The following is a 66,804-nucleotide window of genomic DNA, read 5'->3' on the forward strand; positions in this document are numbered from 1 at the left end:
AAAATGACTTTCCCAATTAATCGTGTATGTATTTACCCTTTCGAGATAGAATACAAAACTCCCTTTTAATATTTTACTCATGTTTATGCATTTCAAAACATTCCACATATAACACTTATGTATTTTCAACTCTTGTTTGAACGTACTTTCAAGTTATACGTCTGAATACCATCTTTTTAGTGTGTAGTTTTATCCGCTAGGTGGCATCTAGGTTTCTGCAACTGGAAGTCACGCCCACATACCGTGGGTTCGATTCCTTCATGGGTTACTACAACGGAGCGGAGGACTATTATGAACACACGATAGGTGAGAGGATGTGAAAGGATAATACAAAATCAAAACAACGGTCAACCTCTTCGCACAGATACCAGTGGTTCTGAGCAAAGCTCGTGTGATTCGAACATTTTTGTACACAATAACACGGGTTTTCATTGCATGAGAATAATTTACGAATCGATTCAGACAAGGAATGATTTTCCCTTTGATTGCATTTCGCTTTTCTGACACGCGCATTACAAATATAACGGCCTTCATGAGATCCGTATTGTGAGCCAATCATTATGTCATCTAGATATGGACCGTGCTCTGTGAAAAAGGGGTTGAATGCATGTGCGTAAATTGTCGTCTTAGGCTAACCTGTACAGTTCACACAGGCTAATCAGGGACCACACTTTCCACTTTTATGATATTTTCTGTTTAAATGAAGAATCTTTTTAGCAAAAGTCCAGTTAAGGCGGAAAGTGTCGTCCCTGATTAGCTTGTGCGGACTTCACAGGCTAATCTGGGACGACACTTTACGCACATGAATTAACCCCCCCCCCCCTTTCACAGAGCACGGCTCATATTTTTATTCGTCAGTTCCGGGCTAGCAAGTCCTGCTTATTTCTTGTTACGCATATGAAAGGTCTAAGTCAGTTCCGGGCTAGCAAGTCCTGCTTATTTCTTGTTACGCATATGAAAGGTCTAAGTCAGTTCCGGGCTAGCAAGTCCTGCTTATTTCTTGTTACGCATGTCAGTTCCGGGCTATTAAGTCCTGCTTATTTCTTGTTACGCATATGAAAGGTCTAAGTCAGTTCCAGGCTAGCAAGTCCTTCTTATTTCTTGTTACGCATATGAAAGATCTAAGGTCAGTTCCGGGCTAGCAAGTCCTGCTTATTTCTTGTTACGCATATGAAAGGTCTAAGTCAGTTCCGGGCTAGCAAGTCCTGCTTATTTCTTGTTACGCATGAAAGGTCTAAGGGTCTTCATACTTTCCCGAGTAAGCATTTAAATTTTATTAGTAATAGATCTATATTTCTTACAACAAAACGTGTTCGTAAATTTTCTTTACAGTGGGTGGTTATGATTTCCGGTTTAACACGACAGTATTTTCATCCATCGAAAGGAGAATATTCCGCAGTAAGTTTCGTGTGCGCAGCGTCTCAAAATTGTAAAGTGAAACGTTGTTAACCCCATTTATGCCTAGTGGACTCTCCCATCCTTCTAAATTGGATCAATTTATTTCCAAAATTTTATAGGGATGTCTAGTATATTTATTTCTATATTTAGAATATTTCTTACAGATATTCCTTGAAGCAAAAAGCGGGTCTACGCTGTTTGCAAGGCCTTTTTAGCTCCACTGGCCAAAGGCCAGCGGGGCTTATGTCATGGACCTGTGTCCGTCGTGCGTGCGAGCGTGCGTGCGTTAACTTTTCATTAAAACATCTTCTTCTCCTGAACTACTGGTCCAATTCTGATGAAATTTCTCAGGAATGTTCCTGTGGTCAAATTTGACCCTGCCCCGGGGGTCACACAATTGAACATATGCTTATATAAGGCCTATTTTGTGAAAACTTTCAAAATCTTTCGTCCATAACCATTGGGCCTAGGGCTATCAAATTTGGTATGTAGAGACATCTAATAATCCTCTACCAAATTGCTTTAAATTATGCCCCTGAGGTCACATTTGACCCTGCCCCGGGGGTCACAAAATTGAACATATGCTTATATAAGGCCTATTGTGTGAAAACTTTGAAAATCTTTCTGTCCATAACTGTATGGCATAGGGCTACCAAATTTGGTATGTAGTGACATGTAATAGTTCTCTTCTTAGTTTGTTCAAATTATGCCCCTGGGGTTAAATTTAAAAACTGCCCCTGGGGTCACAAAAATGAAACATACGTTAAATAAGGCCTATTTTGTGCAAACTTTAAAAATCCACTTGTCCATAACTGTATGGCACAGGGCTACCAAATTTGGTATGTAGTGACATGTAATAGTTCTCTAACAAATTTGTTCAAATTAAGCCCCTGGGGTCAAATTTGACCCTGCCCCGGGGGTCACAAAAATGAAAATATGCTTATATAAAGCCTATTTTGTGCAAACTTTGAAAATCTTTTTGTCCATAACCGTAGGACTTAGGGCTACCAAATTCGGTATGTAGTGACATCTAATAGTTCTCTACTTAGTTTGTTCAAATTATGCCCCTGGGGTCAAATTTGACCCTGCCCCGAGGGTCACAAAAATGAACATATGCTTATATAAGGCCTATTTTGTGCAAACTTTTAAAATCTACTTGTCCATTAGTGTATGGCGTAGGGCTACCGATTTTGGTATGAAGTGACATCTAATAGTCCTCTACCAAATTTGCTCAATTATGCCCCTGGGGTCAAATTTGACCCTGCCCCGGGGTCACAAAAATTGAACATATGCTTATATAAAGCCTCTTTTGTGCAAACTTTAAAAATCTTCCTGTCCATAACCGTAGGGCCTAGGGCTACCAAATTTGGTATTTAGTGACATCTAATAGTTCTGTACTTAGTTTGTTCAAACTATGCCCCTGGGGTCAAATTTGACCCTGCCCTGGGGGTCACAAAAATGAACATACGCTTAAATAAGGCCTATTTTGTGCAAACTTTAAAAATCTACTTGTCCATAACCGTATGGCATAGGGCTACCGAATTTGGTATGTAGTGACATCTAATAGTCCTCTACCAAGTTTGTTCAAATTAAGCCCCTGGGATCAAATTTGACCGTTCCACAGAGTCACAAAAATGAATCTATGCTTATATTGGGCCTATTTTGTGCAAACTTTAAAAATCTTCTGTCCATAACCATTGGGCCTATTTCTACCAAATTTTGGTATGTATAAAAATCTTAAAGTTCTCTACCAAGCTTTTTCAAATTATGCCCCTTGGGTATAATTTGACCCTGTCCCGGGGGTCACAAAGATGAACATATGCTTAAATAAGGCCTATTTTGTGCAAACTTTAAAAATCTTCTTGTTCATAATTATAGAGCCTAGGGCTACTAAATTTGGTATGTAGTGACATCTAATAGTCCTCTTCAAATTGTTCAAATTATTCCCCTGGGCTCAAATTTGACTCTGCCTCAGGGGTCACAAAACTGAACATTTGCTTATATAAAGCCTCTTTTGTGCAACTTTAAAAATCTTCCTGTCCATAACCAATGGGCCTAGCGCTACCAAATTTGGTATGTAGTGATATCTTATAGTTTCTCTACCAAGTTTGGTCACATGCTTGAGTACATTTCAACCCATGCACATTGCACGCTTTTTTCGCATAAAAAACAGTAGAGCGATACAGGGCCATCATGGCCCTCTTGTTTCTAGACGCTAAGCATAAATGGGTTAAAAGTCCGTGATGTGTATAAATATGACAAATTATGATTATGAATAATTCAATATTGATGCGAACCAAGGCGGCCCGTTTACATTTGTTACAATTTAATAGTACTTATATCATAAAATCTTCCATCGTAAAACCGTCCTATGTCTGTACTTGATTAATCGGTTGCCATTTGTGTTACCAGCACACCATCGCTTCGCGTGCCATTGACGTCATCAACGCTGTTGACCCGGATGCACAGCCCATGTATCTGTACCTTCCGTTCCAGTCCGTGCATGAACCGTTAGAGGTTATCGGGATTCTTTTTCTGTCTAACTTAATTCTGCATAAACGGAATACATTGGGTGTCCAAAGTAAGACACCCAGAGTATCTACGTTTACTTTTGAGACTTTTAATTCCTGGTTGATTCTATATAAAAAACACACACATACATGTAGCAAATGAAGTTATTTCTTTGTATGAGGTCCATTTCTTATATACGTATGTTGTAAATTTGCGGCTGACTTTTTTGTGATAAGAAGGTGTTTAAGTTCAGTAATGTTATTGTACTGAGTCGCGTTCTGACAAAACTGGGTTAAATGCATGTGCGTAAAGTGTCGGCCCAGATTAGCCTGTGCAGTCCGCACAGGCTAATCAGGGACGACACTTTCCGCGTTTATGGTGTTTTAAGTTTCAAGGAAGTCCCTCCTTACCATCAATCAAGTTTAGGCGGAAAGTGTCGTCCCTGATTAGCCTGTGCTGACTGCACAGGCTAATCTGGGATGCCACTTTACGCACATGCATTAAGTCCAGTTTTCTCAGAACAAGGCTCTTATTGTATTGTGTTTTTTTTAAAAGGTTCCTGAGAGCTTTGAGCGCATTTACGCTAATATATCTACAAAAAGCAGAAGAACATATTGCGGTAAGAAGCTCAGAAGAAATACTAGTATTCAATGTCCTTTATGAATAATTTCAATAATGAGATTCGGAATACAAAAATGAGATAAGATTCCGAACCGATATACCGTTACACAAATTATTGTGTAGTGCATTCTTATTACTATTTTTATTTATTATTTCACAGACAGTGACATTATAACACGACATTATTGTTTGTTATGAAGAGTTGAGGTTGGCAAAGGCAAAATACTTTTATGCAACGTATAATAGCTTCATTTATTTATACAAATCCTTATTCTTAAGGTATGATATCCGCTCTGGACGAAGCCGTTGGCAACATCACATCGGCACTTCGCAGCCGCGGATTCATGAACAACGCCTTACTTGTCTTCACCACTGATGTATAAGAATGACATGTGTTTAGACATGACCTATATAATTTTAATTTTATGTCTTTTTGTGTAACAAATAAAGACCAATGGAAATCTAAACTGCATTAACTTAACCACACACATATTGCTGATTTTGCTAAAATTGTCTTTAATAAATGAGAAATCAAGTCTAAGAGAGAACGTGTTCTATCTGCCTAGAACGGCGGTCCCAGTTATACGGCGGCAAACAATCTTCCGCTGAGGGGAGCCAAGACCACCCTGTGGGAGGGAGGGACCAAGGGTGTGGCCTTCGTCTATAGCGACACTCTGCTGAAGAAAACTAAATACACGAATACGGAGTAAGACGTTGTTTTTTTTTTGCAGCAACTGCGTACTTGACGCACAGCTGTATAGCTTTGAATTGGTTAGGCTTACATAACCTGCTACAAATTGGTTGAAGAACATTTTATTAATTTAGATACAATGTGTACATGATAACCATTCGGCAAACAACTAATTTAGTATGTTATTCTGTATCTTATATCGTGACATTACTGAAAACCTTCAGAAAACGAGTGTTCAGGCGAGATTACCATGCGCATATAATGAAATGTTAGATTTTTTGTCTAGAATGATGCATGCAGTTGACTGGTTCCCGACACTGCTGACCCTTGCTGGTGGAAAACCTGGTAGATAATTTTACCTAGCGTAATCCTTTATTGTAAATAGCATATTTGTTTTGTTCATTTAAGTTTAAGTAACGTTATACAAAATTCGAAGATGTAAGAAACCCTTAATGAGAGATTGTTTAAACGACGTTGCGATTTCTTCACTGCGTATAATTTCATCAATTACGTCGCTCTTTGCGTTTGTTCACAGACGCTGGCATGGACGGTGTAAACCAGTGGGCCACCGTGAGTAACGGAGCTCCATCAGCCAGGACGGAATTCGTCTACAACATCGACGAGATTGACAAGAACGCAGCTATCAGGTACATGTATGTGCAAGTCTACATCATTGACGATTGAAATGAACGTAGCCATCAGGGATGCACACGTCGTCTACAACGATGACAGACACACGGCTATCAGGTATGCAACAGATTCGAGATAAAGACGATCTGGGATTTCAGTTATATAATAGTCTACAACATCGACGATAGAGTGAAGTAGGCGGCTATCAGATACTTAAAGTCGACACCGTTGGCGAGATCATGAACAAGACTATGGCTATCAGGTATGTAACAACATTCTATAACATTGACAAGATGGCCATAACGCGGCAATCAGGTATGTAACAACATTCTATAACATTGACAAGATATGCCATAACGCGGCAATCAGGTATGTAACAACATTATATAACATTGACAAGATATGCCGCACAGGCTAATCAGGGATGACACTTTCCGCTTGTATGGTATTTTTCGTTTAAAGGAAGTCTCTTCTACACGAAAATCCAGTTAAGGCGGAAAGTGTCGTCCCTGATAAGCCTGTGCGGAGTGCACAGGCTAATCTGGGACGACACTTTACGCACATGCATTAAGCCCAGTTTTCTCAGAACAAGGCTCGTATGCAATGGGATGGCAAACAGCAATCTGTGCCTGATACATGTGGATAAATAGAGGGTGGCGCGTGATTGCCTTTATAACACACATTCTCTCGTCTAATACTACGTGTAAAATGAAATAGTCCCTTTATGAAGCAAAATTGTGGTATTTTCCAAATCCGTGTTACGGTTGACAAAGGTTAATTTAGTATTCATACATTTGAAGGCATTTGAATTTACAACAAAAGTAGGCCTCGTTATACACAATAGTTGCAAATCGCACACCCAAAAAATACGCCCAGTTATGATCACTATCTTATTAATTTGCATATAATTGAGTGACACAAATGCTTGATAAAGATACCTGTACAATTAATGACAGACTTGTTTCTAAAACGCAAAGATGGACGCACACATTGTTGAAGGTTCAGTTGTATGCTTTGGAATTTACAACTGTTTTTTTTTCGGCGTAGCTGTCTTACACAGCTTTTCACCTTAGCTGACCATTGCAAATCAATTTCAGTATAAAATTTCCCGCCGTAAGGCCTGAAAGTTTTCGAAGTAGAAAACGTGCAAGCTACAAACAGTTTTCACATTTACATTAATATGTTATTAAAACGACTTTCTATTTTTGAGAAGTATATGGTATGAAAAGGGATACAGTTCGTTAAGCAACGATGTAAACTGCGTATTCTGCATGAGACAATTTTATCTCTAATGATACGGCTTGGGGGATAGAGCAGTTTCATACTTAACTATCGCCATCAATACAATGTGTGTGTACCCCTTTATATTAAGAAGATTGTCAGCGCCTGAGCGTTTGAGCTTAAAGGCTGTGTTGTCAATTACTGCGAAATTACATTAGAACATATAAGTATTGTTGTTCAATAACCTGATAAACGCATTGACGTAAATATTTCAAATTGTTTTCGAAATTGACCGTTAAACACGTTAATGTATATATAAAGCTTTAACCAAGCCATCATTCCAGCAGTGGAATCGTAACCTCACTTTAATGCATTGCATTCCAACCCTCAAGGTATCGAGGTAAGTTCGCGGTTACAGAAATCGTTAAATAAACGTTATCGCGTGGACTAAGGGCACTTGAAGTTTATTTTGGGTCAGAAAGATATTAAATGTAGATACCGATACTCGGCGATATTATTATGGTATGTCAATCATAGATTCTTAATGTGTTTAAACAATTGCATGATGTGTACCAGTTTTGATGAATTCAATAAGAAATATTCAACCATATGGACCGATTTATTAAGCGTGTGCGCGATGATTCACGATACTATATATATAATTATAACAAATGGCGCCACATACACTGATACATGTGAACAGTAAAATTACGTATGTGATTATGAAAAAAAGTTTACATGAATTTGTGTCGATGATATACTCATTCAGAACTATGCATCGATAAAAGTTCGTCTTTTAAAATACGCTTAACAATTACTTTAGCCAGTCTTTTTTATAGCTAGGAGAATTAGCATAAAAATCTTGCAAATCTGTAAGCAAGCATGAAATTTTGCATGAACTCTCAGTTTGATATGCACTATTGATAGAAATCGTTAGCCACACAAAAATTCAAAATGGCGGCCATTTTCAAGATGACCGCCATTTCCGATTCAATCTATACAGCCATGTTGGGTATATCTTAAGCAACTGTGCATACAAATTGTGCAAATCTTCAATTGAGCATGACATTAAACACTAAGTTTGATACACACTTTTGATAGTTAGTCAAAAATTCAAGATGACGTCCAGTTACAAGATGGCCGCCATTTCTGGTCTCAGTTCATGTGAACAAGTTGGGCAGCTTACATAAGTATGCATAATAATTTATAAAATCAGTAAGGAAACATGCAATTTTGTATAAAACTAAGTTTGATGTGCGTTTTTAATAAAACCTTTTAGCCACCCGAAGATAGAAGATGGCGTCGATTTTTGAATGAAAGTCGCGCATCTGATCGACAGAACAGCCGAAAGTTATTTTTATGGGCGGAACTTCACATAAAATAGTAAACAAGAAAAATAATATACGTTGTATAAATCTTTAGTATCAATCGTGTTAGAATCGAAAAAAATCATGTACTTTATTGTTTGTTGTTGAATAACCCACGACCGGAAGTTTAGATGCGTGGTTTCAATTAACTCGTGCTTCGCACTCGTGATTTAATCCTTATGCATCTTAACTATCGGCCGTGGGTTATTCGACAACAAACTTTAGGCCTTACGTACACGAATTATTTCTTAACTATTTGGTTTCGTTATAGTCAGTAGCCAACCTACGCACAGACATTTTTTTGGTTCAGTGCATGTTTGTAAGCTATTATCGAGTCGACAACGATATAAAACATCGGTATTGACTTACACAGATTAATAATATTGACAACGATGAAAAAAGTCAGATAAAACAGCACACGGAACAACAATGAAATAGCAAATGATAAAACCAATTGAGAAAACTCGTATGTTCCGTTTAAAAAAAATGACTACGGGAATTTTAACTTGTACATTTTTTATGGCGAAATCAATGGTATATATTTTATCGTAACTTGTCATGATTTCGAATATAAATTTTCGGATACTTTTTCCCCATTGAAATCCAGACCAATTGATGTTGAATGCATTTTTTGTATATTTTATTATTTCTAGCGATTGTAAATGCAAGTATCAATGAAGGTTCCATTAACAACAAACTAAAACTAAACAATTAGCTCACCATGTTAGGATTTTAAACAAAAGCATGAACTGATTTGATTTAAAATCGGATTGTGAACGATCATATATTTTATTTTTTGACTTCGTTTATGACATTCAATTTTAGGAATCAACACTGATACAGAACACAGACAAGATGTGTCTAGGATGGTCATACTTGTAAATAAACACACTGATGGTATGATTATTGGCATTTTCCCATTACACACTCATTGTTTCAGTCTCAGGACACGTTCGTCTTTGAAGTGAAGTTAAATGAAGTTCACATTATTAATTGCATGCGTGCAGGTCACATTATTAATTGCATGCGTGCATGTGTGAACATATTTATCAATGGGTGTTTGTTTTGCAAAAAAATATAGGGCGATGCAGAGAATTTAATTTAAGTTTTTAATGTAACGTTTTTTCAACTATTGATAAAGTGCAGATGCCAGATTGTACTGAATCGTAATTTTCAACGCTGAATCCGTTATATAAAAGCAATAGCATATCCAACGCGAATTCATTTGTTTAGAAATTCTAATAAAACTTTGCGATTGTCGGTGTTGATACGAATTCAAAATGAGCAATGAGCTTGCAAAGTATGCGGTTGTGATAGATAAAACGGTTTCCTGTTTTGCTTTCATATGCATTCAGAAGAAGATGAGTGCATGTTTGCAACTGACAAATATGATATATTGTTACATGCAGTTATGTGCCTTCGATTGCCTTAGTTTCATTAATTGTGGAACAACTTGCGGTATTTTGGCATATGATTTGTATGGTGATTTCCGCGGAGTTCTTTCTGAAATACCGGTTAACTCTGCCTTGTTATTCTTGAATTATGGGAGCTTTTATGAGTACATTCGTTTACCGACCCTTGGTGTCATATAGTTGAGAGTTTGATTATTGCAAGTGTCCCGTATAATAATATTGTGAAAGTAAGTCATTGAGAATATGTGAAAGATTTATAACAATGCTCACAGGGATCGAAAACAAAATAATACACATCTAGGAATTCAACCCAATGAATACTGTTACATATGTATCCTTAATATGAGAAGTATAAGAAATAAAAAACGTTTTTATACATATTTTGTGTTGAAAAGTCCCACTAGAAATACTAAGTTTGTGTATTATTATGTCTGTTTTTAAAGATTTGTCACTTAGTTATGTATGTCACTTTTCCAGAGTCAACGTACTTTGGCCCCCTGTGACTTCTTTGTTATCACACCTCTTCAATTTCTTTAAATTACAAGTATTTACAATAGGTTTACTGGTACCTCAGTACGTATACTTTTTCATTTGTACTTATTTTTCCATTTGTTTGTGAACAACTACGTAAACGGTATTGAAGATATTACAAAATTACAAACATATTATATTGATGTAGAGTATTTTTACGGAAGTTCAAGAATCATACCTCCTTTCAGTCTATTAAGACACAACTAAACGTGACAACACATGTTTATTTAATGTATTGGAATACACGAAAATTAATATCATAGGTATGTTTTCTGTATATCAAGCTGATATTATCAGCACCTAATTGCTACCTAGAATTATCCAGTGTTGATTGAATCACGCGTGTCACCTATCACTCACAAGATGCGATCGACACATTTGAGGACACTTGATCCAAGGTCAATAAATTTAAATAAACTCTTGTTAACCTTTATTGATTAAAATATCTTTAGTCTTGAAAAATATGGTTTTGTTTTCGCAAAAAGCACGATACTAGACCTTGTCTGAAAAGTAAAGTAACAATCCTTACTGCGAGTTCATAAAAATTGAGTCGCAACGTTATTATGAAGTTTTTCACTAGGTATTATATTTTGGAGTCAGTGTGTCATTTGTATACTGCAAATCAATGAAACGATTGAATATCCATGCACAACATTAAATGCTGACTTGGCTAATAGCTTGCAATCTGAATATCACATGTTATAGAAAAGGACACCTTGATTTTATCATCCCGCGTTCTATAAATTAAATATCTAAAACACAGATACTATTTGAATTATCTAATGTTTAGGTCACCTCGTCACATGAATGATCGCATGGTGAAAAATCACCTGATATCCATATACAGGTTAAATGCTAGGACGTCAACAACACGTGTTTGGGGTTTTATCCGTATTTATCTTGATAAAGTATATTGACGAGTGTTTACATCGTTTATTTATCTCAAACTAAGAAAGTTGAAAAATAGAATGCCATTTTATCAGCCAAGTTAAATATTCAATATAAAGCAATCTTCGGACTAAAAAAAATGAGTATTCATACTCTGCATTGATTGTAGGGCGTATGTAAACAGTACCAATTACAATAAAGTGCCAGTAAATGTCTTAATAAGATCATACTTTTAATCATACCATAGTAAAACACCCAACAATCCTTAAACAATATATGTGAATAAAGAAAGTTCATATACATTATAAGGAGAGAAGTTCTGAATAACCCTGCTAGTATTTCAAACTCAATTAAGTCAGTAAACAAGATTGATCACACATAACTTAGAGTCAATAAATATAAGTCTTCAAGTAATGATGTTGCACCTCTAGATTTACAATAAACTTTTATTAATAATCTTGAAGTTTAAACTAGTCTTTATAACAATGATTGTGATTTATATTGTGCTATTTTTATTTGTTGGAAGGTACTGTCCAACAATTGATACCAATAAATCCATAATAAGCGCACCCCTAGGTATAAAAAAGTTTTCTTTTTAAATGCTGTATATACTTATTTATTTAACATGTTTTAACACAGCTGTTTATGTGTGCCATACATGTGTGTGTATTGTCTTTATATTATAACTTTATTGTGATATATACGTACATATGTTGTTCACAATTATTGTGCAAATTGCGACAATTTTGATATAAATGTACAATATTTCACACCTAAATGTCAAAGAAGAATAAATTAAATCTTTAAAACGTTCTTAACAACAAAGCAACCTGAATAATGTTTGTTTTCATTAGTCTCCTAGTGCAAATACCTTGATTTTCAATAAAAATTGTATACACAATTATGCAGCCGCCATTTTGGAAAAAAATGGCCGCCATGTTATTATTTTTGGTGGCTAACGGGTTTTTTGGAAAGAGCACATATTAAGGTACATTCATGGAAAATTTGGTGCTTGCTTACAAGTTTGCAAGATTTTGCTGATAAATGAACCTTAATCCCCAAGCTATTAGGTTGCCGGTAAGTTCAATGTATTCCTCTGTCTTCAATGTACTCTAAAAAAAGAGCCGTTAAGTCCTTAATTTGGGAACATGCTGGATATCCTGGCTCCATTTATTGGCATAATAAAGATGAATCTTATATTTTGTTTGTGAAAGATTAACCACTGTTTTAGTAACGAAATTGTTTAAGAGACCGATATAGAGGCAAATATGCTTTCATTTATTTTCTTTCTTCTTGTGTTTTTCTATTCTGTACATATAGATATCTGCTCAATAATGTCTAATAAAGCGAAGTTAGCCGCGAAATCTTGCGCAACACCCTGTAATTCATTTGCGTCTGATGCAGCTAAGAACTGCACAGAAAAAAGGCATTCGCTATCTTTGATCTTATATATATAACTTTTAACCGTTCATCAACACCGACCACAATCAACGCCGTATATCTTTTTTCTTTAAATATATTTCTTGTTAATTCTGCATCAGTACAATGTTGTTTTTTGAGATCGCGCGTTCATTAAATGTGTCTTGTTCTGAGAAAACTGGGCTTTATTCATGTGCGTAAAGTGTCGTCCCAGATTAGCCTGTGCAGTCCGCACAGGCTAATCAGGGACAACACTTTCCGCTTTAATGGTATTTTTAGTTTCAAGGAAGTCCCTCCTTACCGAAAATCAAGTTTATGCGGAAAGTGTCATACCTGATTAGCCTGTGCGGACTCCACAGGCTAATCTGGGACGACACTTTACGCACATGTTTTATGCCCATTTTTATCAGAACAAGACATAAATTGTAGGGTTGGTCAGTACAAGCTTATTGAGGGAAGTCCAGGGGCCTACAACGGGTGGACACCGCTACCGCCTATGTTGGAAACAGTCGTCAACGAAATGTTCCCGCCTTACCAGCTCTTCGATATCGACGGTATGCCTTACAATTGATGCGTTCCCACTGACTGTTTAAATTGTTGTTGATCAGTTATAGTCGCCACTGCGTATCTTCAGGTATCAGTTCTTCATTCCATTCTGTTTCCCATTATAGACCAGAAGATCGAAAATACTTGCAATAATCTGGAGCGAAACTTTACGCACATGCATTATGCCAAGTTTTCTCAGAACAAGACTCATATTATTGGAATGTTGACTTACTTTCAAACAAGTGACTATTTAAGCTAAACTATTTGCTGTTTAAACAGGATATTAATTGATTGGTTCGAACTCTTAGTTGATTGGTTCGAATTTTTTATTGTAAGAAACTGTAGTAAACCGTAAACCCTAACCTATTTGAAAATATCCTATTACCATGTTCTAGTAGCTGTATACGACACAAATACGATTGCACTATTAAATCAATTATTGTTGGATTTTGATAACGGCTTAAAGTATTTTATAGTGCAAAACTATAGAACATTATGTTTGGCTGTGTTATAGAGACTAGGATGTGAAGAGGATGTTAAATAGATTGTATAGGAGTTATATGGCATTTGCATTGCTTTAGTAATCTGAGTACAATTATTGTCTTGACTGTGTCTCAGGAAATACCATAAGTTTGTTTGAAACGTAATAATTATACAATATTTGAATTTATTATATGTTACAATACGGTGTAAATATAGTTTATTTAGCCATTAATTTCTTGTGATTTTTAACTATTTATATATCTCTGTCCTTCTGAGTACACTTTCATTATTAGCAAAGCGTTTGGAGCAATCATCCGTTTTACTGAAATCCTTGTGTGATCTCGAAACGCAAAGATTTCTTTTTAATCGGGCTACGTTTATATAAAGATAAGCAACCCTATTCAAGTTATACGTTTCAGCGGATCCTACGGAGCATTTCGATATTGCTGACCAACATCCGGACGTGGTCAAGCGCCTACAAGATCGCATCAACTTCCACAGAACTACAGCGGTGCCGGCTAACTATCCGCTACCAGATCCGGCTTCCAACCCCAAACACTTCGGCGGCAACTGGTCGCCCGGCTGGTGCTGAAAACCGGTTCTGTTTACCATTGACAATACTAAGCACCCCTTTATACTGTCGTCAATCTGTTAAAATGAATACACACATTGTCAAGACAATAATTATGTTTGCTCTGGGCAAGTGAACTTGTGGTCCCCCATTATAAAATGACTTGTTATTTTCAAGGCTGATACTACTGAATTCGTTTACAATAAATGAAAGGCGCTAAGTGTTTCATGTGTATGTATTCGATTGCGCCCATGCACAGATTCACGTATTGATTCCACAATCATTACGGTATTTAAATATATTCACGAAGACACTTAGTCTGCCTTTACGTGCATGTGTACAATTTCTTCTAAAATAAATAAATACATACAACTGTTCGAATTTGAATAAGAATCTGGGCCCGTATTAACCAACCCATTCTTAGACTTAGGAATGAATAATAGACTTGGAAAAAAGGGTCATGTCATTAACAAAATGTTCTACACAAAGAATGATATAGACAGAGGTGTTTAATATCAAGTCTGATTCAAAAGTTAAGCTATTCCTACAAACAGACAGACAGACGGACAGACAGACAGACAGACAGACAGACAGACAGACAGACAGACAGACAGACAGACAATCAAACAAACGTAAATAGTGAAATCTATGCAAAAAATTTAACTGTCAAACATAATTAAATTATCCAGTCAATGTATACATAACAGAGATGTTCTCATTCGTAATAATGACCCACCCTGGCTAGACAATAATATACGGCGTTAAATTCGAAAAAGAAAACGCGCTTATCGTAAAGCAAATAATGTTAATACACCATTTTTGTGGCAAAATTTTAGAACGATTAGAAACAAAACGACAGACTTTATAAAATCCTCGAAAGGAAATTATTTTAACAAACTTACCGAAACATTAAAATCAAGCAGCAAAAGTTCCAAAAATTGTTGGACCACATTGAAATTCTTTATTAAATCCTCGGGGAAACTCCGAAATACCACCAATCCAATATGGCAACAAAATAATTGATGATGCATTCGACAAAGCAAATACTTTAAAAAATTCTTTTACATCCCAGTCGAGTATTGACCACTGCCAAATACCAATATTACCGAGAGTTACAAACAGAACCCTATCAAGCCTCAGTCAACGTATTCTTGAATCATATGAAGTAGAACTAGTTCTAAAGGGATTGCCTCTAGGAAAAGCTTCTAGTCCTGATGGACTAAATAATCGATTACTCATTGAATTGTCCTTACAACTGTATGTTCTTCTGAGTACGCTCTTCAACTATTCCCTTCGCAAGGGATCCTTCCCGTCAATCTGGAAAGACGCAAATGTTTGTCCAATTTTTAAATCCGGTGACCCGAGTCCTGTTAATAACTACCGTCCAATATCATTACTAAATACAATTGGAAAAGCCTTCGAAAAAATAGTTTTCAAGCATACGTTCTTGCATGACTACAATATCCTAACGCCGTACCAATCGGGGTTTTTATCCTGCGATGCCACAACAAACCAATTAACGTATCTTTATAATATGTTTGCCAAAGCTGTTGATTCGGGGAAAGAGGTCCAAGTAGTCTTTTGCGACATATCAAAAGCTTTTGATAAGAGTGTGGAATGGCGGCCTAGTTTTCAAATAAGGTAACGCACCCCTAATGGGCACATATCCAAATATAATCTAATTAATTATTTTCTTAATAAGCATCATTTCACTGAACTACATGCAAATTTGTTGGTAGGCTTTCCATGCTTTTTAAAAAACACCCCCACGCTCGGCTTTTGTCCAGTTTATTTTCACCCCTGGGGTATATAAAAGTTCCATAATTCATTCAAATTTCCAAATATGGGCATGCAGTTGGTGTGTACAGATGCAGTAAAGATGTTAAAAGTTTAAACGAGATGAAATAAGTATTCTTTTACAGACATTTATATTTTGCAAATTTTTATCTATGGAAGAGCGCCATGAAATGTGATTTCAGCTGAGTAAAAATTGGGCCGGTTAAAAACAAAGTGTCATAAAATTCAAAATAGTATCATTTGGAATATCTAACATTATGCTTACTTGGTTTAAATCGTATCTTTCCAACCGTAGACAACGAGTTGTCCTGCCAGAACCCTGTTCTCAGTGGAATGTCGTACCTGCATGGCTCTATACTAGGTCCCTTTTTATTCCTTATCTACATCAATGACATTGTTAATGACATTTGTGCAAACATAAGATTATTTGCTGATGATACCTCACTTTCAATCATTGTCGAAAATCCAACTCATGCCGCACTCTGAACGATGATCTACAAACAATATCCGTCTGGGCGTCTAAATGGCTAGTAAATTTCAATCCGAACAAAACAGAATCTTTGCTTATATCTAGAAGCACACATGACCATGCTCACCCTACACTCATTATAAATAACACTCTAATTAAAGAATTTTCTTCTCACAAACACTTAGGTGTAATTCTGACAGAAAAATTAAATTGGTAAACCCATATTAATTAAATAAAAGAAAAGTGTTGGAAACGAATTAACGTAATGATAAAAATTAAATTCAAACTTGATAGACAATCCCTAGAAACTATATACATCTCGTTTATTCGTCCAATTATCGAATACGGTGACATCATATTCGACAATTGCACACAGGCCGAAAAATATGAGCTCGAAAAAATGCAACACGAAGCAGCAAGAAATTCTACTGGCACAACGAAACTAGTATCCATTAAAATACTTCAATCAGAAATCGGTTGAGAATCTTTAGAATCTAGGCGAAATAAACACAAACTCATTATGTTTTACAAAATGAAAAATTCGCATGTTCCTGATTACCTTGCTAACATTGTCTCGCTTACAGTAGGTCAGTCTGTCCCGTACTCTTTAAGAAATAGAAGCGACATTTAAAACATCAACTTCCGAACATCATTCTATCAGAACACATTTCTACCCTCAACCATCGCCAGTTTCAATTCCTTGCCAAGTTATATTCAAAATGCACCATCAATTGTTGCATTAAAAAATATGTTGAATACTTACACTGAACCTTCCAGTAGTCCGAAACATTTTTACCATGGGCCGCGAAATCTTTAAATTGTACATACACGTCTTCGCACCAATTGTAGTTCTCTTGCTGCCCAGCTTTTTAGAAAAAAAAATTAATGACTCGCCTAACTGCATTTCTTGTGACGAAATTGAGGACTGCAACCACTTTTTCTTTCATTGTGCTAAGTTCAGTGTAGAACGAGCTTAGCTTATAGTGTATCGCAAATATGTTCTCCATCACTATATATTTTTCTGTTTGGTGATCCTTCGCTTTCTGTCGATGAAAATTGTATCATATTTGACCATGTTCAGCGCTTCATAAAATCAACCAAGAGATTCTAGCCGCCATTCTTTTCCTTCTCTCTGCCACTCTTCTTCTCCATAAATTTCTACATGACCTTTTACAACCTCGAAATCAATACTTCTGTTCATGTCCCCCCCCCCCTCAGTTTCTATATCTTTTCCCCTGTAAAATTGCTTATGTTTCTTTCCATCAATGTTAGTGGACTTGTTTATACGTTGCATTCTGTATTATGTGTTTGGACTTGTAAGTTGCATTTTGCATCTTGTATTGTCAAGTTACTACGACGCCATGACATAATGTCATGCGTAAATATATAATTTATTGGGAGAGGGCTCCAATAAGCCCAATTCTATGTCAATGTCATGTAACTTGTGAATATGTTACTGTGTCGTAATAAATAAGTTTAAACCAATTTAAAGAATATTCTTTATTCTCAGACTTAAGTCTATGATTTGTTTGGTTAATACGGGCCCTTTTTCAAGAAGAGGTTTGTTTTTGTTGACACCAACTCTATGGCATAATATTGACAGGGAAATACGTATAGGCAAACGTACCTTAAAGAGCAAACATAGATGCATGTCAATCAAAATATACGCTAACTCTTCTTTGTATAACAAATACTTATACCACACGCCGTGTTCGCTGTGTATCTGTAAATGAATGGAGGGACGCACACATATATTTATTTATAATTATTATGTTGGACATATGCAATTACACAAAATGTTGTGCTGAAAATAATCACTCGACTTATAATTGTTTTAAGCAGGTGTTGATGTGCTGACTCCTCTATTACTTGTTGTTTGACCACCACTTACTTGAATAGCATTTTTTTTACTTTTAACGATGATCAACGGGAAAACTAAAACATGTACGTCAAGTTCTGATACTAAAATAATATAGTAATGCGTCATCACTATCGGAGACTCTTGATAAAAACTCTTTTTATGGTCCGCTTGTTCATCGTTTATTTCTAAAATTTGAAATCCTGTTTGACATGGAGGATATTCAATTTAGACAGGCCCACAAATGAGAGCTGCATCATAACATATATGTTTATTTCAATAATTCTTCGAATACATGATTTCGAGGTTATAATAACTAAACAATACACTGTTGACGATTTATGACTTTTTGGTGTATAATTATGTTTCATCTTTGCAAACTAAGAATAAGAAAACTTAGTGGGGTTTTTCACGTAGCGTTTTATTTAATAAATTGAAATTGACATTATAATTCACATACCGAATATGGCAACGGCTATGTTTGCACGACATGTCAGTTTTACGCGAATGGCATCAAAACTTTCTTGTTCGCTCAACTGTTGCGATGACCAATATTCTTGACGAGATCGCTTTCTGTACATGGAAACATTACTTCGAAGCACGCCACAGCGCAAGGGAATACTAAAAAATAGTCATTTAAAGAAAATACTGATGTAATTATGTTTTGGTTTAAGTAATTGTAACGAAGACATTATAAATCAAGAGTCAGTCACACTGATCAAAGCATGATCCGCTCAAAAATGTAACATTAAGAGGCATTGAATCAAAACACTTTATACAGACGGATAATTCAGTGCGTTTTCTTCAAGACACTTTATATACGGACCCTTCAATACGCTTCATATAAATGAACTCATTACGATTCATATATATGGACCCTTCATTAGGCTTCATATATTTGGGCCCTTCAATACGCTTCATATACAGACACTTGAATACATTTCATATACACGGACCCTTCCAATACGCTTCATATATATGGACCATTCAATACGTTCCATATATATGGACACTTGAAGAGGCTTCGAATATATAGACCCTTCAATACGCTTCATATATACGCACCCTTCAATACGCTTCATATATATATGGACCCTTCAAAAGCTTCATATATATGGACCTTTCAATACGTTTTATATATATGGACACTTGAAGAGGCTTCGTATATACGGACCCTTCAATACGCTTCATATACGGACCCTTCAATACGCTTCATATATACAGACCCTTTAATACGCTTCATATATATGGACCTTTTAATATGCTTCATATATACGGACACTTCAATACGCTTCATATATACGGACCATTCAATACGCTTCATATATAGGGACCCTTTAATACACTTCATATATAGGGACCCTTCAATACGCTTCATATATACGGACCCTTCAATACACTTCATATATACGGACCCTTTAATACACTTCATATATACGGACCCTTTAATACACTTCATATATATGGACCCTTTAATACACTTCATATATATGGACCCTTTAATACACTTCATATATATGGACCCTTTAATACACTTCATATATATGGACCTTAATCACTTTAATACACTTCATATATATGGACCCTTTAATACACTTCATATATATGGACCCTTTAATACACTTCATATATATGGACCCTTTAATACACTTCATATATATGGACCCTTTAATACACTTCATATATATGGACCCTTTAATACACTTCATATATATGGACCCTTTAATACACTTCATATATATGGACCCTTTAATACACTTCATATATATGGACCCTTTAATACACTTCATATATATGGACCCTTTAATACACTTCATATATATGGACCCTTCAATACGCTTCATATATATGGACGCTTCAATACGCTTCATATATATGGACGCTTCAATACGCTTCATATATATGGACCCTTCAATACGCTTCATATATATGGACCCTTCAATACGCTTCATATATATGGACCCTTTAATGCGCTTCATATATATGGACGCTTCAATACGCTTCATATATAAGGACCCTTCAATACGCTTCATATAAATGGACCCTTCAATACGCTTCATATATATGGACGCTTCAATACGCTTCATATATATGGACCCTTCAATACGCTTCATATCTTTGGACCCTTCAATACGCTTCATATCTATGGACACTTCAATACGCTTCATATCTATGGACCCTTCAATACGCTTCATATATTCGGACCATTCAAGACACTTTACAAATACGAACCATTCAATACCCTTAACAATCTGGGCAATATAATACACATCATAAAGATGGACGTTTAAAAATATTTTGTAAAGATGGATTTATCAAGATATTTTTACGGGCCATTTCTTTCTGAAAGCATACACGCTCAAAATAAAATCGAAATAGGGAAGTGAGTAAAACATGATTAGCGTAATTAAATATATACAATATAAAAAAAGGTTTAACTCAATCAAAATATTTTCATTGAAAACAATTTGAACCTTTTACGTTTAAACGGTTGTTTAATCATTGTGATGAATATCAACAGATACCGTGTCCGACAAAACGTCAAAACAATGCTTAGGAAAACGTAAATCATGACCAGCAGACAAGCGTCCTCGATGTTCTCAAGAAGTAATAGCAACGTTAACCCTTACAGTGCGGGAACCGAGTTGTGAAGGCCTTTGCAAACAGTTTGGATCCAGATGAGACGCCACAGAACGTGGCGTCTCATCTGGATCCAAACTGTTTGCTATTCTGATAGTATTCTTTGAAAAAAAATCGAAGAAAATGCTAATTTTAGAAATTTAGCAGACGACATTTTAGCAGACGACAAATTTCCCAGCATGCAAAGGGTTAAGAATGTATCCGCCTGTGTAACATAATGTACGCGTGGTCTAATTGTATAATAGCTTGTCAATAACATATTTAAGGCTATGCACGATCGATTCTATCTAAGTATTTATATTTGTTGAGTGTGATTTTGGTATTTATGGAGATAAAGGTCAACGTTTCCAGTTCGGTTATTTTATTATAAAGCGTTCATAGATCGCATTTCTGGTGTAAAGGGGTATGTCGACGTCTTAACATTATCCGTTTTAAAGCATTAATTAAATAGCTGCTTTATATTAAAGTCTCGCTTTAAGAAACGCAAATTAAAACCTTTAGTTATTCAATAATCAAATGTTAACCTTGTGAAAATTGTGTAAGAGTGTTGGACAATATAGAAGATGTAGTCAAATCTTTATGAATGCAATTGATAAAGATGCGCTAAACACATACGTACTTTTGATGAATTTAAGTTCAATTTTAATCGAAGCTCACGATGTCTGGGAACACGCGTACAAATCGTAGTTGAATCAGGTTTCAAAACAACGTTATTGATCCTTGTAAACGGGAGAACCACATAGGCATCGATATATCCATCCAAACGAATTCTTATTTTGGAAGAATTAAATTATGAACCTGGAAAGAATTTTACCGATTTGCGGCTTACTCAAGGGACATCTGTCCTTTCATCCTTCCATAGGCCTTTCGGTCCCTCAAACTTTTTCCCTCGCGAAATGCAAGGCACAGATGATCTTAATTAAAAATAAATATATGCACTGTTAGTTTAGATTGGATATATATGCGCATCTTATAAGGTCTATACATATATAATTTAAAGGAGTTATCGCCCTTTAAATAATGTATTTACAATCTTCGACACAACCTTGCCCGAATTGTATTAAACTCGATATGATACATCACTATTGATTGGTTATATAAACTTTTATTTTCGGATGTATAAAACCAATATTGTGTATGGGCGTTATTGCTCTTTGATTACGTTTTCGAATGAATTAAGTGTTTTTTTTTGTCATCTCATAATGTATAATCCGAGTTTGGAAAGGAACGGGCAATAATTATACATGACAAATTGGTGGGCGCGCTTTGTCAAAATGTTCCATTGTGTGTGTGTGCGTGTGTGTGTGTGTGTGCGTGTGTGTGTGGAAATCGAATTCATATTCTATGTGCTTTATTTTAATTTGAATTGCAAAGCTACGATGTAAAAGGTTAATTGACTAATCACAAGACAAACGTGGAAATATAGATATCATAGTATTTTCACACAAATTCAAAACTAGCAAATAAAATACGAATTCGATTTACCGGTGATTATAATTTACTTACTCAATACTTTTTTTGAATATTGTATTTTCATTTACCAAGTTGATGATTATAAAAAAAAAAGTTTAAGTTGGTAGCTATTGATTGAAACAGTTCATGTACAATACGAAATTTAGCAGGCTGGTCAGCACATTCCGGTACTATACATGCAACCCAATATACACATTACAAAGAAAAACAAACGTTGTGCTCTGTTATCTTTATAATTCTACCTTAAATGTGCTTATTTTCTTAAAATACTCGAATTGTACGGGTTCTCATGTATATTATTCTAACAGTTTAACACAGCAATGACCCACATAGTGAGCAAAGAAGAACATACATTTTGTCGCTTTTCCGTTATTATGTTTTTATAGAATGCGTTATATTCAAAAGTTTTGATCTTTTTTTAATTAAATGTCGTCCTTCATGGCATATTTTCGGGGTAAACTCACGCTTTGAAATAGTCGTATTGCTTAAGGACCAATACAATGAACAGGTGTTGCCATTGATTTGTATTTCTATATCCGCAAAAGTAATGAAATTGCCTCGCACCTCCGAAAGTGACGTCAACGGATCTAAATTAACGTTACAGGTCGTGCGGAAAACATCTTTCGACATATGAATGAAATTGAAATGAAATTTCTGAAGATTTTGTAGCCATGAAAGTCTATTTAACACTATCAAAAATGCATTCATCAAAAACAGAAAGGCCCCCTATAACATTTACTATAACATAATTTCATTACGTCCCTGCAAACGTATAGGTATATTTCTTTAATGAATAATCGATCATTTACTAGTTTGTTCGCAATAATGACATTTATTCAGTAATTTTAAAAAGCATGTAAAATATCATATATAAACTTGAAATGAAGTTTTGTGTCATGTTACGATTAACGGCTATTATAATACAGCGAGCACTGTTTAATAAAAGGACCGCTGGATAGTAACAGCGTGCATGTCTTTAGAAATTTAAACCCACAATCTATTTTTATAATTGTAAAAGCTTTTTGTTGAATTCCGTAGTGAAGTCCCTATTGTTGTTAAGGAAGAAAACTGAAAATACTTTTTTCGTTTATATATTGTATTATGATCGTGTATACATATTGAAACAAAGTGTTTAATGCTACACTTATCCAAATAAACTATTCGCGAAGTCCATAGTGATGAACTGTTGTTTTGAAATCACAATCAGAAGCTGCTACGTCTATGTCATGAATGTCCAATGAAGATACTTTCAACGTCTTTATTCGCGATTTTCATTTTCCGAACCGAAAGTCTGAAGATCCTGCCTGCATCGCACGCTGAAATGTATTTGGTTTCAATGTAATATACAACAGAACAGAACAAATATTTTATTTAAGACAGCTGATTGTGCTCAGTATAAGACATGCATGCATGCGTGAAAAATAGTAATAAAGATAATATATTACGAGGGAGAATGTTGTGTGTGTTTATATACACACTGAATGAGTTTTTAAATATTAACAAAATACATCGGAAACAGGCAAATAAAATCACATTTATCCAATAATCATTTCATAATCAACTGTTCATGGTAACAGATATGGGCGTTAACAGACAAAAACACAGAACATTTATTTAATATTTAACGGTAAATAACAAGTAGAATTGCAGAAAAAAAACACAATTGTTTTTCATAAAACATTTTAGACAGTTAATTGCTAACTTCCGGAGGTTCCCGTTTGTTATTTCTATCTACATTATTAAACAAATTATGCATACTTGGTATTATTAAATAGTGTTTCGATCAGTATTTGGATCTTGCTTCTAAATAACGTGGACATTTGCGGACAAAGTGATATTCGTCTTCTTAATGGTTAAGACTACATAAAGTACAAATTCTTTCATTTCTGAAATATTAAAATGTCTGTCAGTTTCAATTAACAAATTATGTGACGATATACGTATTTTACCAATGATGTTTCTATATTTTCAAGGGACCGTCAACTAGATTGACGAAAAAAAAATGTTCTAAAATACCGTATTTAAAAAAATTAGTTTATATTGATTAAAATATCACGATTGGTATATTACATTACTTGAAAAAAGTTCATATTTTCAATATATTCGGTAATGCAATTTCGCGATGTGAAATCGAACGTACATCGCGAAAATAGGTGGCATAACGATATACACACTTTTAATAACGCAAGTAGATTGATCATTTTATATAAAAAAAATATATACAATTCAGTACACATGCACAGTACACATGCACAATATGCATTCTTAGGTTTACCAGTGACGATGATGATCAATCTACTGGCGTTTTTTTATAGTTAACAACTGGTAGTTACCTGGTAGACACACCCAGTAAAATGTATTACCGAATATACTGAAAATATGAAAACTTAAAGTGATATTATGGGCATCTAACAGTTTATAGGTGTCTATCGCAACCGTTGTCTATTGTTGGTGTTTTCACTTTATATACACTTCTATTTGTTAATGCAGCATCATCATACTAAAACAATATCCCGGAAAGAGACTAATAATGCATTTGAATGTCAACCGTACTTTCGTTTGACAACTGATCACGCATGTACAATGTGAACCTAAATTTAGTTTTAGTGCAGATTCGTTTATACGACACAAAGACATCATTTTGTTTTACAAATCATTTCGGCTTACAGGACTGGGTGGGTCACGTAAAATATATAATTTAAATATATTTTTATAAACAACTGGTAGCAAGATGAGTTGCAGATAATTGGTCAATAACCAAATTTTAACTTACCATTTTGACCTTCTAATTCTTCTCAGCTCAATTCAACAGTGAAAAATGCCCATAATATCACTTTAAAATTTTTCAAGTAATGTAATATCCCAGTCGTGATATTTTCATCAATATAAACTAATTGTAAAAAATACGGGATTTTACAACTTTTCTTTTCTTCGTCGTACCTTTATAAGGGAAACCGAAAACTAAATGCATTAGCTATCGCCCATATCACCCTTATTTCGTTCCCACGTTGATATACTTATTCAATAGGATTATTCGGCATCATGTTTGAAAATCACAATGTTTGTAACTTGTTTTCCATGTATTATTAAACTTATCGCAAAACTTTTTTTACTAAGCAAACTATTCTGTTGAATCATAGTTACGTATTAAAGACAAACAACAGTGTATTATAATATAAAACGTGATTTTGCGATTAAAGATAATTACCATAAAGACGGGTTTGATGAGATTTTACAGTCCTGTTTTACAAATTGATACTTGTCACCGTCAAAGAAAATGTAGAGGCGCATAAAACCGTTTCTCGGGAACTTGATCAGCTAATTTAAATTATTATCGACTTGCTTTTGTTTTACCTTTTATAATCAGCCGCAGTAAATCGGTTTGACGTGAAGCAAAGTACACACACTAGTAAACAAAAAGTTGTCATACAACTTGTGAATATTGTGTACATTTGATAATATTAACACCCACCCCATTTCCATTATACACGAGGAATCTCTTTAAAATAATAATTAATCCCAATAGTGTAATTAACTTGTGTACAAACTTACTCTCGAGACGTCTTGCAGATCATACTTCTCGAAAACTCCCTGGCACTCAGCAGCGAGGCGGGCAGTACTTGCAAGAAACGGATCACCTGCCAAATTAGACCATTATATAAGTATGGCAAAACAAAAAACTGAATGAAGAGGATTATTTTAAGTGAATGTCATTATATAAACGCTTAAAATTATTGATGGGGTTGGTTTTTGAACGAACTGGATTTTTCATGTGCATTTTTTTTGTCTTAATTACGCATCCAATAGATCTCAGCATCGTAGGAGCACGTTATGGTTTGTTGAACAATACTGAACACCCAATTTGAATATTAGAAATAGGCAGTGCTCTTTTAAAAAGGGGTTTAATACATGTGCGTAAAATGTCGTCCCAGATTAGCCTATGTATTCCTCGTAGGCTAATCAGGGACCAATATACTTTATTAACCGGTGCGGATTTACAGGCTAATCTGGAACGACACTTTACGCAAAGACATTAAACCCATTTTCACGGAGCACGGCTCAAATATATTATAAGTAAAATTATAAGACGTACTATCTATGTCGGTAGTTGTTTCTCCGAGGTAATCCAGGATGCGTTCACGATCAATCTGGAGATTGGTACCTGAAATGCATGCCAATATAGAAAACTTGACAAGAATCTAATAAATAACAAAACAAGTAGTTTAAGATGGGTTTCTACCTGAAAGACGAAGCAAATTAAACTTGAAATTGAACGTGAAATTTAACGAATTATTCACACAGGAAAATATCGATTAACACAACAGTTTAATACTATGGTAAAAGGTGTCTTACATTGCAATAGTGGGAAATATTCATTGAATAAGGCCGTATCCGCCTCGGTGAAATCGTCGTTCTGCAAAAGTTGTTAAAATATTGCTTTTTGGCCTGCCTAAATTTGCGTGCATGGTATATGTGGCATAAATTCTCGGTCAATAAATGAGCCGCTATATTGAACATAGCGTAGCTGGAGAACAGAATAGAACGTTTGGCCAGCATCCATCCAGTTATGTTTAAATTTGTGCAATCTTACGTTTTATTATAAACGAACAGGGTAACTCGGTAACAACTAAAATTTGAATGAGGCGGCTGAATTTATTTTTCAAGTTTTTTTTTAAGTCACCGTAAGAAAAAATTTGCTTTTCACGATTTTGAAGGTTTGCTTTATAATAAAATTTTAATTGGTTAAATATACCACAGTTAGTTGTTTTGATTGTAAGTAATCTAATACCAATTTTATTTCATGCGAGTACCTTTATCTTTTCCATCACAGTTGACATTTTGTTGCAAGCAATTGCTAACGTCATGTCCGGATCCGTGTCTGAAAAGAAACATTATGAATGCCAGGATCTGAAATGCCCTACTTGAGTCAGAGGTAAGGAGGAAATGGCTCTAACAATAATTTCATGAGAAACTCTACAAACACAAGTAATGCGGCAGGTGTTGGAATCAAACCTTAGTGACCGGTTTTTAATTATATACAGCTCCATTTATACTTTGTCTAAATTTTGAAAATTTATTTTTAATTAGAGAAGTTGCTTCATATTGTCATACAGTCGATGTTCCACAAAAACCGAAATCAATGTTGAGAGATCGTTTGATTCTGCGACCTGACGGCCCATGTTATGCGAAGATACTTCATACAGTATTCAGCTCTCAAATCTGTGCCTAGACTTTTGCACTCCTAATAATACTCTAAATGTTTCATATAATATAATTTCAAACAGTTGTTTACTGTAAGTAATGTCTTCTACAAATATATGAGCAATTATTGGGACATTAAACATTCAACATTTAATTTCAATGTAACAAACATATGGATGGCGTTTATTCAAGCGCATCGTTTATTTGCATGGTGAGCAACATATAAGTATTCACTTTTCTTTTTCTCTTCTATGAAGAAACATGAGACGTCTACATACCTTCGCTTGGATCGGTTGTTATGAACATCTCCCATTCGTGACATTTGGCAAACAGGGAGGCAACTGCAATTTAAGTTTTACGTACGAGTATTCTGCCACTCGTTTGTAGTTAAGACACAACTTAAGTGTCTAGCGTGTTCATTTTATGGAACGATGTATAGCAACTTCTCAGTAATTTATAATCTCGAAAGGCTGTTCAAAATCAAGATAAATATGAAATGATAAATATTTTTTGCATACAAATCGAAATTTTTAATCGAAATAATGCAATATTCAACCCCTCTGAAAATGTTAAGACAATCTTTAACTTACATTCCATAATTCCGAAAGGCCATTTGTTTGCGGCATCTGGTCGTTTTGTGGGCGCTGATATAAACATTTTGAAGTGCATCAGACGAATATTAATATTAACATAAATAATTTTGCAATTTGTTATTGTTAATTATCAAAAACTGGACAACATCCACCATTTAAAGAAACTATCAGTTTTTTAATGACAGAAGATAATAAATACTTTAGTTTAAACATGGTTAAAAGACACTCGAGATATAGTGCAAAGGACTATTCAGCTGTTCACCACTAACATCTCAAACAAAAAAGGTATGTAGGTCGACTAAATATGTTTAGTTAACATTGCACAATACCCGTATGAATTTCTACTTTATTAAGGAAATGAAGGGGTTTGCATTTATCTTTCAATTTTCTGTTTATTTCGTCTTGTTTCAGTTGATTTTAGTTTACTTAAAATAGCTAATAATTGTTTGATTAGCATTAAACTTAAAGAACATTTAACTTAGAAAATAAGATCGAATGTTGCTTAAATGATTGAAAACTCATGTGGGGCGGGAAACAAATAAGCAGTTAAAACAATAAACATAAAGATTTATTACTTACATGGTGTTGGAAGGGCGAGATGCCTGTTGAAAAGCTTTGGGTTCCTATGAAAAGCATCAACAGAAGCAGACACGCACACAAGTATCAAAACTGTGGCACCAAACCTCATGGTTGCAGCGTAATAGTCACACATGTTTTCAGAAAGACAAGCACTACAGTGTCTGACAAAGCTAGACATGCGAAGGTTTATATACTTGCCGATGACTCAGTGCGGCCCGTCTTCTATATATTCTAGGCGAAATCAACACTGTTAGATTTTAAAATCAAAACGTTGATGATTGATCTGCTTTGAAAGCAAATAAACTGAGAGGTGTCAGTTATAAGTGGCGTGAGCAAGAATATATATATTTTAATACCAAAGTTCAGCGTTTTTCCTATTTATATAAACATGTATATCTAGAAACGTGTATACGTAAACAGTGGTAGCAATCTTCGTTTTCATGATGAACATCGTTGCCAAGATGAAGGTAAGGCAATTGGCTGTAATGCAATTCAAGTACTTGAGTATGTTGCATCATTAGAAATCGGCTTCTTTAAAAATAAGCACAACACAGTTACGTCACTTAATCGGATCAAAAACGATTACTCGCCAACACGCGACGCATATAGCAATGTTTTTTCATGTAAAATGATGATGAAAATGGGGATGAATATAAGGAGGAGCAAAAAGAAGAACATATGAAAGGATTGCTAGGGTGGTCTTTCTGCAACAGGTTGTGTTTTATATTGGTTAATATTTACATATTTTATTTAAAAGTTATTGCAGACTCATGTGCTTTTTTGTGAGATAATCTGTGCTCAAGTATGGTCGTAAGAAATCACAAATCATACACACGTTTAGAAATAACACTCTTCAATTACAAGCATCGCCTTCAAAGAGTCTTAACGCCTTCATTTTCGTTCACACTCGACAATAATTCAATAGATGAATACATACTATTTGAATAATTTTGGTAATTTTACACTCTAAAAGTGGGCCTCATGAACTTGTTTTTGTGCTTCATAAGATTCAAGCTTTCCACGACCCTCTTTCATAACGTTGTTTACTCTGTTATCACATTTTCCACGACCCTGTATTGAGTACAAAAAGGTGTAATGACATGATTGATTAGCAATCGATCGACTTTTTATTGTCATGGGGCCACGAGAAGAGCGAACAATTGTTTTAACTTTTTATGGATTAAGGATATCAGCAGTAAACACATTTCTGAATTCAACGAATAACTAAAGTGTATTTATGTATAAAAAGATGACTGTTAAACGAGAAACATACATATTATATATAATTTTTTTTATAAAAACTACCATAATATTTTAAGTGTTATACTACAACAGAACAGAACAGAATAGTTTATTTTGACTCATGCAAATACATATATACAGCTCATCGTCATAAGCATACATTTGCAATAACAGCATGCGAATCAATTAAAATATAAAACATACATCATATCGAAGAAAGCTCGATTAAAAAAGGAATGAAATGCAACATGTTTAAAGAGAATGTCACACGGAAGAGGTAAATATTAGTGATACCATAAAGCAAAAACGTTGTTTAATGATTGCGAAAAGTATTACACTTCTCTAAGCTAATTGTCGTTGTGAGAGATATGTATACCACATATATAAGACATGTTCTAGCATTTAAAAGCCTTTACATCAAAACATGGCTAGTAATCTTGCCAATTTATTCTTTGAACTATTATGTAGTTTGATTAATTTGAACATATTTGGGCTACATCTATACTACTCCGGAATAAGTATGTACCTAATATCGGCATAGTAAGGACATTTAAGGATATGCAATGTGATATTCATCCTCGATATCGCTTTAGGTGCAAAAAACACATTTATGTTGATCTCTAACAATGCTCTGGTGTCTACCCGTTTCAATAAATAATTTGTTAGACGACAAAAGTAATTAAGCAATAATGTTCATATGTTTTTGTTTTCAACAATATAAAGATAAGCCGATCTTTCGAAAACTGATTATAATTCCTTGTATAAAATCATCGAACTATATGATGTGACACTTATATTCCAGTTAGTGAAAAACTGGTCTCGTAATCTGTTTTTAAGTATCGGGTTTAATTGAAAAGAGAACACACAATAGTCATACATTGTTAAAACAATGTGTTAGTTTCATGTGATGGATTAGTAATTTGAACTAATTTCAAATGTATGTAAATATATAAAAGAAGCTTTAGTTATTAGAAAAACGATCCTAAATAATACTGTTTAATACATTTCATCACCCCTCGATAGAACTTACGTGTTTTTCCATATATTGCTATTTTGTAATTGTAATTTGTTATGTAACTTTTTTGTTACAATATTTTATGTTGTTACTCGTATTCACGTGACAGGAAATAATTTGTATATTCTAGTATGAAGACGATGTACTATTGTATACGTCTGAATAAACTGTCTGTCTGTTTGTCTGTCTGTCTGTCTGTCTGTCTGTCTGTCTGTCTGTCTGTCTGTCTGTCTGCCTGCCTGCCTGCCTGCCTGCCTGCCTGCCTGCCTGCCTGCCTGCCTGCCTGCCTGCCTGCCTGCCTGCCTGTCTATCTGTCTGTCTGTCTGTCTGTCTGTCTGTCTGTCTGTCTGTCTGTCTGTCTGTCTGTCTGTCTGTCTGTCTGTCTGTCTGTATGTCTGTCTGTCTGTCTGTCTGTCTGTCTGTCTGTCTGTCTGTTCTGTCTGTCTGTCTGTCTGTCTGTCTGTCTGTCTGTCTGTCTGTCTGCCTGTCTGTCTGTCTGTCTGTCTGTCTGTCTGTATGTATGTCTGTCTGTCTGTCTGTCTGTCTGTCTGTGTGTCTGTCTGTCTGTGTCTGTCTGTCTGTCTGTCTGTCTATCTGTCTGTCCGTCTGTCTGTCCGTTAATGCGTCCGTCCGTTCGTCCGTCCGTCTGTCGGTCTGTTTGTCTATCGGTCGGTCTGTCTGTCTGTCTGTCTGTTACAACCAGTTTGGTTAAGAATTCGCGATCCATTTCTAGACTCTGTAATAGAATGATGTGTATTTGAATACAATAACCCTGCTTTACATGATATAATTCCAAAAAGTATTTGCCGATGCTGACGTTACTGTCTAAATACAGTAGACTCTGCCAATACCGGACTCTCTGAATACCGGAACTCTCCCGATTCCGGACGGTCGGGCCAGTCCCGTATTTTCTCCTTCTATTTCTTTGTTAAAAAATGTTGAATAAACCGAAATCTCTGAAAACCGGAAACCGGACGGGTAACTCCGTAAATTTTGTCATTTAACGTAAAATACATTGAGTACACCGGACGGTCTAAATTCTCAAGATGCCCGAAGCGTGAAAATATCAATACCTAGTCAGCACAGCGAGTGCAGTGTCACATATTTTGCTTGCGCAATTATCGATAATCGGATTAAACATACCATAAAGGTGTCAAGTCGTTACCGCGCTATGGGAGTCCGATTAAGTAATGTAAAACATACTGTGAATGTCTAAAATAGACAAGCGGTAACACCAAAAAGTGATTGACTCGATCGTTTTATTAATTATTTATTATCGCCTATGATAAACAATTTAATTAAAAATTAATGCATGCCGTTGCGACGATCACTTTCTTGTGATGTTCTCGGGTATTTTAAAAGATCTTATAGCCATGTTTTTAACGCTGAAATGGTTGTTTGTTTGTTTGTCAGATAAACTGTTAGAAATATAAATATGACTGTTAAATATCCATCCATCTGTATGCAAATTCATTCTTTGCCGTTTACTAATTTCGAACTCATCTAAAATGTCGCAGCCTCAAGCTAAACGCAGACGCGTATAGCTTACGTTAGAGGATAAGATAACGCTCATCACGGAATCAACTGCTCAACTAAAACCATCTCAGAGTTATCTTGGACTTTTTCGTGAAATCGTAAACTTCAAGAATTAGAAGGTTTTGAGATTATGAATATCTTAAAAAATAATTCTGACGCTGTTTTTTGCTTGTGTGTATGTTTTATGAAAGGTGGTACATGTATGTATTGAATAATAAATCGTGTATCTACAACAATCTTATTTGTGTCGTCCCTCGCCTATATGACAAATGCCATGTACGTACATGTATAAAGCACCACGCTCACTTTGGGATTAATCAAAACAAGTCGGTATGGATTTTTTTTTTGCTTTTAATCGATTAAAAACACATTTTTTAAGAATGAAATTAACATCTTAAGTACATGCGTACAGGTATCACATGGTACATGTATATGGTTTGTTTTATTATTATGTGATTCTGTACACAATGCATACCATGTATATTTCGGCAATATGAAAACTCTTGGTAAACCGGAACTCTCTGAAAACCGGACGATCAGGCCGGTCCCGAGACCGTCCGGTTTACAGAGAGTCTACTGTACAAGGAGAATCGACAAACTTTGGCATATAGCGACAATATGTTTGTTGACATCTTTTCACTTGATATTATTTTACAAAATTTACGATTCACTTGCTATTCTTTTACAAAATTTACGATTGACGCGCTCAATGTTTTCCGATTTGATAAATCACCAAATTTCAAAGTAATAGTTTCAAGTTGATGATGCATATGCTTTAAATAAATTTAACATGACATTTATAGGTACGTTCATGTTGTTTCTTTTAGTAAACAAAGAATGAATGCTTTAAATATTTTCCATACAGCGTATTTGTTGCCGGCACAAATGATCAACCGCTTGACATGACTATTCCAGGCTAAATTTTTTAACAATTATTAGTTCGTGATCTTTATATGTCAATTTCAATCACTTACTAATAGTACCACCTTTTCGGAATACCATGGCCTTTGTTTTGTCAATATTTTCCGTTAAATTTCACTTATAGCAGTAGGCTTCTAAATTGTTTAATCATTCTTGAAGACCCTCATGGGTTTCAAAAAATAAAGCCGCGTCGTCAGCGAATAATAATTGACAAATCGATATTTAATCTAGTGCAATTCGAGCGTTTATTCCATTTTACAAATCGAATTCAACGTCGTTAATAAAGAGAAAGAACAATATGGGCGACGATATGTCCAACTGAATAGACCGACGTTACTACTGAATATGTCTGATAAGTTAACCAAGTACTTAACTTCATCGAACATCCACCGAATAAGTATTAAGCGGCCCATCCATACACAATATCATTGTCAATTTTATTGTCAATAATGAAGATTGACAATAAAATTGATAGTGAATGGATGATATTGAAGACACCGTCAATGTATTGATGAAAATCAGAGAGCTCAAATATTTATTGACACATTGTCAATTTTTATCTTGTTTGAATGATGACCGAAGTACAAATGAACAAAATATTGATTAATATTTTTGTACACTTGAGGGCAAAAATTATTCTGTCAATATTATTGAGTCAATAAAATTGACAATTATATTGTGTGTGGGTGGGCCGCTTAAAAGTTTACCGTCGATACTAACTGTACTATTTATGATTTTACTGCAAAATTGACCGCGATTGATGACGTCATATGCCTTGCGGAAGTCAATATAACGACAATATAATTTATCTTTATCTTAAGGGCATAAGGAATTAATATTGCATCGACCGTGCTTTAATACGGTTAAAAAGCCGAATTGTGCATCCGTTAGAATGTCATTTGTTTCTGCCCTTTTGGTTTTGTAGTTGAGCAAATTTTTTAACGGTCTGACGATGACATGGATTATTTCAGTAAAATATTCATATTTAATATTTCACGCGCACGAGCTTTATTGTTTTTCAACTTTTTTGTTACCCTTATAATTTCTTCTGTCGATATCGGATTATCGTCCGTTGCATTTAAATAATTTTCTAAATTCGGTCTCATACTTTTCATATGTTTGCTAAATCACTGTTGTACTTTATTTTCGTTTTCTACACGTACACTTGTAATCTTTATTCGATGCAATCATTTGCTCGCGTGTGTGTCTATTTCTATTTAGACATTTTTCGATGCAATCATTTGCTCGCGTGTGTGTCTATTTCTATTTAGACATTTTTCGATGCAATCATTTGCTCGCGTGTGTGTCTATTTCTATTTAAACATTTTTCGATGCAATCATTTGCTCGCGTGTGTGTCTATTTCTATTTAGACATTTTTCGATGCAATCATTTGCTCGCGTGTGTGTCTATTTCTATTTAGACATTGTTCGATGCAATCATTTGCTCGCGTGTGTGTCTATTTCTATTTAGACATTTTTCGATGCAATCATTTGCTCGCGTGTGTGTCTATTTCTATTTAGACATTTTTCGATGCAATCATTTGCTCGCGTGTGTGTCTATTTCTATTTAGACATTGTTCGATGCAATCATTTGCTCGCGTGTGTGTCTATTTCTATTTAGACATTTTTCGATGCAATCATTTGCTCGCGTGTGTGTCTATTTTTATTTAGACATTTTTCGATGCAATCATTTGCTCGCGTGTGTGTCTATTTCTATTTAGACATTTTTTCGATGCAATCATTTGCTCGCGTGTGTGTCTATTTCTATTTAGATTGTACTCGTATACAGTTCTTGTACATTTGTATTGTTTGGTTTTACACTATTCGTTAAACTAGTTTTTGCTTATTTGTATCAGTCTACAAATCCTGTATCTCGATGTTTAACAATTTGCTTAAAATAGTTTTCTCCTTTTTAATTTAAACAGTTCGAAAATTCGCTGCCTAGAATATCATCATCACAGTTTGAATCGATTTGCGATAATAGCGTGTGATCCAGATTTTGGACAGCGCACGTAACATCTTGCACAAAGTCGCATTTTATGTTTCCAATTAAAATAAAAAAAATAGGATTAGTATTACTTGTTAAAACTTCGTAATTCCTGAAGGCGATTGAACGGTGTATGTTGTATCACCACAATTTCTGTAGAATTGTTATTTCACTAGAATATGACAGTTTTAAAATATAAAACAAAACACAGTACCAATCGCACAGGCAGCTTGCATTGCTCTTAACGTTGACCGATGACTAACAGAACAGCATTCAACATTGGCATTAGTATAGGTGTCCCCTGTAAAGGCTACGAAGATGGCTGCCAAAGCCTCACGTACCAGGACATGTGCCACGTAGGCTCCCCCCCCCCAGACTAGTGATGTAAAATAAAATTTGTTTAATATTAAGGGAATCAATCTGCAAAAATACAATACATACCATTGTTCTCACAGCTAGAAATTTAAGTCGTAACTAGTGGTGCATTTTAAGATTACTTTTCCGTTGTGAATAGCATTGTTTTCTGCTTAAGAACTTATAAGATATGAGAAGTAATAAATTTTGTTAACATTTTACATGCACAAGAAATAAGCATGAAGTAGAGATTTAAGAAAATAAGTTATGTTTTCCTCATATTTTTTCCAAAACGTAATGTGAATACTGGCCTTGACTTAGCATGCAAATCTGAGTGTCGTCGTTAAACATTGATAGATAAAAGCCTTTTAAAAAATAAATCACAATAAAGAACATGTCATTTACCAAAACACCTGTGAAAATACAAAATGCATCATAAACGTTATTGCTAATAAACATACGAAACATATGCGCACAAAACTTACTGTTTATCTTCACTGAGGATTTGTAAAAGTTTCTGGTCTTAGAGGCCTTTCACTTGCCTCATTGTGGAGAGGTATGGCTCACTAAGTATCAGTATTAATACAGTTTTATATAACAAATTAAAAAGTACCTGTTTGCAATATTATATATCAATTAAAATTAAGCTAAATGTTGTGTTGAAAAGCATATTTGATAAAAAAGCCAGCATATGTTTTACGTAAACGGCATTTGATCCTCTGTCCTTTAAAATTAAGAAAACAATAATTATATTTATTATTACACTTGTATTAGTAATATGCTGTCCTAAAGTATCAACAAATTTTCAGAGTAAAGCAACTGTGCCCCATCAATCACAGTCTTCATTTTTCTTGGAATATTAATGAATTTATTCAACTAATATATGCGACAGGAATTAAGCAATATATATGAAAATAATAACCTTTCGATTTTCTCTAGAAGTTCCTTCTTGATATAAAAGCGGACGCATTCGATAGACTGTACAAAGTAAGAACATGTACATTATGCAAGTATACATATATCATTATGTTGTTATACCATATCTTTAATGCGTTTTTTCCGTACATTAACACCAAATGGATGTTGTTGTTCTTTTAACGGCTGCTCATTATACATATACCATTATGTTTTTATACCATATTTTTAATGCGTTTTTCCGTACATTAACACCAAATGGATGTTGTTGTTCTTTTAACGGCTGCTCATAGTAAAATATCATGAAGAATAAATATAATCAAACTGGTTTGTTGAAATACTTTACACTATCATAAAATGCAATACATGTGTCAATAAAGATTCTATAGAAAAAATTTCGGGATAAAAGAGCAACATGTCTTACCAAGCAGCTGAAAACTGCCCACCCGTATCCTTGGGTTTGTTGTACCCCACCAGGAAGGAAATTGTTTGTGCTTTGAAGCCATGGGATATGTCCTCTACAAATTATTCAAGAAAATTGAATGTTCTACCCTGCGAACATTAGAAATCGCTTTTATCAAATGGATTTCGGACATAAATTTTTTATAGTAAACACGTGTTTACTATAAAAAAGACCGATCGTACCAAAAGGGGTCCATCGCACCAATATCACATGGGCTTATGAGGATATTTAAAATGTAATGAATACTGATATATTCATAGTATTTATTTTTCATTTAGATTGATGACAACAACACACGAACATTACCAGTTTTAAATTATCTCGCGTACAATAATTCAAAATTTAAATGTTCATCTTGTTTACCTATCTAAACGATTGGACACGACTTGCTCAGCCTTTTTTAGTGCAGCAGCCATCTGTGAAACAAAAATGTATCGACGAAATGAGATTTTACTGTGGCCCATTTCGCATGGGTGTGAGGGACGTAAAAGTCGCAGTCTGTTATAATGGCTAATCGATATCAAAGCGTCATTTCTGACACCACAAAACAAACCGACAGGAAGCTGTTTTATTTACATGGATGTCGTTTATGATGTGATACATGTTGTGTTTATAATATATTGATTTTACTGAGCAATAATTATTTTACTGCTCTGATACGTTATAGGTTGCCAAGTGAAACTAACCGTTTGTCCACATCACTTGGAATATACATCTCTTATAGGCAATGCGTGTTTGTATTCAAATCGCTCATATTTAATACAACAGCTACGAATACATCACCATATTAGACATAAGACGTCACGTGAGCATGGAACTTTGATTGAAGAATACTTTTGTTGATTGCGACAGGCCGTCTATACCAACATATCAGTCATGACAAATATGTTGCAAACGTGCATTATACAATAAAATGATGAAATAACATATGTTCTCAATGTGTTTATTTTTTCGATAATAATTTAATTGGCGGATTAATAATCTAGCCACTTACATGATTACACGCAGTCTGTGCAGTAATAAAGAACTTTGCTCCTGCTTCCACGTCGTCGTCACCAGTAAACTATAAGTAATGGCTTATGATTATAGACGTAAAGAAAATATTTGAAATAGCTCATTTCGTCACATAGGATTAACGTATTTTTTCATTTAAATGTGCTCTTTGATTGATGTTAAAAAGTGGTAACGACTAAGATTTTTCTCCATGCAATACAATTACATATAAATACACTATCGATCATTACGTATTGTAAATTATAACGTTTATAATACTGTTGTATATAAATGAAGTTTTAATATACCATTCGATTGAAATAATAATATTGTTTTAAATATGATTGAAATATATAGGTGAAATATGCTATTTCTTTTGTTTATCCTTTATTGACATGCCCATGTAAGGTGAAATTTTAATCTTGTTGAAATGCAGTCAATGATGAATATATTTGATCGTTATAATTACACAAAACTTAATTGTCCTACCTGGTAAATTTCAGGGATTTTGTATTCCTTCTCTCGTTTCCGCGCTGTTTCATCGATTTGAGTAATCTGTCAGTACGTTTTGTACAATTTCAGAAGACATTTAGGATTGACGAAATGAATGTAAATTGACTTTATGCTTGAGTTGCGATTCTGTGAAAGGTTTTAATGTTGGTTTAACAAAACACTTACCGTGTATAGAGCTATCCGCGTATAAAACTATAATCATATTATGTTTTTATGAAGAATACACACACATGGTGGTCAGGATGCGATAAAACATAGGATCTTTAAATGTGATGTTCAGCGTTATATCAATTTAGGTTTGATTAAAAGTCATACCAGTGCATGTTTGGAATTCTTTTTTCAAAATATCTTTAGTATATTTTTTAAATATTTATTCATATTATATTCCCTGTACCTTGTTTTGGCATCCATGACATACATGGCTGTCGGGCTCATGGTCAATGTCCTCCCCGACACAGCCAGGATGAAACCATTCTTCACATTCATCGCACTGCCAATAAATCCTAAAAATAAATAATTATTTTTTAAATACCCACATCTTTGGGATTCCACGCTGCACCATACGTTATGTTTATTGATACGTTTTCCCAAATTGAATTGATTTGTTTTATAAAGTTAATATTGTAATTACATATACATGCAATAAATCTAAATCTTAGTAAATAAAGCCAGTACAGGGTTCACAATATCAGTTGCGCTCAAATCTAATAGGCCAAAATAAGCTAAAAGCTTGATGATAACTTTACTCATCACTGGTTTGAGTAAAAACATTTTGAAAGAAAGATTAAGTATAAGATGAGTGAATCTGTTAATGAACATGTTAATAAATGAAACACATACTAAAAATTTACCTTCTATCGTCAGGCTTTTGACATACACAAAATGTTTTTTTTTGCGTTGGAGCGCTTTAAAATCTCTGTATAAACAAACGACGAACGTTGTTTCTGAAAGAAGAAATAAAATACCATAACATTCCTATTTAGATATTTGAGAATTGTATTTGATAATATTTTCTTAAACGTCGTTCGGTGAAGAATCATAATGTAATTTGAAGTTGTTTACATAATGTTCAATTAGTCCAAAGATATTTAACTTAGAATGAACAAACCTTTCGTTTCAACCTTTTCTCTGGAAGAACTTTCGCCTCCTCGATTGTGCATGGCAGTGCTGCTGAACAATAATTATAATAATATAAACTATGGCGTAAAATTTTGAAAAAGTGAGTTCTTTAACAACTGAACAAATGAAAATACGCAGCTGTAAGTATAACACTTTGCCCTTAAATCGGCGCATTCATTCATTAATTAGTATGCAAAATGTGCCTTCAACACGCAATTCAAATGTAACAAGAATATTGCCAAGCAGTATATGTCCCCTACCGGCTCCACCATTGTACGACTTATATAAAAAAAATATTTTATTTCTGGTCATAGCAACCAAATTTTTTGACGTAGGAACAAAATGAAATGACGTGCATAACGTCCATATTGCCATCTATCCATGTTTCAAGTTTCATGAAAATATTAAGAACTTTTGAAGTTATCGAAGGATCCAGAAGTGTGAAAGACTCACGGATTGACAGACTGACAGACCCACAGAGCGAAAGCCATAAGTCCCTCCGGTAAAACCGGTAGGGGACAATAATTGACAAACCTGCAGCGTTTTCTGTAACAACAACAACTTCGTCATCCTGCTTTAAGCAATGGAGGTCCTCAAGTGTCTGTGTAAGAGTATAAGTGTGTATGTTATCTTGCGCATGTAAGCCGTTGTTAATAATATAACATGTAATATAGACATTAAGCTTAAAAGAGCGTTTCAATTATGAAATGGGACCTCGATTAAAAAAGTTTAAAATGCACACTGTTAAATATAAGTAATCAAGACCAAAAGCAACGAAGAAAACTATATAGTGCTAATATGTTTACCTTTAATCTATCTCTCCAATGGTATTCATTTGCATCACGTCCTTTCTCTCTCCTTGTATTAGTCTAAAATGTACAAATACCAAGCATAACATTGGTGGATGTATCGTAGTGGATGCACTCATGTTGTTTTCCATATGTATTTAAATGATATGGTAGTTTAACATGGTTCAACACTGATTTATTTTATGTTTTTAATAAATTTTAAGTAAGATGTTCAAATGTTCATTGATATGTATACGTACCCAAAACCCAATTCTGCACAGCATGCATGAAAACCGCTCCCCACTTTTAATGATGGCCGGATCATCTTCTATGCAGTAAGGCTTAAAGTGAAAAACCCTCCCACAAGTATCACACCCCGACTGGAATGCGACATTATACTGTTTCTAAATATCATACATCTTGCAAATAGTTCGCCTTTAAATAAACAACAAATTTAAATGTTATTATATAATATATATCGTAGATGTATAATTGTTATTTTCTGATCCGCTTCATCCACTGCAAATCCACACTTGGGACACGAATCAATAAGGTAGTCTGAAATTGTATATATATGTATATAAACACATATATATATATATATATATATATATATATATATATATATATTCCCTGGACAATTTAGTGAATGCGTATTGACTCTGAAATTCTATGAGATGGATTTTAACGCGTTATTGTAACTGGGCCACAATTTGTGTCGTTTGAACATACAGAGAGTAGTCCGGAATTCCTTACACTGAACAGTGCTGCATTCTCTATGCTGAGCACTAGTGCTCTAAACCCATGTTTAGGTCAGAGTTGTTGACACAGTATGTGAACTGCTAGGTAACAAGTAATGAATAAACAAAAACATACGGGTCCACAGGGCTGTCTTTAGAACTACCTAATTCGTGAGTAAATAGTATTGCTCGCAGATATTTTAAAATAGTTATTTTCATCAATTATCTTATTGTATATTTTGAATACATATGATGTCAAAAATCAAAAGTTTGATACAGGGAAATTCCATGATGAAATTATATTCTTAGTGAGATGGGTATTCAATATTGCAACAATATTAATTTAATATGATGGTGATTACACATTTTCTTTATATTCAGTTCGCATTACCATTTTCAGAATGCCATAACAGGGCATGATGTTATTTTGTCTAAGTTATCTCTATTAAATAGAAAGTATTATAAAAAGTGCACACACATCTCAACCCTTGCGTTAAGACACACTCTTTATCAATTTGAATAGATTGTGTTAATTTCAAACCGCCGATTAATTTTGAAAAATGAGTCGTGTCTTAAATTATGCAGTAGCAAACAACTTCAGTGCCTTCAGCGCTTTGATTAAGTCTTATTGTAAATTAAATAACATATTCAGATTTCATGAGATAGGTGATTCATATTATTTTTTTCAATTTTGAACAAACTTCCAAGGTTTTGGTGCTTATTAAAATATAAACAATCAATATAGGATTTATTGAACAACATACCAGTTGTTACATGTAAGGACCCCTTTAACTTATTACCAAGCAATTACAGGATTGTATGAGATCTGTGCAGACAATTCTTTATACTGTGGGATAAAAAGATATTGCTCATTTAGAGAATCATTCCCTTTTACCACAATTATTTGTGCTTGATGAAAGCTATTTCTTCTTTGTATTGTTTAGTAAATGTTAGAGAACATCATCTAGACACCTGTTACTTTTGTTGTGCTGACATCATGTGAACCATATTGCTGAATGAAAATTTTAATAATTAAAAGAAATGACTTCTTTTGTTACAATGTTTACAGCACAAACAAAAGATCAGAAAGAATTGAAATAAATAAAACATCCTCCAGATTTGCAATATGAATTTTAAATGTAATACATTCTTAAAATTAAAAAAAATACAAAAACGAATATCTATTTTAAAAACCCAAGTTACACTGTATAAAGGAAGATAAATAATTAAGGAGACACTCATTCTAAATATTATTAAAAACATGAAAGCAAATTAATTTTACATGATTAAATCATTAACATTCAAATGCCTATATATTTACCGACTTGAAATTCAATCAGAATCTGAAAGCAAGGCACTTGCTAAATAGATCAACTCTATTTGTTTGGGCACAAAATATTTAATCTAGAAGGAGTGTTGTATCCAAAGAAGAACTCGGTTAATTAACTTGTTTGCCCTTATAATTGTGAAAAGACCAAATATGCTCGTGGTATTTCATGAAAGCTTATAGTTTTTTTTGTTTAACCTACTGATACAAACTTTATTTATTTTTAACTTTGAAGGTGCGTATGATCTTAGATTATTCATTTTTGATTAAACATTAATGCTATCTATAACTTTAGACACAGTCACTTAAAAAACACATTTCATATTACAGGTGAAACTCAAAACAGAGACCCCAGTTACAAGAGAGCATGCTGTCCTGAAAGGTATAGAATTACATCAAGGGGCATATCAATGATATTTTCCCTTAATACTAATGTATATAGATATATAGCAAGACATAGCTTATTTTAAGCATATATTAAAATAGTAACTATATTTTGGTGAAATATTCCATGACCAAAAATGTTTTACTTCCAGTGTGGTCCAGTGTGATTCAAACTCTAAAACTAAATAAAAAGTTGAACTTTATAACATTAAATACTGATGTTGGCAGTGACAGTGTGCAAGTGTCATTCATGAGCACTTCATAAATAGACATTTTACTTTTACTACTTATTTTCTTTTTTTAAATGGGACACTTTTTCATGTTTATAATTTTTTTAATTACATTTAGCCTTTTTAATAATTAAGCATACGTCATTAATAACCATTCAATAAATACTTCATAAGATATGTCTTTTTTATTAATAAAAATACTGCCTTTTATATATTTGCTGTTTAAGTTATATTTCATAATTAATTGGATGCAAAATAAATAATTTAATATAAATTTATAGAAATACATACAACTGTGACAATTACTATATAATTGATGAAAAAGTGGTCAACTTCTACTGGAAATGATGACTGGTAATTTATTTTTTAAATTGAAACAAAAGATTACACATTTTAGAAGACTAAAACAATGACCAAGTAGAACCAAGAAAGTAATCAGAATTTCTATTATGTAGTAGTTAAAAGAAATTTATGGTAGTTCTATTCAAATCTCAATAGTTGATATGGTATGTGAGAATGACATTTTTGTGAATGCTAAGCTGATTTTGTTAACAATGAGAAAGATTTTGTTATTAAAATCTTATTCTATGAGTGTCAAATGATTATAACTAGTGGATAAAAAGTGCATAATGCCTGTATTTCCCCTAAATATAGACAAATAGTAAACAATGCATAGCCTCTCTTTTAATTTATTTAATTTATACTTATATTTTTCTTTAGTTATATGGGCATGATTAAATTAATTTATACTTAATGTGTCATAGTTACCATCAATTTTAGATACATTTATAAATAAAAATGTATTCTCTGCCATGCAATATTTTTTTGATACACGCCTTCATGCTTTCAAAAATTGTCCACATCAATGAGGAAATTCAAACACCATAGTACCTCTCTCAACAGTACCTCTTTCCACAGTAGCTCTCTCAATATACCTCTCTCCACACTACCTCACTTCACAGTACCTATCTTCACAGTACCTCTCTCTACAGTACCACTCTCAACAATACCTCTCTACAGTTCCGCTCTCCACATCAGTGTACCTCTCTGCACAGTACCTCTCCCCACAGTACCTCTCTCCACATTAACTATCTCCACAGTACCTCTCCACAGTACCTCTTTCCCAAGTACCTCTTTCCACAGTAGCTTTCTCCACAGTAGCTCTCTCCACAGTACCACTCTCCACAGAACCACCTTACACAGTACCCCTTTACACAGTACCTCTTTCTACAGAACCTCTCTCCACAGTAACTCTCTCCACAGTACTTCTCTCCACAGTATCTCTCTCCATAGTACCTCTTACCTCTTTCCCAGTGTTTTTTTCTCACCATTTCTGAAATTGGGCTGGGTCCCTTTGTATTTGGTAGAATCACAGCGTTTCGACAAAAAATGGAAAATAAATGTTTTTACATATATTTTTTTTATAACAAGTGCTTCAAAAATGAGTATTAAAAGTGTTTTAAACAGTGCCTCTCTCCACAGTTCCCCTCTCCACAGTACCCCTCTCACCAGTTCCTCTCTCCCCAGTACCTCTCTTCACAGTACCTCTCTCTATAGTACCTCTTTCCACAGTAGCTCTCTCAACAGTACCTCTCTCCACAGAACCTCTATACACAGTACCCCTATCCACAGTACCTCTCTTCACAGTACCTCTCTCTTCAGTACCTCTCTCCACACTACACCTCTGCGCAGTACCCCTCTACACAGTTCCTCTATCCACAGTACCTCTTTCCACAGTACCTCTCTCCACGATATCTCTCCATAGTACCTCTATCCAAAGTACCTCTTTCCACTGTGCATCTCTCCATAGTTTCTACCTCTCCACAATACCTCTCTCCACAGTACCTCTCCACAATTCCTCTCTCCACAGTACCTCACTCAAGAGTTAATCTCTCAACAGTTTCTCTCTCCACAATATCTCTCGCTACAGTACCTCTTTCCACAGTACCTCTTTCCACAGTACCTCTTTGCACAGTACCTCTCTCAAAAGTACCTCTCTCAACAGTTTCTCTCTCCTAAGTATCTCTCTCCTTAGTACCTCTCTCCATAGTGTGCATGCATCTAGCAGTACTGTACGTCATCATGTCGTCATGTTCTTTCAATTCATTGAAAAGAATTATTTACCAATGATGCTTATTTGTTCTGCGCCTGATACCTGATCATTGATAATCTTTTTGTGATTTTAAAAATAAACATTTTACTGAGCATTTATAAAACTCGATTTTTGTTTTAATCAACAATCAAATAAATACTTGACAGATTATAAAATAAAACGATTAAAACTCAATTATTCAGTAATATGCCTTTTAAAGATAGAATTACATTTTATATACATTTCAGTGTTTTAAATATTTATGGAGACTAATCACTGCTTACGACTGCTGACAGATCGCGCAAAATTATCAGATTTTGTCACTGATTTTTTCTGTTACAAAATACGTTTGTGTATGTATTCGTAATTTATGCACAGTGCCTTTAAAAGTTCGTTTATAAAACGGAATATTTGTTAAGTCTTAAACGATAACATAAATACCAATACATAATTTTTCATCGCAGAAAATCGTAACTATTGATGAAACAACCGCTGATAAACATGCGTCATGTAAATACTTCAACTCTAGATGGAAATTGAGAATTTGAAATGAAGATTACAGCATGTTTATACAATGGAAATAATATATAATTTATTATCCAGGTGTAAATCTATTTAAATTGAAGAAGCACCTTAATTGCGTAGAATAGAAGGTGCACTCTGTTTTAACTTGTACATTTCCCTATTACATTTATACTCATGCACATTCGTTTGGCGGTACTTTTTACAGTTGTAATTGGGAATTCAACAAGAACAACTTAATATTTTAGATCGAGTAATTGTAAACACGACCGTTTGCGTTGGATTTATTAAAAATATATATCAAAACGGGACAGACAAGAAGAACACACGGCGTTTGTGTGTTAAAATGCAGAGGTGTGGGGCCGCAGCTCTTAACATAATTCGCTAGTTAATAGTTCAGTTTGCTTTGTCGTTTTCTGGTTTCAAGTCTTCGCGGTTTCGGTATTGTTACTTTGCAACGGCAACATAAGAAATAGGGCGACTTACATATTTATTCGAATGTTATATAGTTATCTGAAAAAAATGTATTTTCGTTGTTTATTGTTATGTGTATCTTTTATATTTTTAACTAAGATGTATTCTTTTTAAATTTGACTCAGTGCAAAACGTCTTGACTGTCGTTAAACTAGCGGCCGTTTACAGAGAAGAATGTGAAATATGTTGTGAATGTTTCACGAAAAGCACGATTTTGCGGTTATTTTTTTCGTTTTTCTGACGACGTTTCGTTTAAAACATGTCCGCTGTGTTTTTTCCAGAGACCGCTGCATTTAATGTGTTCCTGCGTAAATTGACTTGTAAAATTTGTTGATGACGCTGCCCGCTTTAAAGTCACGCAAAATTACATGACGTCTTTAGCAGACAAGGTAGCTTAACACCAGAGTGCGTTGTTGCACAGGCTGGTTTTGAGCTGTGTGGGGATCATATGGCATACAATTCATTTTCGCATGACACAAGTCAAATGAAAAAATCATTATAAGCGACTCAACTTAGAAAGTAGTAAATTTATTCTCCGTCATATGTTTTGCCCCACATCAAAGTTGTGTGGTTTTGTTTGTTTTCAGAGACAAGCACATGCATGAGAAAAGAAGCCCCATGATAGGTATAATTTATGTACAGAGGGCTTTTCAGGCAAACTTGTCTGAGACCTCCGTGTATATGGCATCACGTATGCATGGGGTTCCTGAGTCAACACTGCACCATGGGGCCAGCCAGACTCCTCAACCATGAAGAAGAAAAGCGAGTGGCAGACCATATTATCCATATGGGTAATATTGGTTATGGATGCCCAGTATCTGAAGTCCTCAGTGTAGCAGCGGGATATGCCAAGTCGCTGTGTAAGACAATTGCTAAGGATCAACAAAGCAAATCATGGTGTTACTCCTTCTTGAAAAGACACGAGGAGCTGAAAGTTGTAACTTGTAACCCCACACAAACTCACCTCTTCAAGGGCTAAATCATCATCTGAACAGATAATGGTCAAATACTTTTCAGAACTGCATTCTGTTCCCCAACAAAATGACCTTTTGAAAGCCCCTGAAAGAATCTTCAACATAGATGAACAGGTTTCTGGTTGTATGCGGAAGTGAGTGCAATCCACAGGCCATCACATCCCCAAGGACCAGGACTATGGCAATTGTTGGTGGGGCAAATCCAATTAGAAAATCATATCCCACCCTTCGATGTGTTCCCAGGGAAGCGGTGGGTTGATCAGCTTTTACAGTGTGCACTCCCAGGTTCATCTGAGGGATGTCAGACAGTGGTTTTGTCAACAGGGGTCTGTTTGGGACCTATCTCATGGGTCATTTTGCAAAGCATGCCAGTTAAGACAGAGCCTCGCATAAACCAGTTCTGGTGCTATATGATGGTCACAATGCCCACTTGTGTCCTTGACCCTTGCTGACTGGGAAAAAGACCACAATTTGGTGCTATTTATATTGCCACCCCACATTAGCCATCTAACTCAGCCCCTTGATGTTGGGGTATTTGGCCCACTAAAGAAACTCTACAACAGAGAATGACAGTCCTACATCCACAGCAACCCTGGGATATCTATCACTAGATATGAGATTGCAAGATAAACAACCAAACCATACATCAGAGCCTTCACACCAGAAAACATATCATCGGCATTCAAAACGGCAGGCATCTATCCATTCAATGATTTAGTGATCACCAACATACAAACTGCCCCCTCAACAATCTACCCCGTGGATGATGTCAGTACAAACCAAGGTGACAATGAACCAACCATAACAATTATCTTAGAATAGTCAACTGTTAACAATAACAACAATGTCAATACAGAGATTGATTGCGTGAAAAGTAGGCTGATGACAACCGTGAAACAGAGGCCTCGAAAAAAATATATTCCACCGCCATAAGTCACAGGGAACTTGCTCTCTGAATCAAATGTAAACACAATGAGAGAGCTTGCAAGCAGAAAAATGGAAATTCTTAAATGTAGAAGAATCAACTAAATCAAAGCAAAGCAGAAAGCATCGGAAATGAGAAAACAAACAATGAAAAACAACAGACAACCAAACTCTAAACCCAAGTCATGCACTTCTGAAGTCCAAACCAAACACATAATTGACCAGCATGAAGAAGCCTCATTAGATGACAGCCAAAACAGCGCTGATACAGAATAAGGTATGTGTTGCGTGAGTCACACGAGATTCCCAGCAGCGTTGAGAGGATGCACATTACTCGTCATTGTAAAATGGGGTCAGTTTGACCAGTGTGGACATTGGGTCAATCTGAGGTTCAGTACATCTGAGTAGCACCCATTTGCTTGATGGACAACATAAGCATTTGTGACAATAATACATATTTTTGTTGATTTTTTAACATGAAAACATTTTTTATTGAATTATTGAGTTGAATAAATGAATTGCGCAATGTAACCTGTTTTTTAGTTACTATAGTGTAACCCGCGAACTTCCCTTTAAAGATAATGGCTGCTAACTGTATGGGAATAAATTTAATTTTTTTAAATTATTTTTTCGTAGTTTGAAGATTTTTTAAACACATATTTGAGTAAAATGATCCATAAAGCGGATGGCTATGTGAAAACAATCAAATATTTTGTGTTGTATGAAATACTAGCAACAGTCGGCTTACTACCGCGAGCACGGTTACCTCAAGGCTAATAATAATATCACAAATCACAAAAGGATGCACACAGATATCCAGATTGACAACAAATGCAGTTATTCTTGCATTGTGGCAAATAAAAAAGTACACGGTGATATAGCGAATATTGCGGGTATTTGGTTTGCAAAGTACTATTTTACCCTAGGCGTTCGATGGCCATGTTTTATTTATTTATTTATTTATTTTTATATTATTTATTTTAGTTACACGTTGTTCATTATAATGCATACACGTACTAAATCAATAAAAATCTTCCGACAAAACGTCTTGTTAAAAAAGATAGTTCGACTTTGTACATAGATATTGACAAGGTAGGGCACTCGTCATTTTTATAAGCAGCGGAAGTGCGTCATTACCCATAATTAAATCGCTGTCACCATGCTCGCTTATTGAAATGCTCGCGCAGGCCAGGATCCTCGCCCTTTCTCTATCTACTTTCAATTTCAACAGAAACATCCACAGACGATGTGATACATCCCTGTAACTATTGTTTCATTCACTTAATGGGGTAATCAACAAAATATGTTGTAAATTGCATACACATGAATCATTCCTTACCAATTGTTTAACTTGATTTCGTCTGCCTTGTTGATTTCCAGAAAAAAATAATCAGCACGTCGAAAATAAAATCTAGCGCCCATAGTGTGTATTGGCTGTTGTTATAGAGAAAGAGCGAGATATAATGGTCAGGACAAGTTGCTTTTTGTTCAGGACAAGTAAAATTTCGGTCTACTTGTCTGACCGGACAAGTCGCTTCAAAGGTTAATGTCGAGCCCTGTTATCATGCTTAAATAAGTCAGTGGTCCCAGGACTTTTTCAGCTTTTTGGGAAGATAGCCCATGGCTTTGAAATTGGGAATTGTATTGGCATTTTCAAGAAATTGGAAAAATAAATTGGGATTTCATACTAAATAAATTCAGCATCTTTAATCACAAACACCACCATGATCAACAGTTTTTCACATAATAAGCAAAGTCTTCAGTCATATCAGGCATAATTTTATTAGAAGGCGCTTCATCTTCTTCTGAAGAACTTTAGCTTTTAATTTGTTGAATATCAGTCAGCACTTTGCTTTCGGTGATGAGGCGAAAGAGTCACTTGTTATTAATTACTATCATTAACGATGAGAAGAGTTTCAATGGGAAGACTTTTACTTCTTGACAATGTTTGTTTGTTTAATGACGCTTGCTTAAAAAATCAACAATTATATTTTTGCTGCCAGGGTTTTGCTTAGGAATCTTTTTCACGTAATATTTCGAATTGCGCGACATCTTTGTTTTCCATTCAGCAAAATCACAAAACGCTTGAATTTAATGGCAAATATAATAAGAGCCTGAACAACACAGAGTATTATCGTGCACATGTTTAATGCCAATGTTATCCAAATCGAGGTATAGTCTAAAACCCATACATGTACAAGACCGGATCGGAGTACGCTTTGTTAAAATGCGAAACAGCCGATGTCATTAGCATTATTTTCCCAATTGGGAATTTTTCTTAACAAATTTTTGGAAAAAAAGTATACTTTTTGCGATTGGGAATATAGCCGAATTTCGGCTATAAAATCGGGCCAAAAAAAGCCCTGGTGGTTTAACAAATAATTTTGTTTTTATTTGTTATTTTGTCTTCTTAATATAAACACATGTAATATTGGGCATGTCCAACGTTTATTCAAGTACTTCAGTTTTGTTTTTCGGTTACAGTTACACGCTGAGATAAGAACTGTACAGTCAAAAACTTAAAGAAGATATTTTTAACCAAAACAAACACTGGTTAGTTACACAAGTTACAGCATAAATTTTCTCTGCTTTCTGTTTTTGAAAGCATCACAAGCTCCTCCAATGTTAAGTCTAATAATCATAAGTCCTAAGACACTTTTTTCTATAACAATTTTTTTTTATTTGGAGGGGGCAATTGCGAATTTTTTGTTATAATGTCTATTTGGGATCGGGTCCGTTTGCTTTGGGAATGCCTCCGTTTTTCGGACAGTGCTGAAAACCCACTGGGTTCCTGGCCTTCGCGCGCATTTTAATAAGCGAGCGGGGTGACAGCGATTAAATTATGGGTAATCAAAAATATGTGGATATTGATAACTCAATTTTTATGCCCCCGGTAGGGTGGCATATAGCATTTGAACTGTCTGTCCGTCCGTCCGTCAGTCCGTCCGAAAACAAACATTGGCCATTACTTTTGCAATATTGAAGATAGCAACTTGATATTTGACATGCATGTGTATCTCATGGAGTTGCACATTTTGAGTGAAGAAAGGTCAAGGTCATCCATCAAGGTCAAAAGTTAAAAAAATACAATCCAAGGGAAGTAATAAGCTTTAAAAGGCAGATAAATTATTAACCTGCTAAATGATATATTGAAATTTTATTTTCATTACAGGGTTGGCATAAAACCCGGATTTTATAGTATTGACCGGCCCGGGCGGGTAATACTGGGAAAACCCGGGTTTTACTGGGTTTTACTGGGCAAAAGTGGGCAATACTGGGTAATAAAGATATTGCAATATTCTATAACTTATACGATAATAATGAGTTTGTACATATTAAAAGAACATATCTTTTAACAATTTTTTACTATTAGTTACATTGTCAACTTCTAATTCATGTGAAAACATATTCATAATTCCTTCTAATTTTCATGAAAATGGAAATTCTTTTTCTTTGTCTGTTTGGATGGGCATTACTTGGGTATCGAAAATATTACACACATATACAACAGCACAACTTGCATAATGATAATAACGATTAAGTACATAACAGCAAATAACTATTAATTTTAGCAATTCTATTCTATTATTTACAATGTGGATGCATATTAATAATTACTTTATTTCTGCAAAAAAAGTGCAATTCATCTTGTGTTTGTTTTGGATGGTTTGGACGGGCTTTACTGGGTAATACAGATATTACACAATTATATAACTTATATAATTATTAGTCTCTATAAAAACATATCCATTAATTATTAATAATTAGAAACTATTTGGTACATTTTAACCAACTATATCATGTTGAAAGTTTGGAATCCTTACAATACTTTATTATTTTTACATAAATGAAATTCAATTAAATGATCTTTATGGACAACACTGGGTATAACTTGTGTTTTATCTGATTTACATTTTATTAACTCACTTACATTATTTTTCTAAAAATATGATATGCTATGTAACAGAATGGTATTTATGAAGGAAAAGGGAAATGGGTAGAGACATGAGGGATTATACATGTAATTTATCTTTTTTGTTATCATTCAAATAATTTAGTTGATCTCATGTTGCATTAACACTCCCCAATTTAGTTTTTTAAATTATTGACACAGTTTTCTGTCATCATTTATGCCACTCACACAGTTTGTACAATTAACAATAACACTAGGCCACTTAGATTAACATTGGACCTATTTGGGCCACATAAGGGCCATATTAGGGCCAGACAAAGGCCCTCTAACTGTTTATTAGGGGCCATAAAAGATACACAGACTAGTGCCAATTAGTGCCCTCCCATAAACTGTGAAAGCATGCTTTGATTTCTACAGTAAGTGACAGATTCCTGTTAATTGTGTTTCAATATAAAAAGTTTTTCTTCAATGATCCCTCATTATCAATTCTGACTTGAAACTGTGACTAGATATTGTGATTAATTAAACAACAGTCACTTTGAAGTCTTTTTTCTTTACAATAGAGGCAAGCAGAGAAGTAAGGATGATAAAAAACAATTACAATTGCATGTTTAATGAAGAAAAATAGTATTGCCCAGTATTGCCCACTTTCAGAGTATTGCCCGGGGCGGGAAAAACCGGGTTTTCCCGGAGCAGTTTTCATGCAAACCCTGATTTTGAAGAGGCGCAATAGGGGGCATTGTGTTTCTGACAAACACATCTCTTGTTTCAAAATATGTGCGTACTGGTAGGCAAAACAAATCGCCGATACCCAATTTGAGCCGCCTTCTATGCGTAATGAAAAATCCTGTTTTGTTTAGGCCGTTTTGTCTCGAGTCTGAATCGAAAAGCGCCTGCTTTATTTGGTAAGGTAACAGTATACTCAATACTTTTGGTGTTCAATGCTATAGCCTCTAAAAATGGAACGTCATTTAATTGAAGACACAATTCTCTGTATAGGTAATTACCATGACTTTATTTTTTATATTTATGTGTGCATGTGGTAGGGAAAACATTGATGTATACTACAAATAAAGTGTTTTGCTTTTAGGTTGGAGACTACTAGAGACTTTGAAAGATGGCGGGAAACCCTCATCAACTTGAGAGAGGCCGGTTAAAAGATTGCCTTACAACAGTGACCGTTGATTGGCGTAGAGTTCTTTCTGCATGACCTAAATTTTATGATTGATTAAATCAATTAGGGTTGGAATGCTCTTTAAGAAAAGGCATGGTTAGGCCAAAAAAAAATCTTGGTTCAGGGAACCCGACCGGCCCTATTTTTTGCCCCCGCCCCTAACGATTTTTTGGTCCTCGGACAAAAACCTGATGGCGATTACGTTACGGTACGAGTTTCACCTATAGGGCATTGTATCCGATAACGACAGATCCATTTGTTTACGCTTTATAAACATGGCGGCGTCCACGTCTCTAATGTTGGTAATTAACATTGCAAATTGTGACCATAAAAAAGAAATTTCATCTCAACACAATTCGGTTCCCAAGTAAAAGATTCATACCTAAATATTTGCTAAAAGTAGATGTTAACATGGTTAACACCGGAATTGAAGTACTGAATTATTCACTACTAAAATTGTCCGTCAGTGTTTACATTACCCGGACGTTTGCATTTTGGTAGATTCTGTTCCAAACACTGCTTGTTAAAACAGGAAAATATTAGAGATGAAATCATCAATGATAAAATATCTGATGTCTAACACCGATTGGAATAAATCCATCAACTTACTTCAGAATAAGTCAAAATTTAGCGCATCTCAACTACAGAAAATAACAAGCGATGTGTTTGTGAAACACTATGTCCCCATCTATTTGACCTTTGACCTTGAAGGATGACCTTGACCTTCACCTTTCACCACTTGAAATGTGCAGCTCCATGAGATACACATGCTTGCCAAGTTGTTATCTTCAATGTTGCAAAAGTGTACGTCTAGCGCGATTTCTGCCATCCACCACCCATCCCCGTGATTAAGTATCTCTAAGGAGTATTGTTAAGAAATCGCGGTGAATTTAACGATTTATAATTTCACATTTAGCTTTTTAAAAACTGTTTTACTCTTTTGTTTTAGATACGACCAAGAATATGGTTTTCGGAAAATAATGAACATAGTAATGACGAGTTTTTCATTATTAATATTATAAACACGCATTTAAATACTGATTATGTTATAAATATGATTTTGTTATACATGCATATGTATGTCTATTTATTGTACATGTGCCGTATTACAATACGACTAAAACGCTTGTTTTCTTACGAAATAATGATAAATAATGTGATGTCTACATCCATTTACTATATCGAATAAAATGGAGAATTTGATGTCTACATGAATTAACTATATCAAATAAAATGGAGATTTTGTGTTTTACATCCATTTACACATAACAGAACAGATGGTATTTGAACGCATCTTCTCACTTCTGTCGGTACTTTTTATTACAATCAAAACAAATAGTCACACTCTCATCTACACGATAAGACGGCAATATATTTTGATAAAGTTAGGTTAATTGGTAAATAAAGAAACTCTTATTTGACACAGAAACTAATTACCAATTAACAGATCTGTTATAATAAATAAAGTAACGTTTCTGTAACGAGGGTAATTCACATTCACATTTACCTGTATTTCACCGCGAACCACCGAGGCCGCGGAGGTCCACCGCGATAGCGGTGGTCCACCGTGAGAAAGATTTCCCGATAACGCCCGCGGTGTTCAGACACTGTCAACGCGATCTATTATGATGGAAAAACCTTCTGATCGCGTAGATTTTCCACGCTCATGACAAATTGTCCACGGTGGGAGTGTGGTGGATGGCAGAAATCGCGCTAGACGTAGTGTAAATAAGCGATTTTGACCCATATATTTGACCTTTGACCTTGAAGGATGACCTTGACCTTTCACCACTCAAAATGTGCAGCTGCATGAGACACACATGCATGCCAAATATGAAGTTGCTATCTTCAATATTGCAAAAGTTATGGCAAATGTTAAATTTGACACAAACAAACCAACAGACAGGGCAAAAACAATATGTCCCCCACTATAGGGGATTGGGACAAAAAAATCTATTTTAAGCACAATTCACATATCTCTCTTTTGTACATCCGTGACTATTCTGAAGTTCACCAGTGACTTCCAAATCCGGTCTTACACTACTAAATTAATACTGTTAACTTTGCGATCATTTACGCGGTTTTTATACATACTTAGGACCTGATTGCACTGACGTACACCATGACCTAGATGATGCTTTACATAGGTCTCTGTGAATCCACTCACCATGTCACCATGTACACATATTATTGACAAAATTCGCAAAAGGCAAATATGTACTTCAAAACAATCATTTGAATATGTGATAAATGTAATACTTTTATGAATATAAAAAGACATTGTATTTATGGATGAAAAATGAATACATAACGTGTTCTCTTTTGTGAATTCTATACGCAGGTTAGCATAAGTATAGAGAGTGATTAAAAGTCAAAATGTGCATAAAGAGCTAGGAATGATGAAATGATGAATAATATACAACGACTGAACACCACATGTGCAATGTTAATCATTTGACCGGTGTTTAAACAACCATGGGTGAATTAACTGACCCTTTTTCACCCTGAAATCAGTCGACTGGTAAAAAAAAAAAAGAAAAAAAACACCTACCTACCCTCCTACATTTTTCTGGCCATGTTCCCTGAACCAACCAAAATTTTTTTTGGCCCTATGAGGGTGTCGACGCGCAAAACTTCGACTTTATTTTTTTATAAACATTTTTGCTTTCACGTTGAATTTGTTGAGGACATCTTTTAGTATATTGTGACCTAAACTTATTACAGGTTAAATTAAATATTGTCTGTCAGTGCAAAATATGACTGCAAAAAATGAGTTTTGGTAATGTCTTAGCAAAAGAGTAAAGAATACGTGCATTTAATTTATGAATTCAGATTGTTTGATATGGAATGGTTGTTTTTCAAGTAGATCCCCACCCTATTATGGCCGAACAATGGCTAAATTGCTTTTCGACTTAAAATCATAGGCATATTGGTTGACCGTGTGGCGTTAATGTGCTACATGAAGTCAGAATTTAATGCGAGGGACTCTATGAGCCACTTACGCAACAATAGCTTGTGCGTAAAGCTTGAACATGTCAGCAGAGCCCGATTTCACCAACATGGAAAATGCCAACATTTTTAAAGTACGGACAAGGCAGCAGGCATGGAACTGAGCCAGTCTGCATATTTAGTAAAATAATGACTATAACAAGCTTTTTTACTTCCTCTTATTCATAAAAATACACTTAAAACACATAAATGTATGTTTTTGTATATTTTATATCTATTTATATCGGGTATTTTGACTTTTTCAGATGGCGGAATGTCTGCGGCTGACCCGAGGGCCACTTGATAGAGTCTGTTGATGCCAAAACAGTTAATAATACTAATTTGATATCAGGTACACAAGCAAAAAAGCATGCTAAAGGTGTGGAAGACTGTCATCAGATTTTGGGTCACTCAAACCCTTGCCGTGGTGTAATTCCTCATGCACTTTGTATTGATAGTTCCGCGTCCTTACAAGTAAAGCTCGAGCTTTGTTGGCATTGGAAGTTGGAACTGAACAGCTTTACCCTTATTCCTGAACATTGATGCAGTGCAGCTGAGTTGATATTGCTACTTGTAACCCTACAATTTGCTCAACTCAAGTGTCCCCTTCATCATTTACCTTAAATGGATCTTTTTGACAAATGTTGGCATTTTAGCAACCAGTTGTTCTATTTATAGCTCCACTGGCCAGTGGCCAGCGGGGCTTATGTCATGGTCCTGTGTCCGTCGTGCGTGCGCGCGTCCGTCCGTGCGTGCGTGCGTTAACTTTTTCTTTAAACGTCTTCTCCTACACTACAAGTCCAATTCTGATAAAACTTCTCACAAATGTTCCTGGTGTGAACCTCTTTCAAATTTATTCAAATTATGCCCCGGGGGTCAATAAATTGAACATATGTTTATATAAAGCCTTTTTTGTGCAAACTTTACAAATCTTCTTGTTCATAACCGTAGGGCCTAGGGCTACCAAATTCGGTATGTAGTGACATCTAATAGTTCTCTACTTAGTTCGTTAAAATATGCCCCTGGAGTCAAATTTGACTCTGCCCCGGGGGTCACAAAAATGAACATACGCTTAAATAAGGCCTATGTTGTGCACACTTTAAAAATCGTCTTGTTCATAACCGTAGAGCCTGGGGTTACCAAATTCGGTATGTATTGACATCTAATAGTTCTCTACTTAGTTTGTTCAAATTGTGCTCCTGGGATCAAATTTGACCCTGCCCCGGGGGTCACAAAAATGCACATACGCTTAAATAAGGCCTATTTTGTGCAAACTTAAAAAATATACATGTCCATAACCGTATGACATAGGGCTAACACATTTGGTATGTAGTGACATCTAATAGTCCTCTACCAAGTTTGTTCAAATTAAGCCCCTTGGATCAAATTTGACCGCTCCACAGGAGTCACAAAATTGAACATAGGCTTATATTGGGCCTTTTGTGCAAATTTTAAAAATCGTCTTGTCCATAACCATTGGGCCTATTTCTACCAAATTTGGTATGTATTAAAATCTTAAAGATCTCTACCAAGTTTTTTCAAATTATGCCCCTGGAGTCAAATTTGACCCTGCCTCGGGGGTCACAAAAATGAACATATACTTAAATAAGGCCTATTTTGTGCAAACTTGTAAAATCTTCTTGTTCATAATTATAGAGCCTAGGGCTACCAAACTTGGTATGTAGTGGCATCTAATAGTCCCCTACTAAACTTGTTCAAATTATTTCCCTGAGCTCAAATTTGACCCTGCCCCGGGGGTCACAAAACTGAACATATGCTTATATAAAGCCTCTTTTGTGCAAATATCTTCTTTGTGCAATAAATAATTTCTTCACCACGTTAACAATCCTGCTACACTCACTAATGCCTCAAGAATGAAGAAAAGTTCAGGTGATCTACGTCATTAGGTATTTTGCATATGTCATACACTTTATAAGTAACAGAAACTTTGAAATCTACAAACACTTTTTGAAATTTTGGAAAAAGAGTCATGATTTAATGAAGGAACTTTCATTAATCTTGTAGAACATGCGTAGATTTGATCTTCAGCATCTAAAAATATGTGAAATAGAAAGAACTACAATATCTTTTGGAGCGATAAATGTACCTACGTTATAAGCAAAGGACCTGTGCGACAATTCTCGGGCTTTTTAGTCTGTTTAGTTAACACCGTAGTAACGTTTCCCATATATAAAAATGCTCACCCTTCCAACTATAAGCGCCCAGTGGGACGAGGGATAGAAAGAGAAAGTCACATGTTTGAGTACATTTCAACCCATGCGCATTGCACGCTTTTTTCGCATAAAAACACAGTCGAGCGATACAGGGCCATCATGGCCCTTTTGTTTGGCTGTTGCTCCTCTCATTTAGTAATTTACGAGCAGTTTTGACCTTATTGATTGTCTTTGCATAGAAAGTGGAGACAGAGTAATGATATTTGTTGTGTTGAGAATTCTGTGGAAAGCTGTGTCCCCAAAAGAAGTACAAGCGACCCCCTTTTGGAAGCTTGCGATGCTCTTAGCTGTCCTTCTGTCCTTTTTACTTTATGGAACTCAGTTCTTAAGCTTATAATATTTGCCTCCATATGTGTATGTTGTTCATTTTTAACCTTTCCCTCCAGTGTATACCCCCAAATTGAGCAACCATTTCTTACGCTTGGTTTCGAACCCCGTTTTGACCAGATTGCCGCCTTAAAATAATCAAAGTACATGGGTTTTTTCCCCAAAAATATGCAGTTTTGTATTCCGTCTAACCTCTACATGTGAGCTGGCAATGCATATTGATCACCTTCTGTAGATTAAAAGCCCCCATGACATTAAATACTAGAATACATGAGACTTTGACAGATGGCGGGAAACCCTCATCAACTGGAGAGATGCCGGTAAAAAGATGGCCTTATAAAAAGGATAAAGTAAATCAAATACAATAAAAGCAAATACAATCATTTGTCCAAAATGCATCTCCTCTGAAGCCCTGCTGGGATTTGAACCCAGACCTCTTTCCTCTGGCAAGGAAAGTATTCTATCTTGAAATACAAGGGCATGTTAGAGGAAAAATAGCATGTTTAAGATTATTAACCTTAACAAATAGTTTATGTGTGGTATAATGTAAAACTTTCCTTAAGATAATGTTTCACTGGATCTTTTTTACATTACACACATCTGTGAATCTGCAATGCATTACAGCTTTACTTCAGTTTGTTGCATTTTTCATGTAATTTCAAGTTTTGTGTTTATCCTTATTGTATGGTATCTCCTAAACTCAGGTGTTTAATACTGGTATTAAAATATAACAAGATAGTATGGTATTGTTGTTAATATCCCAGAAATATACCACCATTGTAAGGGACTTGTTCTCATGTTTAAGTTTCTTTAATAATGTCAATTTTGTTTGACTACCACAATGGAAATCAAAATACTGAAACACCAATATAATTATAGGAATCTTAAAAGAAAAAAAGAAATAGTTTTTATATATCATTCTCTGAACAGTTCGTATATAAAATATACATTTGTTAGTATCAAACCTTTCAGTACAAGTACAACATAATTAAATAATTCAAGTGTGGAATTTCCTGTTACATGTAAATCAGATGACTATAAATGAAGGGATCAAAGGTTGACTATTCGCTAAACTCACAAGTGGTGGTAATGTTTTAACTCATCTTTTTAATTTCGGTAATGCTCATCTGAAACCGGAGTGTTGAGAATGGACAGTAACCACCAATGGTCATTTGGTAATTGTTGGTTCAGGTACAACATTTTAGTACCCCAAGTACTCTTAAGTATACTAAAAAGTACCAGGGGTATGACAGATATACTCAAAAGTACCCCCGAGTATGGCAAGTTGCCTTTAACTGCATTTTCCTAAGCCGGGTAAATTGTAGTATACTTCAGAGTACCCGGGGTACTTTCAAGTGAAGTACATGTAGCACCTGAACCGACAACGACCGGAGCCTGATCATATTATAATAAGGAGGATATTTGATCATCTAAAATATGCCGTTCTCCACAGGCAGTCTTTTCTGTCATACATTTAAAATTAAATCACTAGCCTGAGAACACATTTTGCTTTTTGTCCAATTGGTTCACATTTATTTTGTCGGAGATAAAAAGCAGGTGTGTATGGATGTCGTCGTTAAGTTTTATGCGTGGAAAATATACATGGGTAATACAGTAATAATAATAAAGTCTACATGCGGAAATATTTTAATTTTAAACACAAACCAACTGGTCCGTATGAATAATGTTCAAGACCCCTCTACAACTAAGTACTAATCATAATTCTTTTCCCTTATACAAATAGCAAAATAAGGTCCCCTTATTTGTTTGATAAATACAACAGAACTGACCGTTTCCTCTCTGTAAATACACGTTTGCCATCGAAGCAATGCCTAACGTCACTCAATGTTCATTTGTTTACATTTGTTAAGAGTGCGAAATTATTCCATCTGCGTAAATGGGAAATACAAAAGTTCAAAGAGTTGCATTAAAACTACCAAGTTTTTGCACGATGTATCGTAAATTTAAAATACCTATTTCATTATTTAACGCCTCTGATTCAAAAAATCCAATCAAATATACTTTGAATGCGTTTGTTCGGTTTTGACATGATTTTTGACAAGATTCTTGTCCAATATGGCCGCTGAGCCCAACGCTGAGTTGTATGTGAGAGCAACGAACGGCAACTCTGCATGGAGATTGGTGATATCAGTCTAAACATGAATGTCTCAGGCAATCATGTTAAACAGGTTAAATGTTTCCAATACATACGATACGTCTGGATCGCAAGTTTGCAAGTTTAATTTCTTACGCAATAGTGCACATTTATAAACGTTACAATAAAATGTCATACTTAGGAAAGATATAAATCGGACACTAAACATTAACACATCAAATTAAGCTTGAACATGTACAGCAACATCTTACGCAGCTTCGCATTAAGATACCATAATTGAACAAAGCTAACCGTTTTAGAACTTCGGCGTTTTTTTCAGCGTTTCACAACAGCGAACATTCAACAAAACACCGAGTTAATTAACATCGACGGGCGCCTACATTTTAGAGGCAGTCTATAGTTTTTAGCCTTATTTTCGCATTTGCCCCTTAATTTAAGGTGTATGGCCTAAAAAAATAGTTTTTTCACTCCAGAAGCTGAAATGTAAGTATAATTTGTCAATATTCTAGTAATTTCACTTGTTTTCAGTAATTCGAAACTAAGTGACCTTGATTTTATTCAACATTCTGCACATGCTCAGTGAGAAGTACACACATGTACTTCCTGCTTGAAGCAGCCGACATCTGACAGATTTCAACAGTGGGTTTTAATAAGTTAGCAGTGCAAACAAGTTTTTTGGTAATAACCCATTATATTTGGCTCAGTTTGAAAGCATTTGCTGTGATAATGCAAAGCATGTTGTCGACTGTGTGCGTAATGTTACCCGGAAAGATATATGTGATTGCCGAATTTAACTAAAAATGGGTTTTTTACGGTCAAGTTTCGAGACCCCCGATAAGGTCTTTTTTACCCCGGATATCAATTTAAAGAGTATTTTCTGCATTGTTTTGTGCTTTATGTTCAAGTCGTTGATGAGCTGCACTGAATATTGTCTGAATCTATTTTTCAGGTTATAACTGGAGGCCTTGTTTTGAGGGTGTTTTGCAGACCAGTGGTTATCGGCCTGGGGATTTTAAATAAAAACTGTTGACTGCCCCCTTTCAACCAAAGTATGATGTTCGTTTGCACGCAAAAGCCAAGAATTACGTTTCCATTAATGTGCAACACCTGTAGCAGACGAGTTTTCTTCTGACCTAAACAGCACTTCGGTGTTTTTGTCCGCTATTAACCTACAATAAACACTCACATGTCCCCTAAAAAACTAATTAGACCATGTGGCGGAAGGTCGCCATTAGAGCAGATTAAAAGTGGAAACATACGACAAATAAAGCGTGCTTAGAAAACATAATGTTACCGTTTTCGGTGCAAAATTGAGATGGAAACACGCTACGATGGAATTTGTTTAATCCATTAGGTAGGTAATTAGCCTGTTAATTATATGGTCTTTTTTATTATTATAGTGTCAATATGTTTCACAGAAACCTAACTGAAAATATATGGTTTATTCAATTTTTGTACTAGTTTCACAATATTTACTGTTCCATAAAATGTGTGAAAAGTGACCGGTACAGGAATTTGGGGCCTGACTTTAAACTGGCTGTGTTTTTTTAGTATGTGCTCATAGGCGGAACCTGTTATGTGATTCCACCTCAGTAAAGTAGCTTTCATTGATAGTTATTTTCGACAATTACATTATTGTAATATAGTATATACAGTTGGCATTTCGTTTGTAAATTGATTCTATGTGACTATGCTTGACCTCTGTTTATCGAGCGAGCTTTCCTTCATTATGGTATGCTCTCATGTGAAGTCATGGTCATTACAGGTGACAAGATGAGCCGACGGTCAAACAGGTCGGGTCTGTACATGGATTCCGACGAGGAAAGAAGGACGCTGTTTATCAACGAAATAGAGGAGACAATCATCCAGCAGTAGCGGCAGATGGAAGCAAAGACACAAAACGCCGTGTTACGAGCAGGTATATGACGTAGGCAGACTGTTTAATCATCATCATCATCATCATCATCATCATCATCATCATCATCATCATCATCATCATCATCATCATCATCATCATCATCATCATCATAAGCCGATTTCACTGCAAAAGTCAAACTGCTGTGGCTGCTGCGTCATTCTATGAGGAAACGCAATCCAATGAGCCTCGTTCTGGGAAAACTGGGCTTCATGCATATCTGTAAGGTGCCGACAAGATAAGCTTGTGCAGTCCGGACGACACTTAACGTACATGGATTAAGCCCAAATTTCCCAGAACGCGACTAAATTGAAGGTTTTTTACCGATCGAGGACCACTCCATACAACGATTTCACCACGTCTCCTCAATTGCGTGTCAAGCGTTGCCAAATCTAATGTTTGCATATATGTTTGTTGTATATTTGTGTATATTTTTTTTCTATATTTCCATGTTCATGTGGTACACTTGTATATACATGTTATGTAAAGCAATATATTTGTATATATGTATATGATAAAATCCTATAGATCTACAGATAATGTGTGTTGTACAATTTCATGTATGTGTTCGATATTTTCATTTATGTTTTGTAAAACACGGTCATATAGGTAAGGTTACACTAATTCCAAATTCCTCAATGTCGCATTATAAAACTTCCAACTCTAAAAGAATTTCATTGCCTTGAATACATGTCTAATGTTGCGAGCCTGGTTTCACTTAAAAGATGGATCATATTCAAATGAAAAATATCTGATCGCACATTCTAAGAAACTATTAATCGCCTAAATGCGAGCACTCTCGGCAAACAAGGTTGCGTGCGATTTCGACAAAAACATAGCACTTCAATTTTATGATGTGCACTTTATTTTGGTGTTTGTTTCATGAAAATCGGACGAGTAGTCGAAAAGTTATTTGCTTTAATCTGTATTGGGCGCGTGGCCAATTCACTGAAAAACTATCAATATGTCATAAAACAACATTTTTCATCATTTTGACCAAAAACAATCTGATTGATGACATATTTTTTGGTCAAAGTGATTAAAAATATTGTTTTATGACACAGTCCACGGTATATGCCCGATTATTGAGTCACATAGACTTCATCCCTTATCAGCAATACAATATTGGTCTGTAGCTGTTTACGAGATAACAGATAAGATAAGAAAAGATAGTTTATTAAAGTCTCATCATCATGTACATAGAAAAACATATACAAAATAACTTTAAAACACAGTACATAAATGCCACTCATAACTGACTTATAAGAGACTATATATATTCTAAAATACACTTCAACGATAATAGCTAAAACTGCTGAGATTGACCCTCTGAGAAGGTTTACCAGAGAAAGTGATTTAATGCTGCTGACCACAAATTTTCCAGATAATCCAAACATCTGCATCATTTTGTGAGTGAGTGGTTGTGTGTTTAGTGAGATGTGATGAGTCCATAACCATCAACCTACTATTCAGATATGTAAGTAACTGTTTGATCATGTATTTTGAGAGATATAATCTTTCTTAACTCATTCAGCCCTGGTGACGCCTTAGGTTATTAATTCATTAACCCATTCATTCCTGAATATTCATAAATACATTTGAAATCTCATGAAGATGAATTAGCTAAAATGTAAAAAAAAATTAGGCGATTTGCATAATGTTTGTTTAGTCTTGAAGATTTTTTTTATATTAATCTTAAAGGCACACATTGGCAAAAGAATCTCTAACATAACTGGTCATTTTAGCCAATTTATTTATGCGCTTCGAATTTAAAAAAGTAAAAGTTTACTGATTGAAGTCTAGCGTAGACATGACCAAACAATGAAAACCCCGTGCACATTCGCGCCTATGTCCGCCTGAGTGACCATCACTTACGTGACAACCATACTCATGAACGAACCGCACCTGTTTTGTGCGGTGCGTTATGTTTAGACATATGTTCTGTGCTATACCCCGTTAGTCTTCAAACAACTAAGCTGAAAACACAACTCGTTTTGCATTGGGCAAGACTTGCGATAGAACAAAAACAAAGCATAGTAAGGTTGTTAATTAGTATACCCTCTCAAAAGTCGAACCGCAAATCAATTATAATTTCAATTGTCTAGTGATAAAAAGCCTTTTTTTCTAGAGAATCATCAATGTACCCATCTTTAGCCCTATCAGACTTCCATCGACCATGTCGCTTCAAACATCTCTCAGACACGTCCTCTGCGTTAGCCGTCGCAGTGGCCCCGCTTGCCCTTAAAGAATGTAGCCCAAAGTTTGATAGAGGTACACCAATTTTTATTTTTTAAACAATGCACCCTGGTACCCGTGTGCAACTTATTTTCTTATCTTTGGATAACAAAAAACATTGTTGACCTGACCAACAAGCTGGTCTAAATAAAAACATATATATAACCAATAACTGGTTTGAACAAAAACTCATTTGATTCATTTGACCAATTTGCTAATTACATATTTTTTTAATAAAACGCCATATGGGGAAGCTGTGCATGTACATTTTGCAATAATAATATCCGAACCATTCATACACATGCCAGTATTGTTATGGCGTACATTAATAGCCAAGTGATCAGATCAATTGTAGGTCATTACAACAAAACTCACTTAATTTGTTAATATGCGTGATACATGTACCTGCATACCCAAAAATGATCAATCAATGAAAACAGTGGAATCTCCATATATATCAAGCACAATGTTTGTATCATCTCTAATGAATGCACATGTACATAATACATCTTTCTTTTGAGCTGGTTTGAAAACACACACGCTTTGAAGCTTCTTATAATTGTTTGCTAAATCTTCCGTTGGATCATGTGCACTATTAATAGAATGAATCCATTTAATACTGTAAAACACAGATGTAAAAACGTTATTAGATTTTCCTCGATCCATGAATTGAGCAATGAACATTGCTACTGATATTTTCTTCGCAGTATTTGAAATGTTCAAATGAAGATTTTTTTCACCGTATTGTCTGCTCTTGATTGTTCTGAGTATTTAGCCATTCTGTCCGCCATCTCATCTCTGCGAAGCCCATGCAAGCCCGCGCCCTCTAATCGCTCCTTCAGAGTACCTCCCAAAACATTTCCTGTCAAACATATGTGCTATACGTCAATAACTGAATTGTGATATGCATCTTAACGCTATTTTATTAAATGATAATTGATTTTTACAAAAACAACTTGGAATCATACAGTCGCTACCGAACTGTTTGCAATATTTTACAATATCTCTAAAATGTCCGTTTGACATATCAACATTAGCCAATAAGGCAAACTGCCCCATTTTTGGACAACAAGGATGGATTTTGATCTCCGATATCATCTAATATATGCAGTTCGATACCAACCTAGGTTCGGAACTAACCATTTTACATTGCCATATTCCCCATATTGAACTAAGGCACCCACTGCCCCTGTTCATTGAACCCACTATCGCGAATTAAAAGTTCTGCATTTATTGTTTACATGCGATGCGAATCTATCAACTGAATGATTTACATATGCGTATCTAATGCTACACCATAGCATGATTTTATCCGCCAATCGTAGTGTTATCTATTCCGGATATAATGTTATACATATTTAAATCTAAAGCTATTTCATTAATATAATTTTTTCGGCTACCATTTAGTAATATAGAGCTCTATGTCCACTTCCGGGGACCATAGCAAACTCTTTCTGCTCACTTCCGGGAGCCATAACATACCTTTTCT

The 66,804-nt window shown here is 35.0% G+C and overlaps 3 protein-coding genes across 3 annotated transcripts; 2 read left to right on the forward strand and 1 right to left on the reverse strand.

Annotated features, from left to right (window-relative positions):
• Positions 1 to 1,332: 1,332 nt before the first annotated feature.
• Positions 1,333 to 14,666, forward strand: LOC127856784 (arylsulfatase B-like). The gene is made up of 9 exons (XM_052392971.1): positions 1,333 to 1,398; positions 3,811 to 3,915; positions 4,465 to 4,528; positions 4,810 to 4,907; positions 5,097 to 5,236; positions 5,508 to 5,566; positions 5,757 to 5,868; positions 13,119 to 13,243; positions 14,138 to 14,666. The coding sequence occupies exons 1-9, from the start codon at positions 1,342 to 1,344 to the stop codon at positions 14,308 to 14,310; spliced, it is 933 nt and encodes a 310-aa protein (XP_052248931.1). The 5' UTR covers positions 1,333 to 1,341; the 3' UTR covers positions 14,311 to 14,666.
• An 8,935-nt stretch (positions 14,667 to 23,601) lies between these two features.
• On the reverse strand, positions 23,602 to 29,070 carry LOC127856837 (uncharacterized). Its single transcript, XM_052392986.1, has 8 exons — positions 28,901 to 29,070; positions 28,319 to 28,372; positions 28,007 to 28,069; positions 27,338 to 27,405; positions 26,880 to 26,940; positions 26,620 to 26,688; positions 26,079 to 26,164; positions 23,602 to 23,842 (listed from the first exon to the last, which is right to left on the reverse strand). Exons 1-8 carry the CDS (start codon positions 29,031 to 29,033, stop codon positions 23,798 to 23,800), a joined length of 579 nt encoding a protein of 192 aa, XP_052248946.1. The 5' UTR covers positions 29,034 to 29,070; the 3' UTR covers positions 23,602 to 23,797.
• A 6,785-nt stretch (positions 29,071 to 35,855) lies between these two features.
• Positions 35,856 to 45,316, forward strand: LOC127858810 (mucin-17-like). The gene is made up of 4 exons (XM_052396136.1): positions 35,856 to 35,957; positions 43,144 to 43,195; positions 44,390 to 44,539; positions 44,925 to 45,316. The coding sequence occupies exons 1-4, from the start codon at positions 35,856 to 35,858 to the stop codon at positions 45,314 to 45,316; spliced, it is 696 nt and encodes a 231-aa protein (XP_052252096.1).
• The last annotated feature ends 21,488 nt before the right edge of the window (positions 45,317 to 66,804 follow it).

This window comes from Dreissena polymorpha, chromosome 1, assembly GCF_020536995.1.
Source record: "Dreissena polymorpha isolate Duluth1 chromosome 1, UMN_Dpol_1.0, whole genome shotgun sequence".
Classification (NCBI taxonomy): domain Eukaryota; kingdom Metazoa; phylum Mollusca; class Bivalvia; order Myida; family Dreissenidae; genus Dreissena; species Dreissena polymorpha.

What these genes read in the sequence shown, in the direction of transcription:
- LOC127856837 (XM_052392986.1), bottom strand. Translation starts at nt 29,033, where the DNA reads ATGTGTGACTATTACGCTGCAACCATGAGGTTTGGTGCCACAGTTTTG. An exon ending in TCTCGCCCTTCCAACACCAT is followed by an intron (nt 28,373 to 28,900) that starts GTAAGTAATAAA and finishes TGTTTATATCAG; the next exon opens with CGCCCACAAAACGACCAGAT. An exon ending in AACAACTACCGACATAGATA is followed by an intron (nt 26,165 to 26,619) that starts GTACGTCTTATA and finishes CTAATTTGGCAG; the next exon opens with GTGATCCGTTTCTTGCAAGT.
- LOC127858810 (XM_052396136.1), top strand. Translation starts at nt 35,856, where the DNA reads ATGACTAACAGAACAGCATTCAACATTGGCATTAGTATAGGTGTCCCC. An exon ending in CGTACCAGGACATGTGCCAC is followed by an intron (nt 35,958 to 43,143) that starts GTAGGCTCCCCC and finishes TTCATATTACAG; the next exon opens with GTGAAACTCAAAACAGAGAC. An exon ending in CTCCACAGTACCTCTCCACA is followed by an intron (nt 44,540 to 44,924) that starts GTACCTCTTTCC and finishes CCCTCTCCACAG; the next exon opens with TACCCCTCTCACCAGTTCCT.
- LOC127856784 (XM_052392971.1), top strand. Translation starts at nt 1,342, where the DNA reads ATGATTTCCGGTTTAACACGACAGTATTTTCATCCATCGAAAGGAGAA. An exon ending in CCTTGCTGGTGGAAAACCTG is followed by an intron (nt 5,567 to 5,756) that starts GTAGATAATTTT and finishes GTTTGTTCACAG; the next exon opens with ACGCTGGCATGGACGGTGTA. An exon ending in CCAGCTCTTCGATATCGACG is followed by an intron (nt 13,244 to 14,137) that starts GTATGCCTTACA and finishes TATACGTTTCAG; the next exon opens with CGGATCCTACGGAGCATTTC.